Source organism: Labeo rohita, chromosome 5, assembly GCF_022985175.1.
Source record: "Labeo rohita strain BAU-BD-2019 chromosome 5, IGBB_LRoh.1.0, whole genome shotgun sequence".
NCBI lineage: Eukaryota > Metazoa > Chordata > Actinopteri > Cypriniformes > Cyprinidae > Labeo > Labeo rohita.
Genome location: NC_066873.1, coordinates 28571873 through 28635578, shown reverse-complemented (window position 1 = coordinate 28635578; position 63706 = coordinate 28571873). Strand labels below are relative to the sequence as shown.

Sequence of the window (63706 nt, the reverse complement as noted above, 5' to 3'; positions counted from 1 at the left end):
TTGAGTCCATCGTTATAGTCCATAACACTGAATTTAACTGTATTAGAGCAAGTTGTGGAAAAGTTATTACGGTTTGTCGTCGACTGAATGACGGAAATCATCCAAACATTCATTTCGCCCATCAAACAGGTAAATCCTACTTTTCAGGTAATGTGCTACAATATACACAGAAACATAATGAACCCATTGTTTGAATGAAGCTGTATCAAGTTCTTACAAAGATAAGCACATATAAAATAAGTAATAGTATAACCGCTTCAGGTTAAAGAAAGCAAGCTGTTATGAATGTGAAATATTAGGTCAGTCAGATTTCTCAACATTTTGACTGATGTGCTTCAAGGGTCTCTGAAAGGGATAGTTCATCCAAAATTAAATAGCCATTATATATTGGCTATTATTGTTTTTTGTTTTTTTTTTCCCTGTCACATCGGTTCAAGACACTTGAAATATAGGACAATGGTCTTATGGACTACTTTTATAATACCTTTATGCTATACAAAAATACAAAAAATAAGGTTTTTAAAGAAGAGACATTTTCATGATAATTTCTATTTTATATACTATTCCTACACTACATTAGCTGCATGAAATACTCCAAGTAGCCACTAGATGGCATGCTGTGACTCCCGTTTCTGTGCTGCCTGAGCGTATTAAAATTAGGTGCTAGAATACCAGATGCTTTCTTCTAAAATTGCACTTTTTTTTAAATATATGTCGTAAAGAATTATGTAAATAACTAATTATGATTACAATAAATATAATATTCATATGAGACAAGTATCCAGTTATAGTCTCTCAGTTTCCAGTTAAGTTTATTTGATATAGCAGCTTTCCAGTATTAAGACACTTTCTAATTAATTCACATAAGAAGAAGCTGAAAAAAAGGAGTGGCAAAGATGGCAGATGGTCCAGCTGAGTAGCTGCCTCTGAGACATCTGGGTTTGCAAATAGCATTCTTTAGATATTATGTTGCGCATATTGCGTCTGTAGACTGTCAGAGATGGAAATTTAGCCCTGTGATAATGTTTTATTAGTTACCATGTTACAAAATACCCCCTGCTCAATTCCTTAATTCTGTGCATTAAGTCAAGCTCATTAAAGAAATCCATCTAAGATGATCAATAAAGCTAGAGAAATATAGAAAAACACAGCTATATAAGTCATTCAGTACCACAACGTACTGCTGAAATTGATGTTTAGTAGAACTACTTTTAGTCAGTGTTCATCTGTGTTTATGTGTATTTGTGCTGTTGTGGACCAACTCATTGATCGATTGTAGTACATATACTAGAAAGTTGAGTTGTTCTGTAATACAGGTCAGCTATAGGACAAAAGTACTTATGGTTAGCTTTATAAGACTGGGGAAGTTGATGAGGTGGTACAGAGGGCTGACATACTAAATCCCTTTCTGTTAGGTACTCAACACAAATCTCAACAATGCAAGCACATCAGGTAACACTGATTGAATGGCACAGTGACCGTTGCCTGTGTTTATGGGTAGCTTAGCCAATCAAAGGTGAACTTCTCTTAATTGCTCAAGCGGCCCCTGCTGCCTCAAGACATCTCAGGGTCACATGCCACACTGAGTGCTCTAGAGTAGCCTCCATTCTCAGGCTGTGTGAATGTTTGTGGTAGTTATCATAAGACCGAAAAGAAGATGCTTTGGCTGTGTATTTTGTGTTCTTCTGGTCTTCTTCACTCATTGTACTGTATGTACTGTAGGTCTCATGTTCACCACACCTAAATCTGCTTTGTTCTGCTGCACAGGGTTTCCATAAAATATGGAAATGTCATTGTAAAGTATTACTGTTTACTTCGCTTGCAAGTCACCTGTGATGTCTGATTTTTGAATGACTTTTGAGTCATTTATTTTCAGTGAATAGTTTGAACAAGTTCACCAATTGAATCGGTCTAAATTTAAATGATTTGTAAAAATCATTTTTAAATAATTCACAAATATTTCATTATCAAATCGATTTGAATTTAAATTATTTTCAGAAATAATTTTAACTGATTCACAGCTTGATTGATTAATTAGTGATTTGATCTGAATTTAAATGATTTTTTAAAAATCGGTACAGAATCAAAACGATCAGCTAATAATTCATTTAGTAATACTAAGAATCTGTTTTGTTCTGCGGCACAGGGTTTTCACAAAATGCCAGGGAATTTTACATGTCAGGGCTCGAAATTAACTTTTTTACTTGGTAGCACTGGTGCTCCCAAATTCAAAAAGTTAGGAGCACCAAATAAAATTTAGAAGCACCCAATGAATATTAAGGAGCACCCAATGAATATTAAGGAGCACCACAACTGCCAATTGAGAGGAACAGCCAGCATAGCTTCACCAGTCAAACCTGATCCTGAATTCTTTACACTTCTTTTTAGTAATGAGCCGTTTCTGATTTAAATTAGATTATAAATTCAATATCTGAAGCAAAAACAGAATGGTCTGACAGACTTTAGCTTTGTGAAATTACGCTGCATAAAACACCTGGGCCACATGAAAGATAACTTACTCCAGTAATCAGGCGCTGTTTGACGAGCTTTTAATTTATTGTTTTTTTTTTGAGTGCGCACGCTTCAAATGTAAGCGCATGTCAGAACAGCACACGAATGAAATGTTGAAGTGGCAAGGTTTAAAGCACATGCAAATAATGTACTTGTGTGATTGCAAATAAGTGCGGTATTTAGTGAGTGGAATTCTGCTGCTGAGTAAACATTTGGTATGAATGTATGTCACGTGAGACGGAGGCGGCAGAACTGCAACTGATAGAATGTCCACTGTAGCATGATAGGCTTACTTTATTTCTTCAATAATAGCAGATCGTAGGGATATTTTAATCCTCAACAATCAAAAATGTTCATATTGCACACCCCTAATTGCAATGCAGTGCAAATCCGGACAGGGATTGGTTGAAAGAAAACGTTTGGAGCAAAAACCGTCCAGTTCCGAGTTCCAACGGAGCACAATGCGAGTGATTGACGGCTAATATCTAAAATCTGCATTAAAGCTAAGAATGTAACAGTGAAGTTTAATTGGTTATGTAAGCTAATTGCTAACAGACGCAATTTCAAGCCCTGCATTTGTGTTTTATCAGCCCTAAAATTCACGATTTGTATTTAAATTATTTTTAAAAATCATTTTGAACTGTTTCACAACTTGTGTGATTAATTAGTGATTTTATCTGAATTTAAATGATTTTAAAAAATCATTAAAATTCTAAACATAACATTAATATATATATATTTTTTGCAAATAATTAAAATTCAGATTTATTTGCTAATAAATCATTCAGACCAATTTGTCAGTCACTAATCATAAATGTATGGAAAATTTATGAAAATGTATTGGTGAATAGGTGTGGGGATTTTGACTGCGGTTGATGATGTATGCGTTATGATGTTTAATCAGAAATGTTCAATTTCTAGGACCACCTCTATTCATACAGTGCAAGAATTTTTCCCATCAGCCACTTTTTGGGTTAGAAATGATTTAATGGTGATTTCTTTGTGGGTTAGTGGCCTGAGGGAGGCCGGATAGTGTTACCTTTAGAAAATTGTTCCTTACCTTAGTCCTTCTCTGCCACCTTTCATTAGTTCAGCTTTTCTTCTAAAGGGAACATGTCTAGGTCCATGTCTCTGTGCACTCTGTCAATCCTCCATAGTACCACACACACTCACTTACACACTCGGAGCACTTGCTTCTCTCACACTGCGCACAAGAGCTCTTTTGTTCTGTATGTTTCTCATGACCTTTGACCTTAGGTATCAGTCGGGTGCCCATTGGGGTCTAAGAGGTGTTCCCTACTGAGTGTGTCTCTTATTCGCACGCACAAACCATAACAAAGAACTGGAGGAATTGCAAGAACAGATAGCAAACTCTGACACTAATCTTCTTTTCCTGTGTCGTCTGAAAGTGAAACACGATTCTGAACAATTCAGCATCTGAAAAAAAAATTTTGTTGGGAAAGAAATAAAAGTGTCTGTAATTTAAATCAAAGTGACATTTTTGTGAGCTGGAACATTGTGCGTGGGCTGCGGTTTACACTGCAGACAGACTATCCTCAAGTGAGAATCTTACTGACCTGGATCTATCCGACCTTGTCTGGTTGCAAACATCACCAAGCAAGCGTTTTCCGGAGTGACAGAGTTTCTTTTCCCTTCACTGTACTTATATGAACCTCATATTTCCCCAATTTAAAACTTTTATTATTTTATATTTAAGAAATGAGTAATTTTGGTGACAGTAAAGACATTTATAACATTTTAAAGGGATAGTTCTCCCAAAAATAAAAATTCTGTCATTAATTAGTCACTTTCATGTCATTCCAATTTTGTAAGATTCATCGTCAGAACGCAAATTAAGATTTTTTTGACTGCGTAAGACAGCAATGCAATTACCACATTTAAGGCCTGGAAAGATAGGAAGGACATTTTTAAAATAGTCCATGTGACATCAGTGGTTCAACCGTAGTTTTATGAAGCTACGAGAATACTTTTTGTGTGCAAAGAAAACAAAAATAACGAGTTTATTCAACAATTTTTTTTCTTCCGTGTCATGTTTGTGTGTGGTGCTGCTGATGCAGAAGCCACCATAATGTATGAACTTAAGAGACTTACTGACTGAACTTACTGACTCCAAACATTTGAGCAGCAATGTGTGTTCTGTTCATATAGAAGTTAAATGCATATCATCATATATATCTACCCAAATCATCCCATTGGACTCCGCTTGTTCAGAAGACTATTTTGACCATACTTTAGCATTACCCTTAGAGCCACTGTGTCATTCCAGCTGTACTAGTTGCAGTCTGCATGTAGCTGTCCTCAGTGTTCTGCTCATTGCTATGAATCAGCAAAGCCAGCGGAGCATAGTACAAAACACAGACAGAATGTTCTGTCTGCTCGCTGGATTACTGGAGCTATTTCCAGATAGCACTCTGTAGTTTTCTTTCTGCCACACATACACACATACAAGGTTTTTAAGGTTGGCCTGCCTCTGGGGACAGCTGTGCCTCTCTGAGTGAGACTCACTGAGCCATGGCTCCTATACATTCATGTGTGAAAGCAATGATGGCAGCGTATAGGCCTGTAAATACTGATATGCTAGCTAGTCTTGGGATGCATGAATTCTTAGACCCTAGATTGTTGTAATATTTCCTTTGTGTGCTGATGTTTTATGCATACAGCAAACATGACCCATTCAGCCCGATGAAAGACCCTGTCGGATCAAAAGAACTGTGAATGGCAGCACTGTGTTCAGAGATGGTCTTGACAGAAGCCCTGGGTGTGACCGGGTTTGCTGTGGGACGCTATGTGCCTTATTTGCTGTCATATATACTTAGACTGTATGCTATATATGTGTGTATATATAGACTCGCACAGTATGTAAATGCGTAAATGTGGGTCAGGGAAAAAAAAGAGGAGATTATGTGCAGACAGATCCGCTCTTGGTGTCACTGCTGTGGGATATATTAGATTGAGGGATTTCTAGGACAGACACCAGAGAACATTTAGATTGCCCTCAACCACACACACACAGTTCAGAATGTCCTCATTCATTCTCCATATGCAACGGACTTACATTGCTATTTGCGTAAAGATGCTGACAGTAGTGCAGGTGCCATTTAGTAATCTACATCTATCAGTTAGAAAGTTTGGCTCTCTGATCAGCTTTACATTATGATCACATTTTATAATAATAATACAGCCATCAAAGCTTTGAAATAACACAAACGAAGAATGGAAATTATGTAGTGTCCTAAAATGTTGAAAATGTAGCATTTTTGAAAAAAGTTGCCAGCCACCACCAGCATTTTTGATGATTTTCACTGAAATTTCATGGCCCCCAGAATATTTTGTTATATAAATATCTGAACATGCCATACACCAAAATAAAGAGCAGACCCTCTGCTTTTAAACAAAAAAGCACTTTTTTATAAACACTTGAATATAGGTAGGTTTCATAAAAGAGCAACATTTTGAGCAAAAATCTGGGAAAATTGCATAATTTATCAAATACTACATCTGGATCATATTCAGCACTATTATCAAAGCAAAGATGCAGTAAATAGCTTCCATCAGCACTCCCAAAGCTTGCACAGGCTTTTACCACTTTATAGATCAACATTTCACTTGCTAATAATAGGTAGTTTTCATTTATATAAATATTCATTTATATAGTGTTGGTGATCACATTTTTCATATGCATGTGCTTACATATAAGATTGCATGTTTCTGCGTCTTCCTCGTCTGTGTTTTTGATTGACACATTCTAGTCTCATTCAGTAATGGCGCCCCTAGCATATAACAGTAAAAATACAGAAACCCATAAAATTCTGTGTTTGGCAGGGAAACATCTCATGAATAATGGAAAATTCTGTTTTTGGCAGGGTAAAGAGTAAAAAATAGTCACTATTTGCATAAATCCAAAGTTCTCTCATGAAACTCTAGATGTCGCAGTCTCAGTCTGACATAATGACATCACTGTTTACATGATGTAGCTGCTTGGTTTCTTTTCATATCAGCAGCCAATGAGCTTGCTGCTTAACATTCAAATACTCGACTTGAGCTTTCTGTAGCATTTGCAGTGTGTTTCAAAAACCCTTCATCTTCCCCAGCTCCACCTGTATAGATCTGCTACAGGGTGATTTCATGTATGTTATATATAGGGGTTATTTCATGTGTTATTTGTGCAGCAGCAATATTTCTTACATGACCACAGCAGCATGTCTGTGGATGTACTGGCAGTAGCAAGCCTTGGTACTTGTTCTGCAGCAGCAGCAACGTAGCAGATCTATTCCGCCAATTAACACTGTTATGCACATTACCATGCTAAACTCTTAGAGAGTTGTCATGACAGAAATTACAGATTTGAGCAATCCAGGCAACTTAAATCTTACTTAAAACTGCATTTGCCTGCAAAAATAAAAGCATTTAGAAGCTCTTAAGGATCAGGAGAAACATACATTTAACGATGTGTGTCTAACTTTTAACTGTTTAAAGTGAGGAGTGTAGCAGTTTGTGCACCGTTTTTCTTTTTTAGGCATAGCTCATATAATTTGGATCAGGGAGGATGGGATGCAGTTGACTGTAGTTATCAATGTTGTTACAAACATTTTGGAGTCTTTGAAACAGTGATCTGAAAATAAGGGACTATATAAGGGTCTTGATAAGGGAAATTCTTTGATAATTCTTTGACAAATTTACTTTTACACACAAATATCTGAAAGTGCAGCACAAAGGGTGACATTTACATCTGTGACCTGCATTGACTAAAATGTTTGAGGAAATATTCAAACATTTTTATTGGCAAATTCACTTTATTTGCACTGTGTTCCTTGTTGAAAAATGAGCTTATCAGATTCAGATAATCAGATTCAAATTACATTTTTTTGGGAAGTTTGAAATGAAAGTTTAAATCTAATCCTGTCAATCAGAGCGTGATCAGAACATAGACGCTTTCGTACCGAGGAACCTTTTCAGATTTCCTAGAACTACAGGTGGAAGTTCCCACTTTTTGGTGTGTTCGCACTGCTGGAACTAGGAACGTATTTAGTTCTAGGAACTCTGTTTGGGGAAACTAAATCAAAGCCACTGGAAGGCAAGTTAGCAACCTTAGACAAAAAAGCATAACGGCTAAAGCTGACGCTGCAGTGCAGGGAAAGAGACCAGACGTTTTTTTGTGTTTCTTTTTAATTGGATGTCACTGGAGGAAAGGCTTTTTTGAGGAAATAGCTTATCATTTATTGAATCGACAGCCTATTGGCTAATCTTCAACATGTTTTACACTAAACTGTAGTTTTGGATTGAACTATTTTTAGTTTTGAGTTCACACCAAAAAAAAGATGTTTTATAAGAGAAGTCACAGACTTTTTGCGACAAGTGTGATTCAGCTTACGGCACTTCCATTCATTCCTATGGTATCCGTAAATGGCGTTTTTTTTTTTTTTTTTTTTTTTTTTTGCACAACTTGCACAACAATTCAATGATTTTAAACCTGTAATATGATTGGTTATCAAGACACACGTGATTCAAGGTGACCATTATGCTTTCTCCAATAGTAATTAATACAGACCCTCTTGTCTCTCAATAGTGAGTCAATCTTTGACTATATTAGCTCCTACTTCAGAGTAGGGTCTAAAACAGTTCTATAGGATCTACCAGTGGAATACTGTAAGTATACGCTGATCGGCATACGAAACACCGGCTACCTGGCTTTTTTAAAAACATGAACATGAAAAACACTGGTAATGGCGGCATTTAGTTGCCTGTTGTCTGCAGCGTTGTTCTTTTCTCAGTCTCGCAAATAAAGATGTCAGTATCGGCCTCTTCAGAGTTCCTACTGCCAGTGCGAATGCAACCAGGAAAACGACCTGAGGGGGAAAATGGTTCTCTAGGAACCACCATGCAGGCTGCTTCCTAGAACTGAGTTCTTAGAACTATGCAGCACCTCATAAACATGATCTTTTGAGATATATATTTTACTATGTACTGTATACTGATGTATCATATGTGATCCTGGACAACAAAACCAGTCTTAAGTCACATGGGTATATTTGTAGCAATAACCAACAATACGATTGAATGGGTCAGATTTATAGAATTTTCTTTTTTATGCTAAAAATCAATAGGATATTAAGTAAAGATTATGTTCCATTACCATGTTTTGTACGTTTTCTGCTGTAAATATATCAAAACTTAATTTTTGATTAGTAATATGTATTGCTAAGGACTTCATTTGGACAATTTTTTTTCAATATTTTTATTTTTATTTTTATTTTTTATTTTTGGCACCCTCACATTCCATATTTTCAAATAGTTGTATCTCGGCCAAATATGCTCCTATCCTAACAAACTATACTATATCTATGGAAAATACTTATACAGCTTTCAGATGACCCTAATGACTGGTTTTGTGATTCAGGGTCACTTGTAATCGTAGTAAAATATCTATCTTTGCGGAATAAACCAATAAACTGTCTTTCTTGAATAAAGCTCAGATTTTCCTTTTTTCCCCAGATCTTATGCTGTACTTGAACGGTAAGTGTTATGCTATTTTTGAACTTTTATGTCTGTCAGGTGTACCTAAAAAGAAGATTAACATAATATTTATGTAATGTTACATATAAGAAGATTAACAGAAGTGTCAAGCCCCATGCGCATTAAATGAAAACTGTGCTGTACCACTAAACCAACTTACGTGTAGAACTTTTCTTGCCTACGGCACCACGTAATCCAGGACTGCCGTTGGTCCCTTCTCAACAACAACAACAAAAAAAACACAGCCATACACTCTTATAAGTCCGCAAGCTGTGGGGATGCAAACTCAATACAGTGCAAACAGTAACTTTTAAATTCTTCCTCTCTCTCATGCACGCACACGCGCTGGAGTTGCAGTGGACTTTGGACTGTACCAGATGGCTTCTGCTCTGCTACAGGACTGAGTCTCCGAGAGGGGAGGGCAGGAGAGCGGAGCGGAGCAGAGGAGGGTGGGGGGTGGAAGAGTATGCAGAAAAGTGGCAGTGGTCTTTTCACTGAGCGTTTGTGTCTGGAGCGTTCACAAGCTTCTACCACTCTCTCTCTCTCTCTCTCTCTCGCTCTCATTGTTGCTTAGGGTGGAGGTTGAAACTGGATTTAACTGACGCTTGAAAGTAAAGTCAAATAGAGTAGCATAGCAAAGCATGTGTTGTATATGTTTTTTAGATATCTCTATGAATATAAAGAACGGTCGCTGCACGGAACAAACAAATGAAGTTGTGGAGTTGTGGGTAAGTAGATTTCTAGAGTCTGGCTGTGTGCCGTATGTGTGAGAGTGTTTGTGAGGTTAAGTTTGGGTACCATAAGCATGTTTTTCTCAGTACAGTTTTTCACTTCATGGCAATGGGAGGGTCTAAAGTTAGCACTGTGTTTTTCTTCATCTAAACACATGGCGATTTAAACATTCATGTTGAGAAAAAATGTAACAATGTTCTACTTTAGAGTGCTTAGAATCTGTCTATATTTGTGTAGACAAGGCGGTTGTGTTTAATTTGCACATACATATCTGATAAAAGTATTGTTGACGTGCTGTAAAATCTGTGAAAAATATCATGAGCTGTGTACAATGGTGTTACTGCAGATGTGTAATATTCTCTATGCATGTGCGTGTGTGCGTCAGCATACTCATCTGGAGTGTTTGCATGTTTGTTAGTGGATTTGTATTAATCCTAACGGTGGGGCTGCTCACTGCTGCAGTGTATGATGGACTCAGCTGCTGTCTTTCTCCTCTGTCTCGTCTGTGTCTCCTTTGTTCAGACGTCCAGACATCTACTGCATCCCGAAATAGAGACTTTCTCTCTCTCTTTCTCTCCCTGGTGTTTTGAGGGGGCACACACACAGAGACGCAGTTTCAGACGGCATCAAAGCGGTTCCTCACAGCTGTCTGTGTGCCGCCGGTTGATTGATAAGCCAAGCGGCGCAAGAAAAAAGCTCTGATTCGTTCTAATCCATACCATCGCTCATCGGTTACTTGGTGAAGGGCTTTGAATTGTTTATGCTCGTGCTGCGTCGGTGACGTGTGCGCAGCCTGCAAAAGTTGTTGGGTAACTTTCTACACGAGCATACGCAGGTTCAGCAGTGGTTGGGTGGTAATCTGCATGAGAGGTTGAAAATATACAGCGTGTCCAAAAGGATATCCTGAGGGGAAACCGCCTAAAATAGCCACACTTTTTGAACTTGGTTTCAGTCTCTTATCACAAGTTTTGTCGTTATGGAAAAACTGATAAACGGCAGATAGAAAGCAGAGCAGGGAGGAATTGAATTGAGAATGAGTGAGAGAAAAGAGCTTACTAGGAAAAGAGACATAGGCGGTCTTTGCATGCCGTGAATTCTTAGTGGCTGACCCCTATGGAAAATAACAACAGGCACATGTGAAGGTCATCCAGTCATCATCCTCCCTTCATGCTGACCGCTCGCTCACGCACACCACTAGTCGTATAGTAGACTTTCAACACTTCGAAACTTGGTCAGCACTTGATTTATCCCTTCACACAAAGAGAAAATGAAAAAAGTGGACCAAAATCACAGAGGAGGCATGTGTGATTTAAAAAGTTTCTTGTGTCTGGTTCAGTCTGATCTCCTCCCTTTCCTCCTCTTTTTAATCTGATTAGTTCTCATGTCTTAGCTTTGCTGGCTCAGCTGTCTCGAACCGAGGAGTGGGAGGTCATGATGACTCCCATTGTGTGTGTCAAAGGAGACGATGAGGTCATGAGGGACTTTGGTCCTTCAGAGGTCAAAGTTCAGATTACGGGCAGGCTGTGCTCTTGGTTGAATGTTGGTTTGAGTGAGCAAACCGAAATGGATGATGACTGGAGAGCCCATCAGATTAGGCTATTTCTTGCAGATGTGCATTTGTGAATAATCAAAATGTCCCATCTTTTTTAATGGGTGTTCGCAGAAAATGTTTTATTTGTTGTTAGCATCCGTGGGATTTTTTTGTAAGTACTCTCCTCCCCTTCTTACCTTTGCTCCACTTCTGTCTTCCCGCGCTGTTGCTCAATATCTGGAGTTTTCACACTCTGCCTTGCGAAAAATAATAATTTAAACCACGGTGTTTGTATATGAACTTCTACTGAGGTGGGTGTGTGAACCCGCCTGTTTTACAACCCTAAATTAAAGCCTGGTCATTTCATGCCACTAGTGTTTGTTTTGTAAAGTTATTTTAATTCACATTTCAGGCTCTGTGAGGTGAATTGGAAGCACTGCTGGGTTCACCACAAGATTTCAAAATCATTGTTGATAGAGTGTAACTTGACCTCAGCCAATGGCGTCGCTTGGAGCTGGTATAATCCCTCCCACATGTAAACAATGGCATGTTGCCCAGAGCAACTGCCAAAACCGTCATGCCTCATATGAACTGACCGAAAGTGCCTTTTCCCACCTCTCTCTCTCTCTCTTACTCAGATTCTCTTATTTTTTTTCTGCTAGGAAGAGAAAGAAAAGAGTTGCACCTGTGGACAAAGTGCTTTTGTGTGGATACATGTTGTGTGTCCCAGTTGTATTTGCTTTGATTAAACAAACAAAATACATTGTTATTGTTAGCTTTATTTAATGTTGTTCACTTTTTTGTCCTTTCAGGATGTGTATAAAAGTAGAATTAGGCTGTATTATTATTTAGGTAATTCCCTATAATTGCTTTTGTCACATGTGGATTATATAGTACATCTACCTAATTGTTTGGCTTTACAGGGCTCTACGCTTAATTTTCTATTTAGGAGCAGAGTCGAAATTTCAGGAGCACTTTTGAATCAGTATTTTAAAAAATTGCCTTCCCATTACGAGGTGATATTTTACTCCTTAAAGTGATTTACAGGGGAATTTAGTTTGTACCTTTGTAATGGCATTTTTTTTTTAACTTATTAAAAATATGTCATCTTTTATGTCAAATTTTTTAAAAATACAATTTTTTTAAGCTTTTTAAAATTTCTAATTAAAACAACCGAATAAGAACAAGTAGAATGAGAATAAGGTACCAATCAAATGAAATCAGTATTAACAAAATTAATTTGTACTACAGAGGTGGTACAGAAGAACACACAATTGGCTTGTAGGTTTATTTTCATATGTTTAATGAGGCAGAGAGGTGCAGTGAGTGCAATCAAATCCATAAACTCATGTTGAGATTAATGTTTTAAATCTAAAATTTTGAATACAGAAATATTAAATGATTTAAATGACTGAAAATATACTTTAAAATTAAACTAAAACCGACAGTAGGTGGCGGCAAGTCACTGATTTAATTACTGAATCATTCATTTGATTCGTTCGAACAGCTGATTCGTTCAGGAATAAAGCAAGTGACTGTCTTTACGAATGGGAAATTGAATCATTGACTCACTACATTAATTTAAAAACGCACGTTCATTCATAGACGGTTGTAACTTGTTACAGACTTTTTTTGACGACGAAATAGAGCAAAATCAGGCAATAGTGTTATAGTCAGACAATGTAAGCCACTTAATATTAACTTCTTGTTTATTTAACTGTTGTATTAAATCAGTATCTCATTTACAAACTTGCTTAAAAATCATTAAAAGCTGTCACTCATCTTAGTTCATCGCGATCTCACAAAGTTCCATTATAATTACCTAAGCTCTCTAAACTGCACAATGAATCTCTTATTTACACTTTCTCTACACTTTGTTTATGAAAGGATTTGTGAGATAAGTCTTGTGATACATTACTCAGCATTGCAAAAACATGTAGAAACCTTTGAAGCTCCCCTCAGCGCAAACACAAATATGCTGATCGGGTCACTCACACTAGTGCTCCTAAATATTTTTTTCATAGTTGCACGCAGTAGTTTTCAGTCGCAAATGCAAACCGTAGAGCCCTGCTTTATGAAGAAAAAAACAAGCATCAAGTTGCTCAATCCATAATTAGCAATGTCCTGGCTGAAGCTCGGCTAGCTGCATGTGTAAAGTTGGCTGTCCTGTGCATTAAAATTCAGTTCTCAGTTGATATATGCAAAGGAGCATATAAGATTGCTTGAGCTAGATGAAGTCTGACAGTCTGCATTTAAATATAGTGCGTGGTGGCTAGAACAGCAGCGATGCTGGAAATACATCGAGGACTGTATCTGGTTTTCGAATTGCCAATATGAATGATCCCAGATGTGTTCAGCTTTCAAATGTTCATATGAACACTGCCATTCAAAAGTTGATGTCGAGAAAAGCTTCTTTAAAAATGTTTTTACTCTTAGGTTCAACCTTGAAAGTATATAAGTGATTTATTTAGTCAAATGAAATGCAGTAATACAGTGAAATATTATTGCAATTTAAATTGACACTTCTTTTTAAATATCTTTTAAAATGTAGTTTATTCCTGTGATGGCAAAGCTGAGTTTTCAGCATCATTACTCCTGTCTTCTGGTACATAATCCTTCAGAAATCATTTTTAATAGCTGATTTGGTATTCAAAAACATTTTGAAAAGCATTGAAATTAGTTGAATGCTTAATATTTTTTGCGCAAACTGTTCAAAATTTCTTCCATAAAAACTTGCTGACCCCAAACTTTTGAATGCTATAGTGTACGTTAGCACTGGTAATCTAAGATGAAGTGACACAACATTAAGCACCATATACCATAATAAAGTAATGTTAAATATATTGCATGGAAGCTTTTAGGAGATTTCTCTCTACTCTGTTGTAGAGAAGTAGACTTTGTGACCTCATTATAATTGGCTAAACAGAAACACTAATGACGCAAGTAGCTGACAGCTGTAAGATCAGAGGAAAATTTGGAAGAAAACAGGACGGATAAACAGAAAGAGAGACTCTGAGTTCAAATCTGACACGGTTAGCCGTGTGGTAGATGAAGAAAGAGAGAGTGAGACAGAGATGCCTAGGGCTAAGTCTGACCCAGCTGTGTAAAAATACCATCTATTTCTTCATGCACTCACACACACTCTCTCGTCTACTAAAGATACTGTTTATCTCCCTGTGCCTCCGACCAAAACAGGGACACAATTCTCCATCCAGAAATAGATCAGAAGCAGTGTGCTGTAAATGACACTATAGAGTCCTAGCAGTGTTCTTATAGGTTTGGTATGTTTTTTTGTTTTTTTTTTATTAGACTATATGGGTATTAAGAGAAGTGCTGCTATGGTGACAAAAAATTCACTCCTACTACAGTTATTCTAGTTTATAGTTATTAATGATGCTCCAAAGATTGAAGTAGTGCATCTACATGCATCCCAGAATAGTCTAAAGAATGACAGGAAGTGGGTTTCCACGGTTGCAGGGGTCAGGCAGGGTCGACTGTGTGTGTGACTATGGAGACTGGAGGAGTACAATCAGAGCAGCTTGTACTGGGTACACACAAATTCTTGTGGGACATTTGACAAATGGTATGACAGGAACACCAAGTTCCTCTCTGTTACTTTGCTCTTTCTTCATGACACTACAGAGCTCATCCGTGTATGTTTATGATTGTGCATTATAAGCGTTAGTGATGCAAATTCTTACATATGAAAATACAGTCTGCCAGTCACGCAAATTAGTATTTTGTATTGTAAAACGGTTCCCTTTATATTTTTCTTTCAATACCGAACAATACAACAATTAAGAGAAACATTGTATTACTCAAGATATTGTTCCCAGGAAACTTTTCTGAAATTGTTGGTACTCTGTTATTGTATGTTATTATTATTATTATTATTATTATTTATTCCCCTATTTTTACATTAGGATTATCTGTGCTATTATATATTTTCTTTAGTGTTTAAAAACACTATTAAATGCAAAGCTTAAAACAAAAATATACATTTTTACACTTAACATTATAGTTTTGTGGTTTCTCAGTGAGCATGTAACATTTAAAATGATTGTAGTTTAACATTTTTTGTTTTGAATTTATTTATACAAAACAGGAATATTGTCCATAACAAGAAGATTATTGGTAACACTTTACAATAAAGTGTCATTTGTTAACGTTATTTAATGTGTTAACTAACATAAACGAACAAAGAACAATACATTTATTACACTATTTATTCATCTTTGTTTAATGTTAGTTAATAATAATACAGTCATTTTTCATGTTAGTTCACAGTGCATTAACTAATGTTAACAAACACAACTTATGATTTAGTAATGCGTTTGTAAATGCTGAAATGAACATTAACAAAGATTAATAGCTGTAGATGTATTGTTCATTCTTCATTCATGTTAACTAATGTAGTTAACTGATTGATAATATCGTATTGGCCTGGTTTGTAATATCTGTGATAATGTTTTGTTAAAATTGCTGTTTCTATTAGAATTTCGCAGGAAAAATAAATATATTTTTCTTATAAGGATTTATTGATAATTTGATAATTAGGCCTTGGAAAAGTGAATGACAATGACTGACTCTTAATGTTTTGACAAATCTTTGCAGTGTTTGACATTTTCTGAAATGTATATCAGATTACTAGGGTCTTTTCAGAGAAGAAACATCCGAAAACTATTATATTCTTATATAATGTCTGTATACATGCATTTTGAAGAGATCTAATCTATTTTTTTTATCTTTCCTATGAGAAAATCACAAAAAGAGAGCAGCGAAACGAATTGGAAATAGCACACTCCCGGTTTTCTTCCAGCTTCCTGCAGCACTGCTTTAGGGAGGCGCCACAGAACACGTTCCAGGCGTTTTTCTGTGTAGTAAATCCAACCACAGACAGAAATCGCATTCCAGTGTTAATTCACAGATTAATTTTGATGAAGTAAACTCTCTCTTAAATGTCAGCGCACAGTCTGATTTTTTTCAGAAACATCTGTTTATGTAAGTCGTTCGTGTTCCCTTTGTTATGCAGCTGAAGGGGCTTATTTTGCAGATCTGAAACAGTCACCTTGTGTTTGTTCACTTTATCCAGCAGAAATGTCTTCTGACACATCATTAGACTTTCAGCATGTCTTAGGAAAACATGAGAGTGCCTCTCTGTGTACATTACACATGACAGAATGAGACTGTGTGTATGAAAGTCAGCCAGGGCGGTTGAAGAAAGCTATAAGTGACCGCTGTGTTTATTATACTTTCTTATGTAGACGTCCAGAGAAGCATGTGGTAAATCATGTACAGAACACACACTGTACTGTTACAGTTCATGTCAACATGAAGTGCTGTTCACAACATGTACTTCTATAATGTACGTCTCATTATGGCAGTAACAGGAATTCATGTTTAATTTAAAGGGATAGCTCACCCAAAAATGAAAATGACTCCATGATTTAATCATCCTCAAGCCGTCCTAGGTGTATATGACTTTCTTCTTTCAAATGAATGCAACTGAAGTTATATTAAAAATGTCCTGGCTCCTCCAAGCTTTATAATGGCAGTGAATGGCTGCTGAATTTTTAGCTTTCGCTAACTGTCTCATGCGCATTCATGAGTGGCGTTCCAGCAGATGATGTAGGATGTAGGCATAGCGTAAGCTCCGCTGAGAATATGCTAGTCTCATGAGAACCAAGTTTTGTTTACCGGAGCAAAGGAAGCAAAGTTTCCTTTGTTTAGCAAAAGAAAACCAGTCTCTTCTCTATATTGAAATTTTTACAAATCCTCGTTTTGTACCTCTAATTTGTGACAGTGTTTTGGTTTACTCTCTCCTCTGCGCTTCTGCATTCATCACTTCTCACCAGAGCTTATGCTACGCCTTCGTTCTACATCGTCTGCTGGAATGCCGTTCTCGCGAACACGCTAATGATAGTTAGCAGAAGCTAGCTAGTCCTAACTGCATGCGCCGCTTCACGCAATAAACGGTGTCTTTTTCATATTAATCAGAGTTTCTGTTTCTATTTCTGTGACGTCGCGGCTGGAACAGCAACATACAAACTATGGCAGTTCTAATCTCAGGTACTGATTATGTGCTTCATTCAATGTTAAAAGTGTCTAATGTGAGTTTGAATGTCATATTGTGTGACATTTATAGCTATATTAAAACCAATAATAGATCATTTACCTAGGGGCCTATGAAATCCGTTTTATTTTTTCCCAAATTCTGTTTTTTGTGTTTTAATTTTTCTGGATTCCATTTTTTTTTCCATTTAAAATTGTTCTGGACTCAAATTAATTGTATTAATCAAAAAAGCATGTCTAAGTAATTAAAATCATGAAACTTAAACAATTTAGCATCAATTTATTTAAAGTTAAACAAAAAATGACACGTTTAGGGCCCAATAAAATGTTTTATTTTTTCCCGACACCTTATGTTTTATTGTTACCAAATTTTTTTTATTATTTGAATGCATAACAAGTTTAATTTATTCTTACAATAGCCTTATGTTTTTTTTTTTTTTACCAAATGAAGGCATAAACCATTAATTTATCTTTTCATTAATAAAAATGTAACAAATTGAATTTTTTGGCAAAACGTTTGAATAATTTTAGTAGTAGTATTACATACATTCTGCTTAGCAATAATGTAGTTCTGCCACAGTGTCTTCGAGTTAAACTGAACTTTTATTTAGTAGTAAACGAAACCGCGCATCCACGCTATTCATTAACATAGAGACACGCAGAATATGTAAGATTCATATTTAAATAGTCTTTTTGCAGCTTAATATTTACAAATACTAGTCCATATCGCGATTTAAGTATAATGACCCACTTTTGATTCAGCCAGCCAAACTTTGACAAATTCCGTGACATTCTGCATTAAACTGTAAATTTAGTTTTTATTACTGGATTCCGCAATTCCGTCCGTGCCCTATTTACCTCAGATCATAAAAATAAATTTAAGTGAGCATATACGTTAAAACTGCAAACTCAATGCGAACCAACAAGTGTTTTCCATGACAAAGATGGGATCAGTCACTGAGTATGTAGTTTTATTAATGTTAAAAAGGTTTAATATTTATGAATTACATTATAAACCTTTCAGTTTCGTTGGGAGTGGAGTGTGCTTCTGTGCTTTTGAAATGCTTGTCGCTGGATTCTTTTAGTGTCGTGTGTAGTTAGGACACAATGTAATACTCAACCAGAAAAATGTGGTGTATAAATTTTAGTGTGTTGGAAATTGATTGGATGGTGAAAAGTTTGCTATTGAATACAAGTTTGCTAAAACAATGTCTAAGCTAACTTGGCTATTTATTAACATTAGCCGCAAGGCCGTAGTGACATAAGCAGAAAGTGAAAGTTGTTTTAGAATAAAACAAAGTTGTTCTATGTTTTGCTTAAATATAATTGTTTTTTCTTTTAAAAATGTGCTGATATATTGTTAACATGCAATAAAACTTGATTGACTTTAAATGCTATTCTGGCCATAGTTAGACCTTTAATGCATCTAGTTAAAGAGAAATCTTGAACTGGCTTGTACCTTAAAAGGCTTCCTATTTTCAGTCAGAGAATGAGACAAATGTAAGACTGGAAACCCAACTCGCCTTATGACATCCATTTTAGTGGAAACTGAGAAGCCAGAATGCCAGTAACAATGAAAGAGCTATGAGTTCCCTTGAAAAGCTAAATGACCGAGGTGTCCGTTCTCAAGCCAGAAAGAGAAAGAACAGGTTTGGAATGTAGCTTGACAGGCAGCATGTGTGTTGATACAGCTTCAGGACGTCTGGCCACAGTCCAAACACAGATTCATTGAGCAACTTGTTGAGAGGTATTTTTCTTCATTCCTTTTTGCCATTCTCTGGTCATCTAGAACCACAGAATGTCTCTTATTTGTCCAAATGAATATTTTAGAGGACAAACAGTGTCTGTGGATGTTTATGTGTTTTCATTTAGGCCCCTTCCTGAATGGCTTCAATGTGATTTTATGTGTTTTTATGTGTTTGTAGTCCATGTACAGCATGATCAGTGTTAATGGACATGTGGCTTCATCCTAATGGACAGAAATTATGTGTTTACTAGCACAATAATTAGCAGGGGGTCAATGTTTTCCCTGCATTTGTCTGCCGCTAAGGAAAGGAAGGAGCCAAACATGTGCACGTATATATGTGTGTGCGTGTGTGTGTGCTTGCTGGCGGTGTCAGATGGAGAAGGCATGTGTGTTTCCTCCCAGAGAGGCCTCTGCTGCGCGTGTGTATGTGTGTACGCATGTATATGAATGAACTTGTTGCACTGCAGTTTCCAGGGTCACAGGGTGCAGCGTTTTCAGAGCGGCACTGTATGTTTACAGTGCTCATGCACATACATACAGAGGAACATACATTAACATACTCACCTACCCAGAGAGGCCTCTCAGGGTGGAAACCAAGTTCGTTCTCTGTAAAAAAAAAAAAAAAAAAAAAAAACGTGGCTGTTTTGAGTTCTTTGTGTTGACCAGTTAAAGGAATATCCTGGGTTCAATAGTTAAGCTTAATCACTGTTTGTTTAATAATGACTAATTGATTACCACTAAAATTAACTTTTACATTTAGAAACTTAAAATAGAATGGGGTTCATTTTTGAGATTTTAAAAACACAAAAAGTGATGCTTAATTTTATAAAAGCTATTTATTTGAGCTTTAGAGTTTTTACTGAAATCATCATTGAATTATTGTTTATGTCTTGTGGCTATACTATTGAAAAAGTATTTTTTTCAGCAGTCGACAATTATGCAACAAGTTCTGTTGACTGAGCTTAACTTGTACCGAGTACAGAATATTCATTTAAACCTGCCTGTAGCAAACTTTCAAATCTATGTAGTAAAGCCAAAAATAGAAGCATCAAACAAATGGATCAATAAAATTCTCAAGTATGTGTAAATCTGTCCAATAATTTTGAACCTCTCAACTTTTTGAACTCAAACAGCTGAAATCTAATTGAACTAAATCTAGATTTCTAAAAAAAATGGAGTAAAAAATAACTTTAATAAAAGATAAATTATATGAAAGTTTCGGAAAGAGCACCTACAGGAAAACAGACACTTTGACTGTAGTGAAATATAGAAACAGTCGGACTGTCAAAGGCTCTATTGTCTTTACTTTGCTCTGGGCTCAAGACATCCGCATAGTTGTACCTCTCCATGGGGCCTTTGCACAGCTGTGTGTGTGTGTGCATGCGCAGGCGACCTCTTACGCAGTATGGGTTACAGTGTAACTGTGTCAGTGTTTTCTCTAGGAAGAGTGTTTGTCTTACAGGCTGCTGGAGAGGCCCTTTTGTTTAACTTGGTGAAGAGGATCATCCTCAAAGCAAAGGCCTTCAACAGCACTGTACACTTATACTGTGGTGGAGTCAATGTATGTGCTTATATTAGAGTGTGTGTGTATGAATGTCGCTGTGTCTCTGTGTCTCTGCAAGTTTGTTCAGTGCCTACGCTCCAAGGAAACTGCAAGCGGTGAAGTGGCTCTGCTCACTTATTACAGTTATTAGCTGTTCATATGCAAGTTGCAAAATTGATTGAGGTGAAAAAATGAAATGTGACAAACATTTTGTAAAGAAAAGTGATGTTTCCATCCTCATGTTCAAGAGAACAAAATCATCACTTCTGTGGAAATCGTCTGCTGCCTCTCAGAAGTGTTTGGCGCTGGCTCTAACATTTCATAATGACCAGAGAAACATCTTTTCTTTTTGTTTTCTGAGCAAAATATTGATTTACATAAATTTGTTGAGGCAAAGACATGTGACTTGTGATGCTCATCTAGGACTTACTTCATAAATGTGGTGTTTTTAGAGCTGTCATGATTCCTCAATTCAATTCAAGTACTTGATTAAAAAAATCAACTACAATTTGCCCTTGTCGGATAGCTAGGAAGTGGCATTATTAGACCGTTTTCCAAAGCTGCAAGATATATTAAACCATTTATTTATGTGATGCCGGTTTAATATATGTGCTTTAATTATTTACATGCGCGAAGGTTACGTATGTGCGTTATAGATAATTGACTCACCCCCTTGTCATCCACGATGTTCATGTCTTTCTTTCTTAAGTTGTAAAGAAATTATGAAAATAGGGAGAACCGGAATACACAGAGTTCACGCAGATCTAGACAAGATGAGCATTTGAGGTTAAAAGATATAAATTGTCAGTTTTTTAGAAAATAACCAATCGTTTTGCTAGATAAGACCCTTCTTTCTCAGCTGGGATCATTTAGAACCCTTTGAAGCTGTATTTAAACTGCATTTTGGAAGTTCGAACTCACAGGCACCATAGAAGTCCACTATATGGAGGGAAATCCTGAAATGTTTCCCTCAAAAATGTAATTTCTTTACGACTGAAGAAAGAAAGACATGAACATCTTGGATGACAAGGGGGTGAGTACATTATCTGTACATTTTTGTTTTGCAAGTGAACTTCTGCTTTAAGCCTAGTCCCAGACTAAAATGTAAGTCTGTTGCAACTGAAAGAAACTTGCTCTTAAAATATATCAGTGTGTCAGGATCTTAAAATATATCAGTGCCTTTGTTTTGTATCAAGATGGGCACCAGTAATGTTTTTTTTTTCTAAGGCACATTTATAAACATGACTTAAATATCCTAATTGACCCATGCTTTAATCTAATCCTTGTTCACTTAGATCTCTTTTTTATTACAACAGAAACATTAACTATAATTATACATTTACTCGATTAATCATCAAAATAATCGACAGATTACTCGATTACTAAAATAATCGCAATAATAGTGACAGCCCTAGTTGTCATCATATTTTAAGTGGTTATATTCTCACTGAAAAAATACTTTATCCACCTGAAGCAAGCACATTGTTTAATTTCTTTGTGCTTTTTGGTATTTCCAAACACTCTTTTTTTTGTGAAACCAGGCCTAAGTATTTTAAGAATTTTGTTCAGTAAAACCATACGAGTACTTGCTTTTGAAAATAAATTTATTCAAATGAATTATTCCCTGTTTGATATTTTTTATATGTATTTTAAGTAATTTTAAAGGCTATTGTTCACTTAGATCACTTTTTATTACAACAGAAACATTAACAATAATTATACATTTACTCGATTAATCGTCAAAATAATCAACGGATTACTCGATTACTAAAATATTTGCAATAATAATGGCAGCTCTAGTTGTCATCATATTTAAAGGGGTTATATTCTCACTGAAAAAATACTTTAACCACCTGAAGCAAGCACATTTTTTTATGTACATTTCTTTGTGCATTTTCGTATTTCCAAACCACTTTTTTTTAAACGTAATGTCCCTGAATTTACAAAAACACAGCCTGACTAATGTATTTCCCCTCAGTTTTTTGGCCCACCTTTTTAAAATATATGTTAAATCCCATTTTTCATTGTTTGTTGTTTCATCCCAACAAACCGAAAAACTGTTTCTCCTTGTTTTCTTGCAAAGGACTTGAACACACATGTCATTAACCACAAACCCTTTGCATTTCTCACTGTAATACTCACTCTCAGTTCCCAGTGACACAAACCACATGATCAATATCGCTGAACCTGAAGACCTCACATCTATGGTCATAGTTCAGATATCTTGGTGAGGGGAGTGTGTAAAACAACACTGCCCTCTTCTGGAAAGAGAGAGGAAGGAAAAAAGCAGAAGAGGCCAGCAACAGATCAGAGACACTGAGGAGGAATAGAAAGCTTCGCAACAGATGTGCTCTTATTATAGCCCCTAATGGAAGCGAAACGCACCAAACCAAAATAGTGAAATCCGAAGAGGTTAAATACATCTTCAGCAAAGTAACACGAAAATGAGATCACCGCCACCCTCTTCTGCACACTTGCTAGGCTCAGTTTGCCTCTTTGTATCTGTTATTGAACTTTTGATTGTTTTAGGAAACAAAAAACTAAATGTAGCTCATGAATTAGCACAGTAGAGCTGAATGACAGACTAAGACAGACGTTCACAATTTGCACAGCGTCTCACAGTCACAAACACACACATACACTTTACTCATGTGCATTGGTAGAAATGGAGCTGTCTGGTGCCATGGCAACCAATGCGGATATCCACCCCAATTCCCACCCCCTTCCTCATCAGAAAGAGAGAGGGAGAGAGAGAGAGAGCGATAGAACGTTAATTAAAATGGAAGCGGGGAATAACCGAGGAGCGAGGGAAAGGGGGAGAAGAGAAAACCATAGCTTCTACAAGATAAAAGGTTAGACTGTGCCTACAATGCAAACAAAACGGAAATGAAATGAAGCCGGATTTCTTTTCTGTATGCGACAAGTTGAATGAAGTACGTGAAATGAAGTTCAACATAATTAAAAGGGGGTTTTCACAAATTTGACAAAAATGGCAAATAATGACAAACTTGTTCCTACGTTTTACAAGTAGGGAAAATATTAGTTACATTACATAATTTTCTTTCTTTCATGTTTTATTCTTGAATAGTAATTGCCTTGCCCACTTTTTCTTTCAGTCAATAAAAATATGTGAATATTTGTCATTCAGTGAAGCACAATGAAGCACTGAAACATTAAGACACACACACACACACACATAGACAGACAGACAGGAAAAGCACCAACATGAGCTAAACAGGGCGCCAGGCCGGGGCATCTGAGGACAACGTGGGAGGGAGGAAAGCAGGGGGAGGGACTAAGGTAGATTTAGAACAGGAGAAAAGAATAATTCCACAGTACACAGAGAAATAAATGAAAGGATAGCGATAGATTGTGAGATGGAGGGGGGGGTGGAGTAAAGATGACTTGCCGATGTTAGCCGAGGGCATTGAGTTTGAACATGAACTGCGGTTGTCTGTTTCTGAGACATGATGTTTAAAGGTTTGACTGTAATATTCTTTTACTAAACTGAGGTTTTTTGTATTTCCCCTACAGATGAATCTGCAAGTTCAACACAGAATTGACTATTTCACACATTGAGGTAGGAGTGATGTGATATGTCCATTCATATGTATGGTTGCAGTGCTGTAGTGCACCTGCAGGTGGCAGACTGTCACACCAGCGTCCTGTTTGAGCTGTTCAACAGTCTTCAAAACATGACCCAGCAGAACAGTGTTATAAAAGGGAGTGGTTGGTGGCACCGCCCCTCTGTAGTCACAATCCATGAGTCAACCAGATATCATCATCATAATTTGGGTAGAAGAACAGCGGCTGTTCATTTCTGAGAGTCCTGTGTGATACAATTGGAAAGGCCTTTCACATACTACAGTTTCTATTTTATGTATGCTGTAAAGCTCTTGTTGATATGTGGACAGCACGAAAACACCTTTAAAGGAACACTCCACTTTTTTTTGAAAATAGGCTCATTGGCCCCTAGAGGTAAAGAGTTGAGTTTTACCATTTTCGAATCCATTCGGTCGATCTCCGGGTCTGGCGGTAGCACTTTTAGCATAGCTTAGCATAGATCATTGAATCCGATTAGACCCGTAAAACCCGTAAAAGCTTAGTTCATCTTCGGAACACAAATTAAGATGTTTTTGATGCATTCTGACAGCTCTGTGACCCTCCCATAGACAGCCATGTAATTAACATGATCAACGTCCAGAAACGTAGCAAGGAGATCAGTAAAATAATCCATGTGACATCAGGGGTTCAACTGTAATTTTACAAAGCTACGAGAATACTTTTTGTACGTGAAGTAAACAGAAATAACAGCTTTATTCAACATTTCGTCTCCTCCGCATCACCCTAGCATCATTTTGGAGAGTATCCCCTGAATGCAAACAGCGCCCATTTTTGTTCAGAAGACGACCAAAGCTTTTACGGGTTTGGAACGACATGGGGGGGTAAGTGATTAATGACAAAATTTCCATTTTCGGTGGAGTGAGCCTTTAATCACTGTACATAAGAATGAGCTAAATATTATGGAAGCTTGCTTCCAACAGAGTAAAAAAAGAAATTGTTTAAAAGTTTAAAACAAGATATGGTCGGATAGCAAGATAGCATGAAATGTATCTTGTAACTCCAATTTTCTTTTTGTCTTGAGTTTTTATCCCACAAAGTCGCAATTGCGAGATATCAAATGATGTCACATTGGAAGAACACATTTCACTGAAATTACAGTAAAGACAATTGCAACATACAGCATGTCATATTGTGAGATACAGTCACATTTCAACATGTAATGTTGCAATTACTAGAAAGTTGCAGTTGCCACATATAAAGTCATTAAGGTGGCCTTAACTGCTATGTACTTACATTTAAATTAATCATTTGATACAATGCACTTATTGCATACATGCATATATTAACGTTTCCCCTAGGTTTACATCGTTGGGGTCTCTTTGGTGGTAACCGGTACCCAACGGTACTTTTTCGGTACTCTCTGTGTAATAACGAAAACATTATTTATGTGAAAAAGTAAATCAAAAATTATCAGTTTCAACATTTTGAACAATAGGGCCCTACAATCTTTTTCTTTTCTGTTTTTTTTTTTTTTTTTTCAGAAATTCTTGTGTTTTAATTTTTCTGATAATCAAATGAAGGCATTAAACGTTCATTTATTTTTAATCAAATGAAACCCTTTCATTTTTTGGCATACAAACAGAGGTTTAGTGTTAAAATCAATAAATGGAAGAACAATTGTGTGAATATTCAGTTAAAAAGGTTGAATAATTCTAGTATTTTTTTCTACAATTAAGTGGTTAATCTTGTTGTAATATTTATTTTTATCATTTAACTGTTTTATTTAAATTTGCCAGAAATAGGAATATATAAACACCAACATTATACTGTACAAAAGTAATGCAAGACTAATATATTTCTGTTACATGTTAAACCGTACTTTTCTTTTGAGGAGTTTTGTCAAGTTTGTGTTCATGTCATATAGTGAGAGGCAGAGGAAAATTACCGCGAGCGTCACGCGTGCTTCAGTGTAGTAAACAAAACTGCATCTCCGCCATTCATACATACAGAGAGCAAACGGAACATGCAGGATTCGTGTTTAAACCATTTTTTTGCGTTTCAGTATTCACAGACACTAGTGCATAGTGCAATTCGAAAATAAATGACAGACCAACTTTTGGTTTATTTGAACAAAACGACGAATTCCGTGGCATTCCACGCTATAGAGTAAAATCCGGTTTTATGAACGGACTCCACGATCCCGTCCGTGTTTTTGCTGAGGAGAAATTGTAGACATGCGTCCATGTAGAGACAGAAATGACATGCCATCGTGTAAATAAGATGAATAACTTGAGGCTATTTAGTTTGTTTAATAAAAGAACAAGGTATAGACCTGTTCTTTAGGAAAGGTAACTTTTAATGACTTCTGTTGTGATTGGTGCTATATTGAAAATAAAATTAAATAAAATTTACTTGACCTTAAAGGGCCCCCCCCCCAATATAATAGTAGGGGAAACACTGTACATTGTGTTTATATTTTAAAAAATACCTACATGTAATTACATCTGTAATTAATTTCTGGACATTTATTGTTGCACTGCTGACCCATCCCATACACCTTAACCCACCAAACTTGTCCCTAACCTTGTGATTTGCAATACAATATGAAAACAGTAAATATATTGTTCTTATTTTTCTGATGCAAGTACATAGTAGTTAAGGCCACCGAATATAAAGTGGGACCATTGGGAGAAGTAAAGATATATTTTGAAATACAAAGTTGCAATTATGGGCAACAAACTTGCAACTTGGTATATTTTGATACGAAGTCACAATTTCAGAAGATTAAAGTTGCATTTGCAAAATATTTAGTAACATTTTGAAATATGAAGTTGCAGTTACTAGATGCAAAGTCACAGCTGTAAGATATGAAGTCACAATTTGGGAGAAATGAAGTTGCAGTTACGAGAAACGAAGTTACAAGTGTGAGATGTTGCAATAGAGTGGGGTTAAAAAGTCAATTGTAAATTTTGCAGGCACATTTTGAAATAAAAAGTTGCAGTTATGAGAATAAAGTTTCAATTTGCTTTGAGAAGGAAACGGCCTTATATAAAACATTGAGATTTTAATAAACCTGCCAAAGTATTTGCTTTCTGAGACAACAGTAATCGTGTCAGGATTCGGCACATCTGTGCATGAAGCGAGAGAAAGAAAACATGACTCAGCAGTCTCCTGGCACCCTCTTAGGGCCCATCTTTGTTGTGGGATAGCTGTCCGTGGATGTGCCCGATCAAATAGGCCTTAATCTCTAAAGGCCTCCAGGCCAAACAGGCCAGTCCGGCTCTATCCAGTCCTATCCAGGCAGGCCGCCAGTCTGCCTGGGCCTAGCTTGCGAAGTCATTCCCACTGCGCCCTCCCCGCAGTGGGTACGGGACCGAGGGGAATGCCCCCCGCCCTCCCTTTTTCTCTCGCCCAGGCCTGGTTGAGATAGCCAATGGTATAACCAACTCGGACAAAGTTAAAGTGGTTCGAGACGAGCTTTCATCCAATCAGAGCACACTGCAGTAGAGCAAGCAGGTGGGTGTGGGGTGGAAAAGAGAGAGACAAGGCGAAAGACAAAGGAAACGGAAGATGGAGGGATTGACTTGGCACGAGGGAGAAGAATAGAAATCGAGAAAGGAACATGTTGTTAGTCGGACAGGAAGCAACGAGTATCGACTGTTGCTGCACTTATTGATCGCTCCCAAACGCTGTTTGTCCCGCACAATCACAGAGATGTTTATCAGACACGTGTGTGCGCAGACATACAGTTTTTGTAACAATCTATGTTCTTTGAATAGTAACACCCACATTATGATTTCTGGACCTCAGGGCAGGAGACAGACACACTCAATGCGTCTTCCCGCCAAGATTCGCCAAGTTCACTCACCAGTGAGAAATTGGTTAATGTAGCAGACTGACTCCTCCGCTTCATATCGCTCATCCTTTTCCAGCCATCAATAGACGGATGACCCAGGCGGAGCGGAGGTGATGGAGAAATGGGCAGAGAGGAGAGCTCCCACACACACTGAGAGTCTATCTATCCTTCTGTCTGTTTCCATAGAGGAAGGGATGAGGTGATTGAATGAGTTCAGCTGCAGTGCTTTGCATTCTGCTTCACGACGGCAGAATCCTTCTGTCTGTTCGTCTTTTCTGTCCTCCTCACATTCTCTGGCAACTGTTTTATCTCCTCAAGAGTCCTCTCAGACACTACACACAGAATAGATTCAGGAACACACACTTAAAATGCACAAACATCCATTGGTGCAACTCTATACAAAGAAGAAGGTCAGGTAAACTGATGTTTCACAGATGAACTTGATTAAAAATTCTTAAAGATGAATAATTGCACATTTAGCTTGTCAGTCGAGCTGAACCCTCAAGGTTACTCTTTCAAATATATTGGTACCTTACTAGTATGCACCCTAAAAGGGGTCATGACCTGCCTTTGTTTTTTGTTTTGTACTGTTCTCTGAGGTTCAACATTTAAAACATCATAATTGAGAAGTAATAGGCTATTTTCTGTCCTGTTTTTACCCCTCCCTCATCAGAACGCTCCATTTGAATAGGCGTGGTGGATTGTAGAAGTAAACGCCCACTGACATGATTGGGTCGTTCCTCATAGATAGACGCTGCTGTGATTTTAGGTCAAAAATGCATAAATAACTCAATACATATCAAACGATCTGTAATAAAAGGCAAAGCAATAGTGACCGTGTAATGAAAACAGTTACTCACACTTGTGTGGTGTGACATTACTGTCAGATCCAATGTAGCTGCCAAAGCATCGTCTTTTAGTTTCAATCTTTTTGAAAATCCCGCGTCGAATTGTGCTTTGTTTGTAAACGATTCTGCAGTAAAATGAAGTGAACAAAGAACCAAGTTCTTACTGACACAGTCTGAATCTTCCTTAAAAATCAAGTTCATTCACACTTTTCTGTGGTTGGGATCAGAAGGATGGCAATGCAAAGACTGTTTTTCGACAACTTGGCACTGCACACCGCATCCTTTGGTTTCTGCGTAGACCTGCGTTCGCCCCTCTCTTTATTTACACTATATGTGCGAATCGGTGGGCAGGGGTAAACAGACAGTGATGTAGAAGCAGGTGTTGATCTTCTTCTGTGAAGGCGGTGTTTAGCCACACTACTGCATTAAAAAGTAGTACATTCCAAAACCTGCCGTTTTATCAGATTGGTTTCAATATAAGCTGTTTATAGTCTAACGAAAAAGTTTTGACTTCTGAAACTTACAGGATGTTTTTACAGTACAATGACCCTTTTAAGGAACTAATATGCGTCATTTTAGAAGTGGACCTTTGAGGTTAACACAGCAGTGACAAGCTGTTGCACCATTAGGTACCATACTTTGACAGTGTACCTTTTATTATTTTTCAGCCAACTCTGGGGCCCTCTGACAAACCCAGTCTTGCCTAAATAGGAATTTCTGTTATTGCTGTTGACAGAGATTTTGACATTTCTCATTCCATTGCACTTTGCAATACATATGCAGTCTTTATATTGTTTATGTCAATGGTTCCCAGCCACGTTCCCGGAGGCCCCCCAACACTGCACATTTTGCATCTCTCTATTGTCTGACACACCCATTTTAGGTCTTGGAATCTGTACTAATGAGCTGATGATCTGAATCAGGTGTGTTTGATTAAGGGGATATGGAAACATGCTGTGCTGGGGGGCCTCCAGGAAGGAACCACTGGTCTATGTTAAAGGAGATCTCCAGATGGACATGTGATGAAACACTATTAAGATCTGTTTACTGTCTATTCGTGACTCTCATCTTCACGGCAAAGGCTTTTGTAGAATCACAGGTTCCAGTTTGATTGACTGTGTTCATGCAGTTTCCATCATGATGCACCGGTTTTTCAGACTTGCCAGGAAACAAAGTCATATTTACAAGCTACTGGGTTCTTCTGAGAACTTTGGCAAATCCAGAAATTTCCAGTCAAAGTTTATGAGGTTCATGGCATCTTGAATCTTTTCAAAGATATTCAGAGTTTTTGTTTGTCTACCACTTTCAGTTGTAAAACATAGTTATTAGATCTGTCCATGGTTAATCCACAACATTTTGTGTCTCATGTAAATTCAGTAGGATTGTCTGTATCATAGAATAAGCAGATGTTTTGGATTGAATTGGTATAAAAGTATTTAGCAGCATTCAGAAAAATGCATCCTGAGACATGCAGTATTTTTAAGAATGAAACTATTTATCGATATGTGATTTATTTATTTGTGACCCTGGACCACAAAACAACAAAAAAATAAGTAGCATGGGTATTTTTGTAGCAATACCCAACAAAACATTGTATGGGTCAAAATTATTGCAAAAAATCATTAGGATATTATGTAAAGATCATGGTCCATGAAGATATTTTGTACATTTCTTACCGTATACGTATCAAAACTTACTTTTTGATTAGTAATATGCATTGCTAAGATGTTCATTTGGACAACATTTGGACAAGATTTTCTCAATATTTCGATTTTTTTTTTTTTGCACCCTCAGAGCCCATATTTTCAAATAGCTGTATCTGGGCAAATATTATCCTATTCTAACAAACCATACTTCAATGAAAAGCTTCAACTTTCAGATGTGTAAATCTCAGTTTAAAAAAAATGGACCCCTTATGACTGGTTTAGTGGTCCATGGTCACATTTATTTTTGTTCGGTGCGATTTATTATATCAGTGTTGGGATGCCACTTTGAAAATATAGCTTGCGAAGCTATAACCTACTCATAGTTTACATATTTACAACCTTAAGGGAACAAATAAGTTCTTAAATCAACCTTTTTGACATGAAGGCCCCCCCATTGTCCAACAAAATATAATAAACATATAAGGTCCTGTTTTATTGGCTATGCAATATAATTCCTAATTCAGTTTTTGCTAAAAAGAAAGATTCTGATTCTGTATTGTCTTTAATTAAAAAAAAAAAAAAAAAAATCCTTCGTTCATCTTCGGGAACACAAATTAAAATATTTTTGACGAAATCTAAGAGCTTTCTGACCCTCCATAAACAGCGTCGCAACTGACACGTTCAAGGCCCAGAAAGGTAGTAAGGACATCATTAAAATAGTCCTTGAATATGTGTTGAAGCCTGACATGGAAGAGAAGAAATTATTGAATAAAGTTGTTATTTTTGTTTTTCTTGTAGCTTCATAAAATTAAGGTTGAACCACTGATGTTTCATGGAGTATTTTAACCATGCCTTTACTACTTTTCTGGGCCTTGAATGTGTCAGTTGCGTTGCTGTCTATGCAGGATCAGAAAGCTCTCAGATTTCATCAGAAATATCTTCATTTGTGTTCCGAAGGTGAACAAAGACCTTACGGGTTTGGAACAACATGAGGGTGAGTAATTTATGACAGAATTTTCATTTTTTGGGTGAACTAACCCTGTGGCTCTGAAAGTTTGCTGAGGCACTCGGGTTAAGCATCACTGCCAACTATATTTTTAATGTTTCTGCTTGCATGACCATGATGTCATGCTTCTATATGCCAGGCACCGTTTTGCTGTCATCGCAAAATGCACAATAATTCATAGTAGTAAAGCACACAGTATTTACTTTTGGACTGGGTGTAGGTGTGTTTGTTTGGATAGTTGTGCGTGTCTGTATAACTATATCTTTGTTCTTATCTGTATGAGACTTTTTATTATTAGTTTATGATTCTTTAAAGCAGCACTGGAAGCCGCTCGGGCAGATCGCCACATACTGCTCATGCCAGCACATTATCCCACTGAAGAATGCATGCTGAAGAATGCAGCACATCCCTCACCCTCCACCCCGCTATATCCCTCTGACTAACTTTCTACCATCTCTTTTCCACCAAAAGTGGTGATAGAAATTGAGACTAAGAGCCAGTACTGTAAATCCAAGCATATGAGTGATTTGAGTGAAGAACAACAGGTGTGTGCTGAATTTGATTAGTTGGCATGATTCTGCAAAAGTATGAGTATGAGTAGCGCATTACTCTTTAACCGTTGGATGTGTGTGGTTCAGATCGTCTGGGTGTGTTCTTATAAAAATGTGTGTGTTGCAGGTATGACTCAGTGTCGGATATGAGCAGGCATGAGTTACGTGTGCGGGTTCGAATAGAGGATGTGACTCAGGAGGCATGCGTTGAGTGTTCAGCGTAAATCGCTCGATCTAATGACAACTGGAGTAATCGCATTGTTCAGTAGTCTGAGCCAGCAGTGAAAGTGCTCTGTGACTCATACAGAAAGGCAGGATGAAACCACACACACACACCCCCCAAACAATGTAACCCCAAGGGCCGTCATTCACTGAATGCGAGATAATTTGCTATAAACATGAGATAATTCAGGGGGAAAAAAAGCCTAACATGACTGTTTGATTTTCTAGATAAGTTTCTTTCATCTGTGAAATTAGTTAGTTGAAGTCAAGGTCCACTCACTCTCAAGAGATGCTAACATAAACCTACTCATACGTAATATACACAAAATGTTGTAACAAACTAATGAAAACATTTTGACTGTGTACATACATTTCCCAGTGTTTTGGTCAGTGTTGAAGTGTTTTATATAATTGTTTTAGTGAATTCAAAGACCTCACCTCAAATGTTATATTCGTAAACAAATTTACTATGATTAAAAACAGCCCTTTAGTCCATTAGTATTATATAGTAATATACTCATAACATTAATCTGAGTAAGAAATGTCATTCACATCAAAATAGAGTTGGGTAGAAATTACGTTAAAGAGGTGCATAAGCAGCGTTTTTTTTTTAAACTATTAGCAAACAATGTAGTTTGATAATTACTTTACAGGCTTGACAATTTAAATAGCAAGCAAATATGCACCTAAATTTATCCATAAAAGAGCATTTGAACACTTGAATAGAAAATATATCTGATAACAGAAGGTTTGAGGAAAAAAAAGCATGCATGTAAAATTTAACATTGAGTTTAATCATATTTGTGATGTCTTGGCAGAAAGAGCTTGCTTTTATAAAAGCTCTATATGTGTGATGAGATGCACACAGAGAAATCCAGACAGGCAACAAGCACTCTAGTCTGAATACAAGCTATTAGCATATCGTCAAAATTCAGATGTGATTGCAAATTCATTTTTTTGCTTTGCCTCATTGTGCACACACAAAGTGTGACATTTCAAATGCTTAAATATATTGCAAGTAAAATTTGCATTTTTCAAAGATACCCCGTTTCGGTACAGGCTGATTAAAAAAAGAGTGCTTCCCATTCCTGAAAAGATTTTAGCAATTCACTTGTCTGCTCTGTATTATATACAGAGACTAACCAAAATTTAATGTAATACGTGGAGGGAACAGATGGGCTTGTATTTGAAATTACAGTTGGATTTTACTAGTCAGTATTTGACACGTGTAACTGCTGGTACACTGTTCATTTATTTTAACAGTTTTAACCTTTTTATTGTAAAAACAGATGAAGGGAGTGATTGTATATTAAAAATTTAATGATGTCTATTTATTCAATGATAAATTGAAAATAAACTTTTTTTGGTATTTGTTTCAGAACCTTGTTTTCTGATTCAGCCAAGAATTGTAGTTTTTGCTGCACTGCTGTCAATACATACAGTGTACTGAAGATGTTAAAAATTCCTGTGGGTCGTTTAATTTTTTGCTATTATGCTGTGTTTTGGTTTTGCAACTAACGTTGTTCACACAATTGTTGTATAAAAGGATTTATGCAGCTGACAGTTGGGATGTAAATCTTTGAAGTAATGTGTGATAATTAGCGATGTGTGGGTCTAGTCGACTAAACGGTACAGCTCCTACCAGTCGACACTGAAAAAAATAGTCGATTACATAACAGAAAAAAAAACATGATTTTATCATTGAAATTGCCATAATTGTGATGTTACATTTATAACATTTTAAATAAGTTAAAATTAAATGTTTGAAAAATAATACATTACTTTTAAAAGTGTATCTGGGCGAAAACTATGTTTTTATCTCAGACCTCGCATGTTCTTATAAAGACCTCATGACCACGCAAAAGACTAAGGGATTATTTTAATTTAGAAGGAATCTGAAAAGTTTTGTGTAAATGGTGTAATATCAGATTGGCTTACAATAACTCTACTGGAGCGATGCATAACAGGCATGTCGTAGGCGTTAGCTTAAAGGCTAGCCAAAGCCAGCAAATGTCAATCACGGCATTCACTTCAACTTGCCGCCACTGCGATCCCGTCCGCGCCATCTATTCCTTTTAACGAAGACCTACTTCGATGGCGGTGTCCACTTCAGGATGTCCAGGCGCTTTCTAAAAACTCTATCGGCTTGCTTTTCGTTTATCTCTGCATGTCTGTGACTTCAGTTCCTGTCGGGCGCCTTTTTACGTAGTTCACCAGACCACGTTGATAACTTACTGAACAAAAACGCATGGTCTTAAGTAAGTAAAATGGGCAGTGTTGCATTGTTTTGTTTTTAAACGACATAGCCTGCATTACGTAAGTTTTTAAAAGCTGTTTTAATGCTATTCCTTGATAAATGTTTCTATTGTTTTTGACTTGTGTGTTAATATGTTGTCTAACGTTATATGAAGATGAATAATTCTGTCAGGCTATTAATAGATTTTAGATTGTTCTGTATTTCCCCAGCTGATTTGAATAAATAAGCTATGCAGTGGCTGACGTTGAGTGTATGCTTTTTTGTTTCTTTATTAACGACCGCCTAAAATTCAATGATGATAACGCGAGGCAAGTGGAATTCATTGAGGGATTTGACAGTGTGATTTATAGATAAGTATTTCAAATGTAGGCTATTATATACAGGCACATACATAGGTTTTTTCTTACCATCCTTTGGGGGTATCTTGCTTTTAGACTAGTTGACTAGTTGGATACAAAACTTCAAATTAGTTGTTGCGCACATCCCTGGTGATAATTTTTAAGCAGTATTAAGTCTCTTGGCTGGATTAGAGTTTTGTAGAGGTTCCAAAATATGGAACCTTAAACATGTCTTGACTACTTCACTTGAAAACAAAACATAAGTGGCTTTTAGACATGAGATTCATGCCAAGATGAGATTAAAACAGGAACAGGCCATCTGTGATGTGATGGAATGTCTCTTGCTAAATGATCTTGAGACTTTGTACATTTATTAATACCTTCAAAGATGGTGATTATTTTTCCCGCACGGGCATGAAAATAACATAACAGTTTAAAATTGTGCTTTCCATGGTTGGGAAAATCATGCAAAAACATTCATAAGAAAGTGTGGAAACCTTTAATTAAAGCTGAAGAACATATTGTTTCTGTTCACAGTGTAGTATGCAAAGGGTTGATTTCCCTTCCAACTTCAAAATCGTCCTACATCGCTGTTTTACCTTTTTTTGTAAGGACGTTTGACCTTCTTTGCATTTTCACTTTGTAAACACTGGGTTGGTACTTCTGCAGCGATGTAGGATGATTTTGAAGATATAAAATAACCGATCGTTTTGCTAGATCGGCCAGGATCGTGTAGAGCTCTTTGAGGCTGCATTTAAACTGCATTTTGGAAGTTCAGACTCGCGGGCACCATTGAAGTCCACTATATGGAGTAAAATCCTGAAATGTTTTCCTCAAGAAACATATCTGTATGACTGAAAAAAGGAAGACATGAACATCTTGGATGACAAGGGGGTGAGAAAATATTTTAATGTACTATAACCTCAAAAAAACACCTCATATGTGTCTGCTTTTACAAGAATTTACTACACAATGCTTGAATAAGGGGCTTGCCATTAAAGCTTGGATAATCCCTTATTTACACGGCACAAGTCTGCGGTGCATTACGGCTCCGACATGGCCACCGGAGCTGAGTCAATGCTTGTTTTTATACCATGTGCACTGCAGGATGTTTCAGAGGCGTCCGTCATGCTGCTTCTGTAAAAATAGACACCTCTATTAATGGGTTGTGTGATGGCTGTGATATACGTAAACCTACCAACATCCATCGTCATGCCTTATCACGAGAGGGAAAAATATGTTTTAGTCGCATAACATTGTTTTTTAACAATTTGTCGCAACAAATTTGAATCGTCATTCATAAAAATTTACGTAAATCTGTAATACAAAGCACCTAGTTTTACACTGTAAAGTTGCTCATGAATTGCATCTAATTTAGTCTATTGTTCACGTTTGCAGAATGTGCTTTTGCATATTTCAGCTAGCTTCAAGTTGATTTCCTGCCAAAATGTAAATCAATTTAGTGCAGCTGTTTAGTCTGTCACCCTTCCTCCATTCTTAATTGGTGAATGTGCCAGACCTGTAAGAAGAGAGTGACAATTCAGCAAAAAAAGTGAAAGGTGTGACACCCCCAAATCAAATCTGCTAGTGGAGGTCATTAGTTTTTCAGGCAGTACAATGCAATGTGTATAGTTGCTATTATCTGTTCTTTTACCCCGTTTTACTTTTCAAAATCGTGACTTCAAAAATGTTTGAATACATGACATCTAACCGGTTTTCTGTCTTTCTGTTTTGATTTGAGTGATGGCAACTGCTTTTTGGTTTTAAGCCAAGTTTGTTATAGCCACCTTTTCCCTGAGTAACCGATGAGCATCACCATGATGGATTCTAACTTCCATTTAGGTGCTTTCGTGTTCCGGTCTCCTTAGAAATCCATGTTAAAATGGTGTTAAAAAAATATAGACTGAATTGAAACTTTTCAGTATAACTAAATATAAAAATGTGCGGAGGTTTAATGTTATATTATCATCTCAGAAATACGTCAGTTTGACTAGAAACGCCAGAGACGGGAAATGTAAAGCGCCGTTCCAGTCGCCCGAGACTTCCACGTTCAGAAAAAGGTGGATAGCAAAGCAATTTTCACACAAAGTGATAATTCAAAGTTTTACGTAAGAAAATAAGTAGGAGCAGTTCTTTCTTTCAAGCTTTTTTTTTTTCTTCTTCTTTCTTTTGTCCCTGTATCTTGTCCCACTTCGTCTCTCTGCCTCTCTTCATCTCCTCTTGTGTTGCTGAGGGATCGTAGTCCTGTCATAATTAGGCCCTTTCTGTCTGATATTATTCTGAGGCCCATTAGGGGGACGGCAGGCACTTCTGCTCCCTCTCAGCTGAAACATTACAGCTCTTTAGCCTGTGTAAACACACTCCAAGACTGACTCTTCTCTCTGGTCAACACCCCTACTCACTAAGATCCCAGAGTGGTACTGTAAGCACTGACCGCGCTGGTGATTTAATCACCATCCCAGAAATGTTAAATGTGTTTACAAATATAGGTTTCTTAATGTATTCCAAAGTGTTGGGAAATGGTGTGTCACTGCCCTTTATTTTCACTCAGGCTCTTTGTAGTGCCCTACAGTGTCACTACTTGTCATCCTGTTTTGCTCCTTTCCGTAGTTGTTCTTAGTTAAAGACACAAAAACACGTACCGTGGTAAATGCTTAGCCTCTCAAGATGTAGGGTCCTCTCACTTACGAGTAGTGCTCAATGTTAAGGGCTACTTCAAAGGGATCGTTCAGCCAAAAATGACAATTCTGATATTATTTATGCACCCTCCATGTTGTTCCACATGTTTGTTCTACGGCGGAGCACAAAAGGAGAATTTCTAAAGAGTCTTCACACAGATCCTTTCCATATAGTAACAATGGATGTCAAAATCATGAAAGGTAAATCAAAAATCATAAAAGTACCATACAAGTGGTTCCATGCAATGCATTAGTGCTTCCCCTTATCGAAAACGAGATTTGGGAACCATCAGCGAACAGCGGAAAGAGTCATGTAGACAAATTTTATGCTGCATTTGTTGTGTTTTCTTTGTTTTCGTTAAACCTTGACAGTTGTGGTTTTGACCAAACTGCCCTCAAATCTCCTTTTGCGTCCTTCTTGGAAAAACAGCATATGGTTTTGGAATGACACGAGGATGAGTTAAATGATGAGAGAATTTTCATTTTGGATAAAAGACTCCTTTAGGATGTTTGAGAGCGTCGGTCATTTTCTCCAGCACTTTAACAGTCTCTCTTGTTCTGGTGTTTGTTAGCATGTTGGGAGATGTTCCAGTTCGTCCATTCATTTACTCCATGTTTCCGTTTGTGAACAAGCTTTTCTTTATTTTTTTCCTTTTCTGGACAGAGATTTGAAGGAGACTTGTCAATATCTGGCAGGGAGGTTTTGCTGCAGAACCATAACTTACAGTTTGCGAGTTAACTGCAACCTTTCCTGAGTGACTGCCAACGGGAAAACAAAGCGTAAATGATTTAAATTACATTGTTGAGAGCTGCGATCGCATCTAAATCACAGGGTTTGTCCTTTTAGCCAGTTGATCATGTGTGAGAAAACATTGTGGAAATGGGTCAAAGTTTGTTTATTATTCTGGGGCTTGCAATGGATTGCCTCAGTACATGAAATGATTGGCTTTTCTCTCAAACCCTTTTCTTTTCATTCAAGAGCCCATTCATTTCGAGACATGCACATAATCAGTCACCAATTTTGTCTTGGGACTAACTTTTCTCCGCTTGTCAATCATAACTTGTCATTTGTCAATCAGAACACAAGAGCTTGCGGTTACTGTGTCATTACACTTCTTTTGTAGCCTCTCCTCTGTTTTGTTTCCCCTTTAATCTCATTGAAGCTTTTCGTTTAATTTACCTATCTTGAAAGTTGAGGTTAAGATTTGCGTTGAGGCATCTACTCCTGGATCGTCGCAAAAGAGGCAGTTTCACTTAAGAAGGTTGCTGTATTGTAATAGTGGACGTTGGGCTAGTGCTGGGTGTCTAAATGGGTTTTATTGAAAAGGAAATCTGTCAGAGCCTGATAAAAGAGAATGGGCTCCTGGACATGAAGAATGGGTCAGAGAGTTCATTCTGAAAAGACTGCCTTTTCATCACTGCATGACTCATTCTTTGTGTCTCTGTGTGTGTGTGTGTGTGCGTGTGCATGCATAGTATTCAAATGCCCAATCATGTATATCCAAAAAGTGTTTTCTGTGTCCTTTCGGTGTTTATTAAAGGGTTCGAGATAACATTTCCGATAATGCGACAACGTATGATCCTGGAGCTGAGGACGGCAAAATATAGACGTTTTTTTTTGTGCGCGCAAGTGATTTAGCATGAGAAGCATTGTGTGTTTTTGTGTGTGTGAGTGAGTGTGTGTTCTGGCTCACTGAGGTATAGTGCCCTCTTACCTCACCGCTCAGGCATCCCTGTGCGGAGCAGAGCAGTGTGAACAAAAAGAGAGAAAGTCTCACAGTGAGGGTATTCATATACTCCTAGCATTGACAAAAGAGATGGAGGGAGGGAGGGAAAGTGAGAGAGAAAGAGGCACAGGGGATCAAACTGAGATTGTGGAGGCTTAAACATCAAACATTCATATTACCGTTATGAATGACTAATCAGCAAAAATGGGTGTGAATTAAGCCCAGACTGGTTTTGCAGACTTGGTTTTAAAAGTATAATTATCATCCCGCTAGCTCAGGTCCCTACTTAGTATGTGTCGGGATGCATAGTACCTTTATTATTTACCCCCAAATGAGCTCGTCTATTGTAATGTTACCTTCTAAATCATTGTTCTTCTGGCTCTATTTCCCCTTCTCATCTCTATTCTATCTCAGCAACCCCCACTCCACCCCTTCATCCATCCAAACTGCCCAATCCTGTTCCTTTGGACACCAGTTAGCACCCCGTCCTCCTCCCTCCCCTTTCCATCATGCCGAACAGGATTCCTAGAGTTCCAGATGCGGCGTTGCGTCCCTCACAGGCCCCTTAGCAGGGCCCTCTCCTTCATATCGGGTGGCCCGGTTCACCGTGTCCTCAGACAACCCGAGCTGAGCACAGGAAAGGGGCCACGATCTGGGGGAGGCCCACCTCAACTTCAGCCCGGGCTCTATAGCTTTCTTTCTGAGCAGCCGCAATATAGTTGTGTAGTTTTAGGGCCTCTGATGGTGACACCGCAATTCAGAAAGATGTTGAGACAAATTTTTGGAATTGTAAGAGTTAGAGTGGCTACTTTTTTGACAAATCATTAATTTAACATTAATTAAATTAATTAATTAAATACATTAAATCTATCTATCTATCTATCACTGTCGATTTGATTTATGCTTCACAAGCTTACGATTCGGTTTGATTCTGTTTCAGATTCTATTCAGTACTGATTATTTTGGATATATATCAGGTACAGTACATCAGGTACATACAAACAAATTAAATTACACTCAATGTTTTTATAATATAAAAAGTTATAATTGAAGATGTTATATGATAAGCTGTTATAATGACGTCTTTCCATGATTGAGCATGAGACAGGATACAGATTTCAGTAAGTTGTACCCTTGGATGTTTATTCATGTTTATTTTGTGCTGTAACTGGTATTAAAGCAGAGCGGTGCCGCTTCTCTTGAACTGAGGTGCCAAAGCGATCTGTCACTCCACATTAAACAGTGCCAAAATGGCATTTATTATTTGAATATTGTAATAAAATGGACAGAATCACAAGGTGTCTCAGGTATTTTGGAAATTATACATTTAAAGTATTTATATTATATTTAAGTTTTTATACAGTATATTTAATATATTTAGATAAAGATTTTTAGGATAATTACTAGTCTCAGGTCTTTTGTATATTCATTATTATAATTATATAGCAAGTTATTTTGACGTAAAATATAATATGCATAATACACACATTATATTTCAATTACTTGTTTCAGGCTTTTAGAATATGATGTATGACAGGACTCCAGACTGCAACTAAAACAGTCGCATTTGTGACCAAAAGTATTAATTTGAAGTTTTTGCTGAGGTCGCCAGTGGCGATCTCATTGTTTATGTTGATGTTACAAACTGAGACGATGTGCATCAAAGTTTTAGTGGAAATTTTTTCCTCATCTCTGCCGAACATGAGTGTTGAACAACTGCTAAAAGCAGCTCCACTGCGCAGCATAAGAGAGATCGAAATGACAAAGACGTGCAAACTGAAAGTCCAGAAAAGCAGTGTCCATTTTGCACATAACTTCAACAGACTACAACAGGTAAACTTATCACCTGTGTGGATTAACAATATTGTTGACAATTTTCATTTGTAATCGATACTATTGCTTCTTCTTATCAAGATCTTTAGTCTACATGCTGTGTTCTGTCAGTGCGTGAACATCATATTATTAGTAGCGCACTTGCCGTCCAGTAATCGCAAGAAGCTTTGTGCTTTGTTACTTTTTAATAAACAAAGTATCAACTTTAACATTTTGCCAAATTCATAATGAAATTCAAACAATAAATACAGTTTTGGTGCTCCTTAATGTGGCATGAATGATTGCTTTAGTTTAGTGCCTCAGTTAAAGCATCATATCTTTTTCTTTACTACTGTAGTACAAAATGAACATGAATGGACATCAAAAGGTAGGTTTTTATAATAATACAGCCTACAGTACAACTTACTGAAATGATACTGATAAAGACAAGAAAATATGAGCCATAAACACATGATAGTATGACTGAAATGTTAAAGCGTTAAAAAAATAAAAATAAAACGTGTATATTCTGTTGCACCTGCAAAGAAATTTGCCCTAATTTTGCCTAATTTCATAAGAGCCAATGGCTATGTATGAACACATGGAAAACCTGTTTTCATGCTGTATATTGTATATAAATTTTTCGTTCAGTCACTGACATATTGCATTGGCAGAGCCGACAGTATGCTGTGGAGTACCTGAGACAGAGAAAATTGGCTTGTTTGAAGGAGTTGGTGAGAGCGAGAAAGCTTGATTGGTTGATATTCATCCTGCTTCGTCTGTATATTACCAGACCAGCAGTCACATGATCGGTTAGCCTCTCTCTGATTGGACGAGAGCACCAAATCCAGTGTTAAACTAAATTAAGTGGCCTATGGGCTCCGCCGAACATGTTTCGAACCAAACAGCGTGTGGCATCGCCGCAGGTAGACGTGTACACGGCACTCGACGTGTGTGACTCAGCGGATTCAACCATGGAACAGATTCCAAAGTTCTCAATTAGAAAAGTGGTCCGATAGCCTCGTTTTTAGGAATATGTGGCTCTGTGTCTATGTGAGATGGTGCTCAGTATTCAGACCACACTGCAGACAGTCTCAGCAGCATAATGGGAGGTTGACTGTTGGGGGTAGAGGAGAGGAGGGGAGGTGGTGAATGAGGGCTGAAGGAGGGGAGGGAAAAGGGGTAACGGACGTGGCGGTGCTCCAGAATCAATTGGCGGTGTAATGAGATGGCACGACGCCAGGTAACCATGGCGCTGCCCCCTCCGCTCTCCTCCGGAGTAAATTAAAGAGGAAAGGAGCATGGAGAGAAAGTGAGTTCGTTTCTGAGAATGACACAGAGAAAGAGAGAGAAGGATGAGACGGAGACGCAGACAAAAGATTTCGAAAGAGAGAGCCCGAAAAAAGAGAGATGGGGCACTGATAAAGGGTAGTTACAGTGTTAGAGAGAAGGTAAAGAGAAGGAAACGCTAAGCGCCGAGGGAAAACACAACTAGAGAGAGTAAGAACGCGAGCGAGCAACTGAGAGAGGCACTTACCTCAGACAATGAGCATTCCTGAACTCTTTTTCTCTCCAAATCTGAGCTGAACTCAAGCCCCTGGTCTAAAGAGAGAGGGGAGAAGGGAGGCCAAAGTTTGAGGCCAGAGGGGCTTTTATATTATTATTAAAATTTACTGAGACATCTTTTTTACGGCCCCTGGAATAGGAACTGGCATGAGATGAATTAGTAGATTGTGTCCCCTTGAGTCCCAGCAACCACCTACTCAGCTCTCTCCGACTGTCTCTAAGCCATTTTCTCTCTCGTTTTTTCTTTTTATTTCAACTCAGGCTTTGTTATTTATTGCCAAAGCACAGGTACAATCATAATAATCACTTACGTGTATAATTGTGCAATAATAATGTCAGTGGTATAGCAAAAGGATGAAAGAGCACTGAATAAAAGCTCTTACGGTCTCCGCTGTTATAAAGACCGATTCAGCAGTTTCAGAATTCAATGAAGATGTAACCAAAAAGGTTTTCCTGCAGCTTTAGTGGTTTTGAAGATAAATGTCTGTTGAATAATGCACTCCCTTAACATGCATCCTTTTGAAATATTCACCACCGTATACAACCAACCCCTTCCCCACTTTGGCACACGCCATATATCCGAGGCCCCCGTGTTCCCCCCCTCCCTTCTTTTCTCTGTCAGTGCTGTGCTGATTTTCTGGTTGGATGAGAGGCATCAGTCAGTTTGATTTCACTGAGACAGTATGCATTTCTTCATCAGCCCCTTTCTCCCTTTCTTTCCATCCTGCCGAGGGGCTGAGATGTGTTAATACTGTGTAGTTGGCTGCGTTGCTCCCCTGATTAGTGAGCGTGTGTGACGGTTACTGGAGATGAATTGAAATTAAAGCTTGATTAATATCGTAATTAGGTACCCCCCCTCCCCACATTTCTTCCTGGTCCAACCTCACGCCTTCCTAAGAAGGTCTCTGGCTGTTTTCTTTCTTTGTCTCCATTTTTGTGTCTCTTTAGCCACCTGCCTGCTTCGGTCTAAAAGGGATTTAACTGTTTACGCCACATTGGAAGATTTTATTAGTGCAGTTTGATTGTTGTTGTTGTTGTTTTCATGCCGTTTGATTATATTGACCCACTGGTAGATATTGAGAAAATTCTCTGGTGATTTAGTGAGTTTTCTAAATAGGCAACATTTTAGGATGTCATAGGCACATTACTGCTTCCTCCTAAAATTAGAAATACACAGCTAATGAAATTTTGGCTGACATTATTTTAAATGTTATGGCAGATAACTGATATATGGTCAATATTACACATTTATACAGTAAATACTTTGTTAAAAATAAATACATTGATAATGTGTATGCTGCAAGTGAATTTAGACACCACAACATTATAATGTACAGTAAAAAAGATGGATAAATATTCATTTTAAACGCTGCTAGATTACGCAGTTTGAATTAGTAAAAATCTGAGATGCTGTTTAGAGGATTAGTTCACTCCAGGATTAAAATTTCTTGATAATTCACTCACCTGTTTCATCCAAGATGTTCATGTCTGTCTTTCTTCAGTCGAAAATGTAAGTTTTTGAGGAAGACACTGCAGTATCATTCTCCATATAGTGGACTTCAATGGGGATCAGCGGGTTGAAGGTCCAAAATTGCATTATGGAATGAAATTTATATGCTTTTTAACCACAAATGCTCATCTTGCACTAGCTCTGCATCCACGATTTAATGCATTACGTAGTCACGTCGGAAAGGTCATGCATTACGTAGGCGGAAGTACAGACCCGAGTGAATGTACAAAGGTGGTCGAATGACCTTTACAAAAAAAAAGGGTAAAACAATGTTGTTGGAGGGAAAATGAGATGGAGTTTTTTCACCCTACACTAACTTTTTGAACATGAGTGTACAGACAAAGAACTAACCGTGCATAAAATTACAGATAGGTAAGTCCCTTATTCTTCAGCTGGGATTGTTAAGAGTAGGGTTGGGTATCGAGAACTGGTTCTATTTTAGAACCAGTTCCAAATTTCCAAGAACCTGGTATTCGATAAGACCATTCCGTGCATTTGCACTGCAGAAAAGGATGTTCCGGGCCGACTTCACTTTGACATTTACCACCCAATATGCACAAAAATACATCAGTATGTCATCATAAACACAGCAGTTTTTTTGTCGAAAAGGAAAGTAAACAGGTGAGAAAGAAAACGCATGCGTTAAAGAAGACAGCAGCCTAATAAACGTTCTGCCTGTCATTAATGTTAATCCAAGAACAAAAAATAATTCTGTAACTTTAGTGAGGATTAATCTATATTTTATTTATGAAAAAAACTATGCTGTGTTTTTAAACTTTTGATTTAAATTTTTGTACCTGCAATTTGTTCAGTTGTATTTATTTATGCTATTGCTGATATATTTGCTTGTTCCTATTTTATGACCGACTGATTACTTGTCTTTAGCAATTCAATTTTGAATTTTGTTTTTGCTGTGGTATTTTTTTGTTAAAACCATAGGCAAAAGTGTTCTGTAGTCTGCTGATGTTTGCTCATGTTATTCAGCTGCAACAGAAAGCTTTGTAAAAATACAGAATAAAAATGTTTGACTTCATTTTTTATTGACTATGGTATTTGAATCGAAACTAGGAATCATTAAGAATTATAATCGATAAAATTCAAACACTGCCCAACCCTAGTTAAGAACCCTTTGAAGCTGCATTGAAACTGTTATTTGGACCTTCAACTTGTGGGTCCCATTGAAATCCAGCGTCACATGAATCCATCACGGAGAATGCAATCCCAGAATTTAAGGCAACTTAGTTACTTTAAAGTTGCAATATAAAGGAGATAGTGACAGATCATATCTTCCCTATTGCGACATGCATCTAAGTGAAACGTTTTAATGAGAACTTGGGTGGGACTTGGTTTTACCCATCAGTTGATGATTGCATGGATGCAAATCTGTAAGAAAGTGGCGGAATTTACACCGTCTAACTGATCTGTTATGCATCATTAGAGAGAAATCTGATGCTTCACTGGAAGATCGAGTTATGACATTTTTTGTTAAAATAAATTACGAAGCATTTTGCTAGATTTTAGGACAGAGCTGCACAGTTTCATGCACTGCATTGCTAATTGTGAATTTAATTACTACCACTCTTTTTCCTTTTCTTTATGGAATATATTGTGTTTATTTTATGATGGCCACTGTAAATATTTGTTGAGTTGTTGAAATGTCTTCTGTCCTAAAAGGTTTATTACAGAAAAGGTAATAATAGGAGGTTAACCAGCTCTAATCTGATCAGTGCTGTATCATCTGTGCTGCTGATCCAATCTGTTGAGTTACACAGTCTCATGACACAGCAATAGCATGAAATGCAACTACCATTCATCGACCAAAGATAGTGCTTACTGGTACTGATATGACAATGTGATGAGATTAGTAGTTTATGACACCAAGCCTGAACTGGCACTGTTTTTTCAACAGTAAAGATTCTGGTAATCTCTAGCCGTTGACTCATGTTCTGTGGCAGTGCATCCTGGGAATGGAAGACGGTGACAACGCTGTGTATCTGAGTGGTAGATTAATAGGGAGGACTGGAGTGTGGGTGCCGCAGTAGCACATGACAAGAATATCAGACAGAGAGAAACGAGAGAGACCTCGAACGGGAAAGAAAAAAGAAAGAAAAGCAGTGGATGAATTCAGTAGCAGAACACAATTAAAACTTTCACTTTTACAATTACAACAGTCATCATAAGTGTTTATTTAATATTAGAAGCTTTAGCTGTGTTTAATCACTCTCTTTATACTGTTGTGTTAAACAGAAAAATAAGATGAGAAAAGTGGAAAAACAGGAAAAGAGTAATTGTACAATTGATATGGTTATAAGTAAAGATATACAATTTTAAATTACTTCAACATAGTCAGACTGATTAATCCCCATCATGTATAAAATTGTATAAAATATAAGTTCAATAAGAAAAACACATTTTTAAGTCACCTGACTTTTACCAGGGATGGTGCATCAGGATTTCCATTTGATTAACAATGCATTGGTTTCAGAATTTTACATTTTTTAATTGATAATTTTTTTACTAAAAACTGGACTATTTGTTGTGTTTCTGAATACTAGATTGCATGTAAGATATTTTCATCTCTTCAGCCAGATCAACATTAACATACTGTATCTGCTCTGTGGAAAAAGAGTAGATTAAGATCAGGATAGATACATTAATTTTGGCCTGACCTAAACTTCCATTTAAAACATAATTGCTGGACTTTCTTGCAGAAGCACAGATCTGACATTTAGATATGTGTCTTGGAAACTTACAACTTTATTTAAAGACCTTTTCTTAATACCCAGCTAGTTTTCTACATTGTATACTCAACAGCTCAGGATTTTTTTTTTCCCTCTTAAATGAACATCTGTTTTTGGTAATTAAACCAGGAGCAGTTTGTTTTTTAAATGCATAATTAAAATGTAATGTTACATAGATATTTCCTATTTATTTCCCTTTGCTAAATAGTGAGTAACTTATAATAGCTATGATGTATAAATAATTTGATTTTCTGAAGTACAAAATGCATCTACCTCTTCAAACTCATTTCTGTGATTGAGAGGGAAAGAAAAATAATACAAAAACAGGGTTTTACCTGTACAAAAATAGATGCTGCTTGTCATTTGCTTGCTGACAAGGCAGCCGATTGATAAGACTAAAGTGGTCACTCGAGTTATTGCTTATTTTTCTCATGGGCAGATTCGTAATTTTTGTTCTTTATCACTTAATCGTGTCTCTCTTCCTTACCGTGTTTGTGCTGAGTGGGTGTTCTCTGTTATATTGCTCTCTTCTAGCTTCAGAGGATTTGACTCCTCAGAACCACTGCCAAGGCTCTTTCTTTGAAAACCAATAAGACCTCACCGGTATGTCACCATAAACAGGCTCGGAGCCATTGAGCACAAGACGACATTGTTCTTCCTGTTGAGGTTGATGGTGCCCTATGGACTCATTATAAGAAGTTGTGCTTTCGAGTGCTGCTTAGTACGTCTCAGACCTGCATTCTTGTTGGGAATATATACAGCCTCAATCATGTTTATTAAAATGCATGCATAATGTCCTAGAGCTTTTGCCACTGGTGAACTTACATGAATACACTGCTGGGTTAAAAACAACCCAGTGCTGAGTGAAATGTGGACATACTCGGCGATTGGGTCGTTTTGACCCGGGTTAAATGTTTAGTAATTTTATTTAACTCAACTATTGCTTAAAAATGACTACATTTCTTGCTTAAAATGAACTCAAAATAGAAAATGAATATTTATTAAGTTGAATAAATAATAATTAAATAATAAACATTTTTAAAATTCCGTAAAAGTCCGTAAATGTTCAGCTTTTGATTTTTGTTTAGCCTCTAGTAATTATGCGTCTGACAACCTATTTTGGGTTGATTTAAAACAAGCCAAATTGTCATTTTTAAACAATAGTTGAGTTAAATAAAACTACCCACAAGGTTGGGTTAAAAATGTAACCAAACTGCTGGGTCAAAATAACACATTTGCTGGGTTTGCCCATATTTCACCCAGTACTGGGTTGTTCTTAACCCAGCATTTGCCTCAGGTGATTTCATGATACATTTTCCGAAACCTGTCCATGTCTAGTTTTCAGAGCTGAGATTTTTGTAGGAGTGATTATTTTCATTGTGTAGTTAAATAACTATTTGTTCTGTCATTGGATATATATATATATAATTAGAATTATAGGAATTAGTGCACAAAGAGTGCAATTTTTTTCTACACTGTTAAAAATAAATATTCTTTATTGGCATTTTTGGTTCCATGAAAAACATCCATAGAACCTTCTGATTCCACAAAAGTTTCTTTATAGTGAAAAAATAAAGAAAAAGAAAAAAAAGATGGTTATATTAAGAACTGTTCACTGAAAGGTTCTTGAAGGAAAAAAATTGTTCTTCTATGGCATGAAGGTGAAAAACACCTTTTATGATCTTTATTTTTAAGAGTATTAGGGCTGCCCTTGACTAAAAATGTTTCTGGTTGACTACTAGTTGTTCATTTTAACCATTAATCGATTATTAGTATAAATTATACACCATATAAATCATAATAATGAGCCTTTAATTGCCTACATAGCCTAATAAGGCTATGAAAAAAGCTTGCCACAGCACACCAGCAGATATAATAATTATGAATGTGTCAGGGAAAACAGCAAAGAGACTGCAATAATGTTTTAATAATTTATTGATGAACTAGAGCGCACTTTGTTTTCGGCTTATGAGAAGAAGTCAGCGACACTGACTCATCATCTTCGCAGTGGTGGATGCGCCTGTATGCATGTTTCATATGGATTACATAATCTGAGAAAATGTGTTTTCTTTTTTAATTGGTTCATTTAAAAATAGACATTTCACTCTCTATATATACATTTTTCATTTCTGTAAGGCAAGGATACATAGAGTTTCAAAGTTTAGCGCACTAGTTTACAGAGGCCGAGATGGCAGAAAGCGCATCCTGTTTGCTTTAATTATTTTACAAAAGCGCAATGTTTTGTTGTTATTCTGAGTGCACACAAATAAACGTAGAGTCTTTACAGATTCAAAAGATGTACTACTAATATCTGTATGACCAAAAATTACGGAGTATTTTAAGAGCAAGTGAACACACTGGGACCTCCATCTGTCATGCAGTGAGCCGGCTACTATTCAGCTTCAACACGCCGCACAGACACTTCAATAGCGCAGTTTTTTTCTAGGTTAACATTAGATTGAGCAGCCATGTAAAGTTCCTACTACATACATCTTTCAGATGAAAATCGATGAATGATAGGCAAGCATTTGCATGTCCTGCCCAATGTACTATATTACCACATAGACCAGCATTTAACAATCCGTCCATCACAGACTGCGATTTTGTTTTTGTTTTTTTGTTTTTTTCTGCGACTAAGCGACTAATAAAATTTTGGTTGACAAAGTCTCTTCTCGTCAGCTAACAGTAAGTCGACTATTAGAGGGCAGCCCTAAAGAGTATGCAAGATTTTTGTACCCCTATTTTATTCCTCATTGTAAACACAAAAATGAAAGAACTTCTCAGTTGTTGACCCAACCTGGAAAACATTATGCGTATAAACATAACAGTTTAAATATAGCTGTTAAATATAAATGTTAGCCTTCACAAAGGGATGACAGAACTAAGGCATCTTGCATACCCCTGTCATAAGATCTTGTTGCACCTCTGTCTCACACTACAAGGCACATAAAACAACTGTAGTGGCAACAAACAAGCGATGAAAAGTGATATGGCAAGCATTGTGAATGTGTTTAATCTGTAGCTATATATACTATACCTATCTGTCTGTCAAAGCTTGTGCTTTTCCGGGCTGGGTGTATCACCTGCCGCTCTGCATATGCATCTAAAGAATCCCGATGTTAGAAACAAGTGGCTGAAGTTTATTTTTAACAAGGTCCATTTCAGACTGATCTTTTTTTAGCAGATTGTGCAGGGCATTTGAGCTGAAAATGGCCATAAATCTATTTTTTTGTTCACTTAGTTAATGTTTTTATATTGCTTATACTTTCTCGCTGCATCCGTCTCTTCTCCCTCTTTGTTCCCCCATGTTGGAACTAGCAGCGATGGACACTACCCCCTATCCTAATGCCCTCTTTGTTCACCCTTATGTCGGAGGCCCGCTCTTAAAGCTTGGCATGGGCTAAGGCAGGCGAGAGGGTTGAAGGGGGAGAGACGAAGAGCGGGCACAGGGCAAACAAGGGGCAGACAAGGGGGCTTGGCAGACACCTGAAAGTCAAATCTGCTCATTTAGATTCAAGAGGAGCAGGATGTGGAAGAGACTTAAAAAGCCTCTTTGTACCCCCTCGTCCTCCTTATAAGCTCCTACAGACAATTTCATTATGTTGCAGTTGTTTGCGAGCAAATGTCAACCTAATTTATTGACATTTAACCCAGAATAATTCAAATATTTATTAGCATTAGTTAATATTAACTGTGTGTTTAATATTATATACACTACTGTTCAAAAGTTTAGGGTTGGTAAGACTTAAGAAGATTCTGTGCTCACCAAGGCTATATTTATTTGATTACAGTGGTTGTTTTCTATTTTTTAAATGTAATTAGTGTGATGGCACTGATTATAACAGTTCATTCGCTATAGTTTAGAAAATGGTTATAACGAACTGTGTCAGAACAAATTCATCTTGTGTCAGATGTCAGATAACTTTGATAGAAAGGTATGTAATGGATTACAATCAACCAAAAATTCAGACAACTGTTAGTATGACAATATTTATACAACTATCAATACTTTGTTGACCAATTACCAAGCAATGCTTAATTTTGTTCAGTCTGTGATGTAAAAAGGTTGCATTAGCAATTAAAGAAAAAACAAAAGCAAAACATGGTCAGGTTAAAGTGTCTGAATAATTCTTGGTCCCAGATTTTTATCAGTTTTACATTGTATAAAGAATTTTTTGGGTGTAATATGTCACAGTTTACTTTAGATTGCTGTCCTCACTTACATAAACAAAAGGTGTCTGAATAATTTTTAGTTTGACTGTACATTTTCAGCAGCCATTACTCAAGTCTTCAGTGTCACATGATCTCTCAGAAACCATTCTATGCTGATTTTCTGCCCAAGATTCAATTAAGAGCAGTTATCCTGCTTAATATTTTTAGTAGAAACCATATTTTTTCAGGATTTTTGAAAAGAAAATTCAAAATAACAGCATTTATTTGAAAAATCTATTTAATCATCTTCGAACGTATCTTAATGCATGCTTATTATTCATTTATGTACTTGTTTGTTAAGAAATAAGATTATAAATTAGTGTGACTTACTGTATGTGTCTCATAATCACACGTTGGCACCTTTGGAAAGTGTAAAATGTGGGGAACGAATATGATGTTGCACCACATGCTGGCTGCAGAATGTGCACCCCTGAAATTACTCCCCTCCTGCCATGTTGCACACCATAGATGAGTTGGGCTGCAATGCAGAATAAAAGGGAAGCCATATTGAGATCTCATGAACCATTTCATGAGCAGTTCTCATGTGATTCTGCAACTTCAGAGGGTGGATGCACTCTTCTTCACTTAGAAATCCATTCGGCTGTGAAAATATTTTCGTCAGGATGCAAAATAACGAAATACGAAGTGTTTTATTTATAAAGAAAAGGACAAAAATATTTTTGGGTGAATGATGAATAATGTAGGTGAAAGAGTCTCTGTGACAGTGAGGTAATGGCACTCAAATATGTTTGACTGTCTGGGGAGCGGCGGAACGCCAGCCAGACTGTGACCAACTGACACACTGACTCACACACACGCACACACACACACACACAGGGAGCATTGAAGAGACTGTGCCAGTGCCTGGATTAGGCAGCCATGTAAACAAGCAAATAGATATGGAGACAAGCAGACAGACAGACACAGGCAGAGAGACAGATGGATGGACAGACACAGAGACAAAATGCTATTAATTGCATCCGTTTAACATGGCGGGCACAGCTCCCCGTCTGCAGCGGGCACTACATTTGATCGTCAGACATAGCGAAAATATTTTTCGCTGTCGTTTTGTTAATCCGAGGGAGTTTATGCCTTAAAAAAGAAAAAGAAGCGACACGGCGTTCGGACCGCTTCCCGTGGCTTTTTCCAGAACAGGACAGCGAGCCGTGCTCACTCTCTCACTCGCTCTCTTGCTTGTAACTTTCTGTCTCTGCCATTTTGATGAGGTTGAAAAAAAAGTGTATCTCTTTTTCTCTCTCACTACGTGGCGTGGATTGGACGCCGACTGGAAGGAAGGAGGGAGGAGTAGGAGCGAGAGAGAGCGCGCAGCTCGCGTAGACGGAGAGATGGCATATTTGCAGAAAGAGAAATGTGGTGTGAAAGCAGACCTTTTCAGTCTTCACTCTTTAGACTGTTCTGTCGTCCGTAAAGCTGCTTTTTATTTTCTGCACCACGCTCTGCTCCTCTTTCAGTGTCTGCTTCTCTTCGTTATAAACTTTTTTCCTTCCCGTTTTTATAGCTTTATTTCATTGCTCTGTCAGTTTGTTTCTGTTTCAAGCCGCTCCTTGCTTGTTTTTAATCGCCCCTCAGTTAGTTTTATTCATGGGAGTTAAAGACAAAGGGAAACGTCCACATTTTGGCACCACTAAGGGGAGTCAGAACTGCAGCCAAGGACCCTGCTGAGATCCAAAAAACCCCAGCACAGCGAAGCGCCAAAAAAAAAAAAAAAAAAAAAAAGAAAAAAAGAAAACACCACCCTTTCCTTTGCATGGTCACAAATTCCACTCTCCCTGTAGCCAGGGCAGTGCCGCAGCTCCTCCTCGACCACATCTCACCGCATTCGACCTTTCCGCCTTCTCTTCTCAGTCTTCCACGGAACCTTTTCTGACCCATTTTTTGAGGGTTTTCGGGGTTTTTTTCCACTGTAAATACGGATAGGACCGGCCGCACAGGAGGGCGAAAGAGGGGACAGGGGCTTTTTCCATGTTGTCTGCCGATGACTTGGCGATTTGCTCTGGTTGAACTAGGGATGCCGTTTTGGGTTCTTTTTCGAGTTTGTAGGTGCTGTATGTGTTCTTCCTTCATGTCAGGACGTGTTTGTGTATTAATGGTTCGATCGTGTGAATGAGCACTTTTGTACTTCCTTCTAACGTGCTGTCTTTCTTTTCTGCTCCAGATTTTTTGCGGGCAACGGAATTGGCCTAGTCTGCACCCTAAGCCTGACTCCATATTGCCGCCAGGTGTAGGCTGACTCCGGTATGGACATCGAACTGGTCAGCACCAGAGACAGTCGTCCTGCACCGGTACGCTGCTTTCCTATGCCCTTTTTTCCTCTGTCCGCTCTTTTAGTTCTTTTTCACTCACAACTTTTTCTAAACGTGCTTTTAAACTGAATTTTATTCGCGACTGAGTCGCGTCATTTCTTGTTAGTTTAAAAGTCGCGATAGCTATCCGCGTTGCTGTAAAAATAAGCTCCGAACCCACAGTTGTCCACATCGTAAGCAAACGTTTTACTTTTTTGATTTTAAGTAAGAAATACTAGACCACTACATCAAGGTCATTTCCGAAATAAATGTAGGTCAAATGCGGTCGAACATTCTGCGCACTTTTGGAGTAAAAAAAAAACTAATTTTGCTCATTCGGTTGCTGTCAGATATTTTTGTCCACATACTGTTTGAAGAGTCACAATTCATTTGTTTCCAGTGGCTAGAAAAATCAGCAAGCAATGGGGTCTGAGTGCTTGTACAATGCCATGGAAACACATTTGAAATGTGTGACTGTGTACTCTATGTATTTGTTCCACCAACAACTTAGTTTCTTTCTGTCTGCCATAACACACTGCATCTCCTTGTAGAAATAGGTCAAATTCTAATGCAGATATCTTTAACATTTACTCTATTGTTCTGGAATAACCTTTGATTTCCCTTAGGGAGTGGCACTGTACCATGAATCATGGTATTTCTAATTGCAGCTTGTTGCACCTACAACTTGTAGTGCTGACTGGAAAAGCCCTTTATGCAGCGTTTGTGCTTTCTTATTTCTGTGCATTGAATAACAGTAAAGGGTAAACAAAAAAAATACATTCGATGCGCAGAATGTACATTTAACCAAAACTAAAACTGTTTAAAATATTTGGTTTATTACTAAAATTTCTGTGGTCACGCTCAAATTGCATATACACACTATGTGTGTAGATATTAAAAAATAAACAAGCTGTTTCTGCTATTGCTGCATTCTCAAATGTCAGTCACTGCAGTAGATTTGATCCAAAAGTAGCGGTGTTGTCTGATCTGGGCACAGCAAACACCACCTGTGTCTTTCAGACTGACCTTCAGGATGTCTTAAAGCGGTACTGATTTGAAATTCAAGGAATTTATGATGAAAAACGTTGGTGGGAGCTCCTATCCTATTCATTTCTTTAATTAGTTAGTAAACGATATACTCAAAAGTTATTTTTCATTGAACCACACCCAATAATTCTGCATCGAATGATCTAATTAATATACTTAATACTTGAGTTGAAGTTGCTGTGATATTTAGCGACTTAGTGACTGATTCTATACTGATTCTTCCCTATCAATACTTTCTCTGTTTTTGCATTCATAACCTTATATTGCATCTATCCTTTCATGAATTTCAGGTGATGTACATAATGATCTTCTTCCTGTGTATCACCCGTCAAGCCCATTATGTCTCTTCAAAAAGTACTTAACTTCCAAACCTGTCTGTCTTTTGTTTGTTGAACTGTTTTGGTGCATGAAGTAAAAAAAAAAAAATGCAACATTCATACGAATTAGCATTATTTTCGCTGTCCAGTGAAAGGTGGAGTTGGTGTAGCTGTGACGCAGTGCAGTGATGCCAGCTGCCACAAACCCGTAGATCCGAACTTGTGGTGATTCTGTGCACAAGCTCGTGTCTATAGGTATGTGTCTGCGAGGTGAACGCAACAGTCTTCCCTGCAGCCACTGACGTTGACTAGAAACTTTTTTTCAGTGTTGACGCTTAAGCTTTAAAATTTTAAAGCTGTTTTAAACAGTAGCATGAAAGTTTGAACCTCTATATTAGCATAACACTATATATTTTTAACATTAACGTAAGCACATAAGCATCTGGAACATTCTCCTATCCTTCTTCTCAACTGTTACAGCGATGTCTCGGGATGAGGTAGTAGGTTGTATAGTTTAGAGTTACAACATGGGAGATAACTGTACAGCCTCCTAGCTTTCCCCGAGCAGACGCCCTTCTGCATTGCTAATGCTAATAAACTAGCATCGCAACTAACATGCTCCCCTGATGTGCTGAGAGCGGTACATAAACAGTGATTATCAGCATTGGATGTGTCTTGACAGAAAGTCTGACAGAAAGGTTTTTTTTTTGTTATTTTCGGCAAGTGTTTACAACAGCTACGACCTGTTCACACGGAAAAGGATAACTATAATGATAGATTTAACAATCGTTCTAATTTTATGTGAATGGGAAAATTCACACCACACCTATAACAATAACGACACACATGAACAATCACTTTTAGAATGATTTTTTTCCAGCTGATAAATTAAAAAAACATTGACAGCCAATTAGAGTCCACCCAGAGCTCAAATGTTATCATTCGTTGGTGTGGACGCTAATATATTTGTAGTTATAGTTGTTCTTGGTGTGACCAGGCCTGTATCCAGAATGACCACATTCATATATCCTAGTTTCTGTACAAACTATATGTACATATTCAAACCATTCCTTATGTTTAATTCATTCTCTATTTAAAGCTTGCTGACATCCTACTAATACAGCAGCACTGAAGTAGTTGCACAATGCTACAACCATAGAGCATTTAATGAGAAACAGCATTGTTTCCCCACGGAGGCTAGAAATTTTACATTTCTATCAAAAGGCCACACGGTTATTGCAACAATATGTCTAACATGGTATCCTACAGTGTTCTGCACCACAAACACCACGAACATGTCTTAAAATACACATGGTATCTGTGAAAGCCTTATGTTCTTTGATATTTCCTTCTGGATTTTATTTGACCGTTGCTTGTACTGCGTTTCTCTACTGCTTTGAAAACACGTGTAACAGAAAATATCTGGCTTTTTTTGCTCAACCGCTAACTGATATCACTGATATCACTGATATCAGGTGAAAATTCTACCTTAAAGGTGCTGGTTGGACTGTTGGTACTTAAAGATTAGTTAGCAAACATTTATTATATTACAGTTTGCTTAATTTTATCAGCATGCATACCAAAGAATTGTGCACTTTGAGAGTCGTAATGCCATACTATTGAGCTGTTGCAATGGCTAATATTTGGTTTTGTGTGTCCATATCAAAACACGGAAAATATATCGCGATGACTGGAAAAAACAGTAGAAGCAAATTTAAAATAGTGACTGGTACCACACTGAATTTGTAAGAAGCAGCATCTGCAGTGTGCCACAGGTTGAGCTGCAGTCACTGCGTCAGACAAAATATCTGAGCGCATGGCAGCCCATATGCAGATAGTTGTGAATGACACTCCTATTGTGAACATGCTGTGTTGTTCCAGTCAGTGTGTTTGTATTGTGTTTTCAGTTTGTGTGTGCCTTGGTGAGGTTTAACACAGGTGTTTGTGCTCGCCGTAGGTGTGGTTGTTTTTGACGTGTTTTTGGTTATGTACAGTGTCAATTTCTGCTTGGTTCAGTAGTACACACGCAAGCATGTCCGTGTGCATAGAAGTTGTCTATGTTTATCAAAGCAGTTTGGGACACAAAAGTAAATGCCAAACTGCTGAAGGCGTCGCTTGTGAATATTTACACTTCCGGTAAAAAATTGGTGCAGGAAGATGAAAGAAATGACATTTATAATGTTACAGTAGATTTCCATTTCAATAAATGCTGTTGTTTTTTAACGCTCTATTCATAAAAGAATACTGAAAAAATGTACCACGGATTCTACAAATGAAAAAGCAGCACAACTTTGCTTTTTAACATTGATTAATAATTAATCTCGAACACCAAATCAGCATATTAGAATGATTTCTGAAGGATCATGTGACACTGAAGTCTGAAGTAAATGGCTGCAGAAAATGTAGCTTTGTCATCTCAAAAATAAATTACATTTTAAAATAGATTCAAATAGAAAACTGTTGTTTTAGATTCTAACGTTTCACAATATTATTTTTTTACTGTATTTCAAGACTTGTTGAAACATAAATGAAATAAAATATAAATAAAATAAATGTACTAGAATGTCTTTGAAATACATTTATTTCATACTAAGCGTACTACAAATACGTTTACATATTTATGTACTTTATAAAAATTTCCTGCAATTGTACTTTTGCTATACTAAACTGGTATACTTAAAGTCTGCTAAATTGGAACAAGAAATTTTGTACTTAATGCACGTTAATTGTGTGGAAGTAGTGCTGAGGTCCAACTAAAGATATACTGAGGTATATTTGATATAGTGCTAAAGTGGAACTATTGCACGTATGCTTTAGGTACACTTTAAATATCATGCATTTAAAGACCAAAATTATTCAAAGGTCATACATTCTTCATCAATAGTGACATGAAAACACATTTTAGGGTGGTACTCCAAGTAAAGTTTAATTACAAATTTTATATCAGTAAGTCTTGAGTGATATGTCAATAAATATTTTAATAGATTTTAATAGATTTGAACCATACTTAGTTTGACATTAATGCATTTTAAATATATTATTATTATTATTATTATTTTTTTTTTAACTTTTGGACTGTAGTGTATGTAATGCAGAAATCATTTAGCATAAACTTTTTCTGTTTTGATAAATAGTCAAACTACAAAAATGGAAAAAAATGATTTGGAGGTCAAGGAGGTCATAGAATTTGAAACATCATTAAGATTAGAAATGTCTGATGATCATTTCAGTAGCACAATGAGTTGCAATTTTCAACATACAACTAAGTTTGCAGTATCTAGTGATTTGAGGAAGCAATCGTTTTTGCTGACCAATTCAAGGCTCAAGTTAACTTGCGACTTATTTAATTTGACAGCCTAATTTTTACATTGGTTAATCCTAGGATTTTGTAGGTCAGTGGATAAATGAATGGATCAGTATGTGAAAATTAAGTATGACTTGTTGGTCTAGCAGTAACGTTTTCACTTTAAGTATGAAGTGCTTTAAACTGTCCTCATACGACTTTATTTAATAAACCAAAATTATAGCTTATAGACAATGTATGTGTGCTAAATGGATGCTAGCATTTAGTTGTTATTTCACTAGAATTGTGCTGTGGAAAAGTGATAGACTGGATTATAGAAACAGAACAGCTGATAGTTTCCTCTACTGATGACAACCGCGACTAAATTTTTTACAACTTTGGATCATCACTCATTGCATATTTAATACTTGGGTCACACTTTATTTTAAGGTCCAGTTCTTGCTGTTAACAAACCATTAATTATGGCATTTGCCTTAATAAACTTCTAATTTTCTGCTTATTTATAGTTAGCAAGGTAGTTGTTAAATTTAGGTATTGGGTAGGATTAGGAATGTAGAATATGATCATGCTGAATAGGTGCTTTATATGTACTAATTAACAGCCAATATGTTAATAATAGGCATGCTAATAAGTAACTAGTTAATAGTGGGAATTTTTCCCTATACTAAAGTGTTGCCAATACTTGTGTTATCTAAAATGTGTGTCTATATTATATGAATCCCTGCTGCAATTTATTTCATGTTAATGTGGAGAAGATAAAACTGGCGATGGCAAAAAGTGTTTTCCCCACCACAAACAACGTCTGCTGCCTGCCCAGACATTAATAAATGTTTGAAGTCAGTTTATTATACATAATATACCGTTTCCTGCCTTGCTTACAATGTGAGTCAGCAAACTTCTAATGCAGCTTAAGAAACACGGAGTGGATAAATAATGTTATGAGCGCTCTGCCACCCAGAATGCCTCAGGGAGAGAAAATGGTGCATCGAAGCCAAATGTGTGCAGAGTTCAGCCTCATTTCACCAAAAAACAGTGGCGTCAATGTGGAAAACCCAGCTCCAGAAATGCAGCTAAAAAAGCACCAAACCTCAAGCCACATTTAAACTAGCACAGTTTAGGATGCTCTGGAGTAACAGATCTGGATTTGGATAGATTGTTGGAGGTGGACCACTTTTCACCGCTGAAATGAACGGTGAATGAGTTCTCTAGGTCAAACCCTGGTGAAACGTTATAAGCTTAAGAGAAATTTGAAGAAAACAGCTTAGTGCTTTTGTGGGTTTAAATTCATATGATTTTAGATTAGATTGCTAAATATACAGCCCTTTCACTCCCAAAACATTATTTCCAACAGACTTTCGGGCTCAGTAATCAACATTCATACGCTCTCTTTCTCTCTTGATATCTGTCTCACTGTCAGTCATGTCTTTAAGGCTGCTTATACACTTGGCAAACAATAGTGCTTTTGTGTTGAAGGAGGAGATGGGACCCAGAGAACGTGTTTTGCTGATGACATCACTCTCTAAGCTAAAAAAAATGCCTAGGTTTATTCTGTCTGATCAAAAACAGTGCAGTGGTTTACGGTGTTTGCATTGGGTATTGCATATTTTTATACGCTGTCATTCAAAAGTTGGGGGTCGGTCTTGAAATGTGTTTAGAAGTGTCTTACACTTACCAAACCTGCATTTATTGATCAAAAATACAGTAAAAACAGTCATATTGTGAAATATTTTTACAAACTAAACTTTTTCAATATATTTTAAGCGTATTCTTGTGATGGCAAAGCTGAATTTTCAGCATCATTACTCTAGTCTTCAGTGTCACATGATCTTCAGAAATAATTTTAATATGCTGATTTGGTGCTTTGGAAACATTTGTTGTTTTGATTAATGTTTTTATGGAAACTGATGCATTTTTTCAAGATTATTTGATAAATGGAAGTTCAAAAGAACAGCATTTAACATTATAACTTGTTTATTTGATCACTTTTCGTTTTTCAAAAAAAATATATATATAGTTAATGTGCTTATTTTTTGAAAGGTAGTGTATATGATGTCTGCCTAAATTTAACTGTATTTAACTATAAGAGAGTATTTTACAATGAATCAGAACTTTGCCTGGCAAATTAGTCCTAAGTATTTCAGGTACACTTTATGAACTAGTTTGAATGAGGACTGAGGCATCACAATCTTGCTCTTTCCTCGTTCTGTAGTTAAAGTAAGATATTATGGACCATCCACATGGTCTGTCTCTTTGATTTTTAATTTTCTTAGATATATGTGTGTGTGTGGGTGTGGGTGTGTATTTGACCCTCACCTGCATGAGAAAGTGCAGTTGGGGGCCCCCTGTTGGCTAGTATTGGTACCTTATTGTATTATTTACATAGATATAAATCATGAGAATACAGACAGACAGTCAGGAGAGTAGGAGTGTGTTACAGTGCTTAACGCAGCACTATAGCTTCTTTTAGTGAAGTACGGCAAGCAGAATGGGCCAGATGAATCTCGAAGTGAAGAATGTGAAGCGGTACTCTAAGATATATGGCTGCTTGTGTCCAGGAGAGGGAAGTCTAACACCATTTACTCATGACAGCATCACGAGTGTGTTCCGGATATGCCGAAGTGGCAAACTAACAAACGCTAAGTTTAAAATGAAGAGTGTTAACTTGTGCGTGCGTTGTGGATTGAATGGTATGTGTGAGAATACAGTATACGTGAAATGTTGTCTGTCGCTTATTAGAGCCCACCAAAGTGGGCCGTCAAAGGTTTCCTCCGCCGCAGTCTCCCTGCGTCCCCCCTTTTCTCTCATCTCCACTTTACATCTCCCGATTCCTTTGCCTTCTGTCATTCTCGTTCCTCCTTCTCTCTGTTTTCTTCCTCGTCTCCCTCTGTTGTGGCCGCGGCGCTAGCCAGGCAGTATCGAATGTAAGCCAAGCACATCATATTTTCATGTGTTCATGCCTCTTTTTTTATCCTCTGCCCTCCCTTTCTCGATATTCTCAGTCTCTCGCTCTCTCTCTCTCCCTGTGCTGCTCCCTCCCTCTCTCACTATTCTTTCTCTAGTTCCCTCCCTCCTGCTCCAATCTTCAGTTCAGCTAGAGAAAGAGAGGGAGTGAGAGAGGGAAAGAAAGAAAAAGAAAGAAAGAGTGAGTGGAATAATGGTGAGCGTCGAGGGGAATTTCAGCGCTTGGAAACTTTTCCTTCCACCGAAACGGAGAAAAAGATCTCGGGTAAGGACATTTCGGAGATGAAAATCTCTTCGTTTTCTCATCTCTTTCTCCTTTTATTCCTCTCCCTCTCTCTTCTTTCTCTCAGGGGGTAGCGGGCCTCTTGCGCTAACTGGTGTCAGCTGTTGCAGGAAATGAAGGGATCACTTCTATCCCAGTCTCTCTCTTTCTCTCTGTCTTTGAGGCTGACTTTTCATCAGATTCGTATCCCGCTAAACACAGCACGAACGGCCCGCTCAGACAGAGAGAGATGAATGGGACTCAGATGAACCGCCGTTTCGCAGCGATTTATTTGCGCCGCTTCAGATCAGACGTACCGCCTGTTTTTTCCGCCTCGGGATGGAATACGCACCCGTCGCACATGTGACACAGGGTGAGAGACGGTGCCTGCGTGTTTTCGAACGCCCCCACCCCCCTATGCTGATCTCTCATCTTATAGCCCTCTGGGTAGAAGTCTGGTGTGTGTTGCCGGTGTCGTGGCCCTGCCTCTCTCTCTCTTTTTCTTTTTCTCTCTCGTCCCCCATTCAGTTTTCTGTCCTATAGGCTGATTAATCCGGATACCTTTTCTCCCCAGATTCTTTGTTTCCTTTGTTCACGTTTTCCTTTTTCAGCAGCAGCTCTGCTGCCGTTTGAATTTCCCACCTTTTTTGCTCTCTCTCTCTCTCTCTCTCTCTCTCTCTCTCTCTCTCTCTCTCTCTCTCTCTCTCTCTCTCTCTCTCTCTCTCACGTTCCTCCTCTCTCTCTCTCTACTCTGCGGCTCCGCTCCAGACGGCGGGCAGACATCAGCCTGTCAGCGTCTTGTCCTGTCTTTTTATTTTCCCGTTTCGATTTCAGTGGTGCGTCTTTGGATGAGCAACGTAAAAAGGGTTCTTTTCTTTGTGTCTTTCCTTCTCTGTCCTCTCAGGCGTGCCGAGGACCGCAGCACCCGAGGCACGGTCAGTCGCTGCCGCCAGCTTGGTGAGTTCACTCCCCTTCTCTCAATGCGTGTGTGTGATTTATACAAGAGCTGACGTGACCCGATAGTATCTGTATGTGAAGTAGCAGTGATTGCAGTGTTGCACTGAAAACCTCATTGCGGATATGCGAACGTCTCGTCCGCCGCATATCGGCGAACAGAAAGACAGGTGCTCGATTCGTCTAATACGTGATGTGTGCGTGTGGCCGGTGCGAGAGGACTGCGCGTGGCGCCGCTTCTCCACGCATGTCCTCGTCCGCCGTGCGCATGTGTGTTTGCGCGTGAGACCCGATGTCTTTGTGTGCAGTCCACGCTGATGGGCGTGTAACTATGTTGTGTTGCTCCAAAGTGTCCGATCGCTGTAAATCTCGAAGGGATGCCGAAATAGAGACGACGAACGGGACATCCGAATGGCGATGGCTCGTTTCTCGGTGCCGCACCGTGCCCCTCTCCTTCCCTGAGACCCTAACTTGTGACGTTCTGCTTCGATGTCCACGGGTTGGGTTCTCGGGAGCTGTGAGAGGCACTCAGTCGTCCGCCCCCATCCAGGAAGAATCGGAGGAGAGGACGGCGAGAGAAATCGTTCAAGCTGATTGAGTGGGGAAGGAAGGACGGACAGGATGAGAGCGCAGGAGGGGAAGGTGGCGCAGTGTGGGCCTGTGGATCCGAGAGTTGAAAGGAGGATGCAAGACGAAGAAAGAGAGAGTGAGAGATCTGGGTTTTTAGGTTGGGGTGACGTTGGGCCAGCGAGGGTTTGGCCCAAACAAAGCGTATGTTTAGACTGTGAGTCAGGACACTGAAATGGCTGTGTGCGTGCATGTCTGTGCCACAGCATCTGTTACGCCCTCGTTCCGCACCCATATTTGCGTGTGCAGTGCGTTTTTTAAAATCCGAATTCTTCTCTCCTCACAGGAAGTCCTCGTAGATGGACACGTCCGGCTCGTTCATGCATGCATGCATGCGTGTTACCAACCAATTTGAGAGCAGCACAAAGTACTGTTGAGAGCGTGACATCGATAGCTCGGTACACTTGTGTTTGACCTCATACAAACCTTCATCGACATTAAAAATAAGCGCATGTGTTTTCTTGTTATTTTTGACCATAGGCTATATTTTCCCTAAGAGTGCGTGCAGGGGTTAAAAACTGCGACTTGTTGACTGACGTAGTGTAAATATAGCGGACGACTGTTTACAGCAACGTATGTGATGCCCGCAGGATGTTAATGGCATGAAACAGACAGATACCTTGAGAGTGGCTGCAGCAGAAGCGCATTGTGTGTCTGTGTGCAGCAGACATCGTGAGTGAGACAGCCAGCCTTCTCTCTGGTAGTGCTCCAAATCTTGCTCATCTCC

At 37.8% G+C, this 63706-nt stretch overlaps 1 long non-coding RNA gene across 2 annotated transcripts; it reads left to right on the top strand.

Moving 5' to 3' along the window:
- Positions 1–9536: 9536 nt before the first annotated feature.
- LOC127164876 (uncharacterized) lies at positions 9537–62517 on the top strand. Of its 2 annotated transcripts, XR_007827713.1 has the most exons (4): positions 9537–9773; positions 24205–24250; positions 53381–53507; positions 62303–62517. It is a non-coding gene; the product is annotated as an uncharacterized LOC127164876 (long non-coding RNA). The 2 variants fall into 2 exon arrangements; XR_007827712.1 differs by lacking the exon at positions 62303–62517 and having other exon boundaries at positions 53381–53580.
- The last annotated feature ends 1189 nt before the right edge of the window (positions 62518–63706 follow it).